Source organism: Coturnix japonica, chromosome 2, assembly GCF_001577835.2.
Source record: "Coturnix japonica isolate 7356 chromosome 2, Coturnix japonica 2.1, whole genome shotgun sequence".
NCBI classification, from domain to species: domain Eukaryota; kingdom Metazoa; phylum Chordata; class Aves; order Galliformes; family Phasianidae; genus Coturnix; species Coturnix japonica.
Window position 1 is genome coordinate 113412994 of NC_029517.1, and position 72089 is coordinate 113485082.

Genomic DNA, 72089 nt, shown 5'->3' on the forward strand with positions numbered 1-72089 from the left:
TAAGATAAATGCTGGGTGTCTGGCAGCATGTGCCCTAGGAAATGCCTTTGCTTTTTTATATTAAAAAAAAAATAAAAAAACTGCAAAAGTGGGGCTAGGAAAACTTGACATGTTGAAATGCACATTTACTATTAATAATAGGGGTGATATATGCATAGATGCATTATTAAATAGGAAACTGGAACAACAACAAAAAAATCATCAAGTGAGCCAGCTAAAGGGGCCTTAACTTCCAACAATGTGACTTCAGAGTTGAACCTTCAGTAAATCAGAGCGTACTTCATCCCACCCCTTAAAGAGTTCTTCGCAACTAATAGACTTTAACAGTCCTTTTTTCTAAGTATGGGATAATCTGTGAGAGGCGGTTTCCCAAAGGAAAAAGAAAAGAAAGAAATCTCAGGACAGGAAATGTAGCTTTGCAACTCCTGTAGATCCTTTCCCTTGCCTGCTCCCTGACATGCCTCAGCTCTTGCTCCCTTCCCAGACATCAGCGTGGCATTGCCCAGAGGGATGAATGAGCTCCTGCTCCTCTGCAAACACACCTTATTTACCATTTGCGGAGATGCAGCTTTTCAAGTTTTCCTATGCGTGTTTCTATTCTTATTGTATCCTGACTAAATAAGTGCTTTTGTGAAGGATGAGTGATGGCTGCGGCCCCACTGAGATGCGCCTGGGTATGGCTACTAGATGCTGGGAGATCCAGTTCCCATGGGAGGTTGGGATTTCCCTGAAAGTCAGCTATCACCCTGCAAACGGGTGGGGGTGAACCTGAAGGCTTTCTGGAGTGGTGCTGTATGGTGAAAACAGGGGATGTGTTTTAGTCTCATATTCCATGCACTGAATGTTTTTGTCTCATACTAATGCAGTGATGGAACATGTCTCATGGACAATCATAATTCTTCCATGTTGTATTTAATGCTAAATGCACTTACCTAAGCTTTATAGAATGGCTTTAACATTCTATATATGATTTTGACTATATTGTTTTATTTCACCACATACTGAAACGACATAATAAAATCAGACTTATTTCTAATTCATATAATTAACTTTTATGTAATGATATTTGAATGCTATTAAGCACATACCCCGGTCTGCGCTTGACCTATCACAGGTGTCCAATTACAAAGCTGAATTTATGAGTCACAAGAAGATATCTGTATTTATCAGAAGTTAAAAAAAATCCCATTTCACATATTCTTCCAGCCTTTCTAACCGATGTTGCAAAATGTGAGCAGGAGGCTCTTCAGATGTACACTCGATTTTATTTTGTGCCAATTATTTTGCACCTAATTCAGCACTCCAAACACAGAACCCAGATCTGAGAAACAACACAGACTCCTCGCGGTATTTAGCACAGAAGTCTAACACTCAAACAGCATGAGGGCTTGTTACGTTTTGGAGAGAGTTCTGACTTCTTTAAAACAGTGATAGCGTTTCAGCCATCCAGATTGTTTCATCCGTGACAGATATAGTATAGATCAAACAGTTTGCATCATAAATAATTCAACTCAAATTTAATAAAAGTTATTAATCTACGATAGAAGCGGCTTTATTTTCACTTTTAACTGTTTCACAACAGTGTGAATGGCAAAGAGGCCTGGAAGTGGGCTCAGACGGGCTGGCTCCCATCAATTTTTAACATGCCACTGTTTGCAGAGAATGCATTTCAGGTTGTTTACAAAGTAGTATTTTAAAATGTTGTTCGGGGAGGGGAGAGAAAAGGACCACAACAAGAACAGAAGCATGCAGAGTCCTTCAGATGCATGTTTCCTTTCTTTTCTCCTCCTCCTCCTCCCAGTTTGTGACATTACTACACTAATTTTATTCCTACACACTTTTGTCTAATGTGAAATTAGAATTTTGAACACTTTTGCATTTTTAAAATATCTATTTTGAAGGTGAAAGTGTTTCTGAGATCTCTTTTGATTACTATCTCTCTTGCTTTTCAAAGTAAATTTTGATAAAAGAACCTCCAACATATTCATTGACTATTACATGGTCAAGGTGAGCAAGACTTGGCCTTCGAATATATTATTACACACAGTACAATATAGAACATAGAAATAAAAGTCTCTTTTCCTTTCCGTTTCAGGGATATGCATATTTTGATCTGAACAGAGATAGGATTGTGTCTGTACTCAGCACAGAACAGCTAATCTCTAGGCATTAAAATAGAAAAAGGGCAGTTGGTGATCTTCTTGCTACCTGGAAGTGATCTAAAATATATGGTGGTACAATTACATTGATACCTTGTAATATTCAACATGTTTCCCAAAGCAGATGATGACTGTCTTTCAGTCTTTTTTCTTTTAGGATTAAGTCACTTGAGGGATTAATCTGGACTACTCTGCTGTTGGGTGTTTCTGTCTATTCTGTATACCTACTTGGAGGACCTCCCAAAAAAATTAACTGTTGGTCTGTATTACCCCACCCCAGCAGGTGATCAGCTACTACTGCCTGATGCAGAAGATGTTTTCAGTGGTGAATGCCAGACCTGTAAAGATGAAAGCAGAAACTAAGGATCTTTTCAGTGGGGAAAAAAAAAAAAAAAAAAGAAAGAAAAAAGAAAAAAAGAAGCCCATAATAATTAGGCTCTACAAAATCATGTACAAAATCATCGAATGTTTATATGTAGCTCCAGGCCCAACTGGAAATTTGGCTCCAATTGGATTTTACCAATCAGGAAAATTGAGCCGAAACTTTATGAGGTGAAATGTTGTATTTCCTGCAATAACAGCGATGACTAATTTGCGATTGTATGGCATATCCTAACAGCTGTGATATATGTTGCTTTGAATTCATTTAGTTGTAACAATATTTGTTAATTTTTTCCCTCAGATGCCTGTTGTTGATATTTTCTAAATAAAGCCAAGGAAAAGAAAACGCCAGCATTTTGAAACATAAAGCAATCTGTAAAATTAAAAAAGCTTTCGTTGCCACCCCCCCACCACAAATGTATACCATATGCCAAAGCTACTCCTTAACTCTAACCGACTGTTGTTACTGTAGTAATCAGTCTATGTCAGAGCAATTACTTCAAATCAGCCGTCCCGCTTGTTTCACACCGGCTGTGTCATATTGAGCAGAACAATGCAGCCGACGAGCGGTGTGGTGTCACCATCCTGTCCACCTCGCTGCATTGATGGGAGCTGTAGGGTGCATGGGGATGGCCTTGACAACCCAGACCTTCCCTGGGGGAGGCTGGGAGGAGAGCAGGGTGAGATGGTGGTCCTCCTCTGTTGTCCTTAGGTGGGGGAGATGGAGAGGTGTGCTGCAGAATGGTGGCCTTGGAGATGACAACCAGAAGGACGTGCCCAGACCACCATAGGTTGCTTGTTCTATGCAATAGGGAAAATGTGGGGTTAGTAAACCCCAGTAACATTTATCAAGGGGCTGGATGTGGGCATGTCAGAAATCATCCCCAAATGCTACAGGACTTGTCAACATTCCATTTCAAACTGTGTTCTTTAGGGGTCAACTGAACTTGAAACTAAGCTCCTGTCCTTAAGAACGTGCTTATTGCATTAGGAAAAAATAAACAGGAAGCATATGTCCCCCCAAATCAGTATCATTTTCCCTAACAGTTCTGAGATCATTATTTGCATTTCATTTTATTAACAAATAAGTTGTTCTAGAAGGGAATCGTAGAATCATAGGGTTGGAAGGGGTATCAAGCATCATCAAGTTCACTTCTATGGCTACAGAAGAACTCTGGGGAAGGTCTTGTTGCAGGACATGGTCCAGCCCCAGGTCAGACAAGATCACTCCATATCCTCCCTGGCTCTACAGCAGGTTCTTTCTTTTCCTTAGATCTTTTGGCCATAAAATGATCTCTGTAATATTGGGGATATATTTTAGAGTACATTGCGAATGCATGTTACCTTGTACACATCCTAACCATATAGCACGCAGACCTGTAACTCACATAAATCTTGCTTTATTAGGCAAGTGTGAACATCCCTTGCTCATGTTTTTCTACAGGGCTGATAGAAGATTCTTACTATAGTTCTCTAAATATTACTCTTCAACATAGATTTTATTTGCTTTCTGAACATTTCACATATAGGAAGTGATCTGAGATGAACATCAAGATTGCTAGGGTTAAAGCTAGAATGGCAGCTAGTTGTATGAGACAAAACGTTATAAATAGTAATCTTACAGATCCTCTTGTATCTTCAACATGATTACATTCAAAGACTTCATCCAATTCTTGTTGGAGATTCTCTGCTTTCCAAGTTTTAACATGAGCTGGATAATGGCATAAAAGATATACCCACTGTTTCCAGACATTCCAAGGACAGTTTGCAGAAAGCTCACTTGAAACATTTATTAGTTTATGGAATCATAAAATGGAATTTATGCATCTTCAGTCATCTGTCAGCACATAGGCTACTTACTTAAGGCACCAACTCCAGAGTGAGGATCCTCTCTCCTTTTGGACAGAAAAGACAATTCAGCTATATCAAGTGGTTGATTTTCTGGTGATTAATCTGAGGTGAGCTGAAGCCAACCCAAGAAAAGAGAATTGAGGAGATCTTATCCTCGCATATCTGGTACCACCTGCTTCTATGTCTCTTAAGCATACCAAATAGTGCAGTCAGAGTGGAGTCAAACTGATTTAGTCTGGCTCTCTCAATAACATTGACACATTGATAATGTAGAACAAGTGGTTTCCCTCAGTAACGCTCATTCTTCGGTCTGCACTGTGGTACTGCAACCTGATGCATATTTTGAAACAAACCTTGCAAGGGCAGTATGTCTCTGTAAGATGCTCTTTTAAAAGCAGCTCAGTACCTGCGTGTTACCCAGCAGCTTTTGATTAGTTCTAGGCGTGTGCTTTAGACATACTGTTCATATATGCAAAGATACATTATTCTAAAAATACTTCTTTTGCAGCTGCGAGATTACAGGACTTTTCATCAACAAATTCTCCTGAAAAAAACAATCTCACAAAGCATTGTCTTTCAGAAGCAAACTAACTACTTCAGAAACTGCTAATTCTTCCATCCCTGAACTTGAACATACTAAGTGTGTATCTGTGAGTTTTTCCTGAAAACGTTCCCTGTTAAACATATTTAAATAAGAAAACAAAAGAGCTATAACGAAGAAAGATTTAATTCTACACACAATTTGGTGTGATAAGATGAGGGAAAAAGATACGTCTAGGCTGACAAAGATGGGTATGCTTGCTCTGCCAGATCTGGGACAATGCATCTTTAAGACTCTGTGCCATTTCTTTTAAGTGCTACTTCAAAAATGTGGGAGGAGGGAGCATCTAAAGCAAAATTGCAAATGCAACTTTTGATTGTTATGATTTATTTTTAATTATCCTTTTCTCCTTTTGTCTTAATTGGACAGAGCCAGTCTAAACTTGTTCTGTGCAATTAAGAGCAGTTACACGCATAGAAAATTGAGACCTATTTTAAATCTCATTTGGACTGACTCATAGTTCAGCTTGCTAGAGGAAAATTAGAGCAAGAAAATATATTTAAAAAGCTAATGAGCTTTAGTAAAAATATCTTCAACAAAATGATGTGCTGGGAAATTTTACACATTCACTTTAAACTGTATCAGACTGTGGATGGGAGGAAAAGCATTTTGCTCTTACTAGACTTTCATAGGGGACATCTAGGAACATGTTATTGAATTCTTTAAAAAAAAAATGTTCTGAAATTTGAGCTATTTATTTCCAAGGCAACTAAACAAACATTTTCCAAATAACTCATACATGTGCCTCAGACGGAGGCTAATTCCGTACTTGTTAATTTCCTACCTCTCACAAGCACAATTGGCACCCAGTGTACACAGCAATGCACTTTCCAATAGTTAAGGTAACAAAAACACCGTAAGGTGAAGGCTGTGCTAAAGCACCTGCATAATGCCCATTAGCGTTAATAGGGGTTTGGGAGAATGTATCCAATACCTCCATAAAAGGCTTCATGCAGCTTGGAATAAATGTGCAAAACAATAATAAATTAGTGAACCAGTGTGAGAATAATCGTTTGAAATGAACCCAAATCCAAATATTGGAAATTTCTGGGGTTTCATCTTACACATGGGACTCATTTCTTAGATGCTTTGGCTAAGGTGCTTGGACAGGGGGGAGGGGAATGTGCCTGAGAAATCCCATCTCTTCTCCTGGCTGCCTGGATGCAGCTGGTGGCTGGGATATGGGGGAAGCTGCATCTATGAGGAGCAGCCATGAACAGATTGTGCCTGCTTGGAATAAACACCATCTTCTAACTCTCCTGGCCACTAGCCCTTCCCCCCTTCCTCGCTTCAGATGCTGCATACACTGATGGAAACCTCAGCAACACCATTCAGAGATATATATGCATTTGAAGGCTGGATCACAGTTTTGCTGAGAAAGTCCCTCAGCATGGCCCTTTGCTCACATTTCATACAAATTCTTTCCAAGGACTTAAAAAAAAATAGAGCACACTTTAATTTCTAATATTACATTTTACTGCTGAGCATCCTTGTCTCCAGCAAGAAACAGAAGTAGAAACATACAACAAAGTAAGCTTTACAATTTGTCCATTAAAAAAAAAACAATCTCCAAACTCAGGACCCCTAAACAGGTTGAAGCTGCCTGGTAAAAGTGCTGGTTTGTTTTAAATACTTTCTCTTTCCTGAACCCTCCTTGCCTTACGGCCTTTTTTGCCTAAGTGCTGTGCTGAGGTCCAGTTGACAGTGCGACCTTGTTCATAAAGTGTGAATTTCCATCAAGTCAGCTGAAATGTGAACTTGAACAATGGAGAGTTGGCTCCTCTCCAGCCCTAAATATAGCTGTGTGAGAGCTCTCTGAAACCAACCAAGCCATCAGCCCCACTCATAAAGAAATAGAAGACCTGAAATACTTAGAGTTCTTCACTTTGTCTTATTAATTTCTTGCCCTCCCACAGCTTTGAGATACTCTGAAACAGTTTATATCCTGCGTATATATGGTTTATAACCAACTTTCCACATTGAGATTTTCTTTACATCTCTAGAACATCTTGTCTTCTTCAAAAGTTCCTCCCTGTGCCCACAGAGTCTCAGTGAAATGAAATTTCAGTGGTGTGGTAAAATAGTTAATAGGAGAGCTGTGAGGTCTTGGCTGAGTCAGTGTCCCTCGGGAAGTGCATTGGCTGGTCACCAGCTCAAACCAGCTTTTTATGTGCAGCCTCCAGTAACCAGTGAGAGGTGTCACAGTGGAGGCCCAAAACAGATGTGATATCAGCAGTCGCTGGGGAGTATCTTTCTGTAGTGATGGGAATGAGCTCAACCCAAGGGTTCTCTGGAGGGAAACCTGTGGGGATGTGTAAGGTTTGCCTCAATCTGTCTCATTTCCATGTTGGTTGATGCGTGTATTGTATGAACGTATTTCATTTTTAGCACAGTGGCTGTTTTTGTCTGTCTGTTGTCTTTGTTGTAATCATTGGAACTGTGAACCCAGGAAGTCTGAGTGGGATTCTGATCCAGATGCTATGAGGATGCTGCTCATTTCCTATCTCTTAGCACTGCAGGAGACTTAGGTAGACTGGGTTTCCACATTCAGAGTTAAGACCATCTGCCTGAGAGCAGACAATATGAATCACAGAATCACAGAATTAGAGTCATAGAATGGCCTGGGTTGGAAGGGACTTCAAAGATCCTGAATCTTCAACGCTACTGCCACAGGCAGGGCCACTAACATCCACATTTAATACTAGACGAGGCTGTCCAGGAATATTGTGAATATTGTGAATGCTGTGAATATTGGTTGATTCTTGGTAATAGACCAGATGGTCCCCAGAGACCCTGAAAGTCAAAGGGGTGTGACAATTTTTCATTTCTATGGAGGGTACTACCAACCTGTATCAGTACCAAGGAGAACCTTTGCTTTTTTAATAGCATGGAGAACCCTAACACAGAGCAAGGCTAACACTTGACCCAGTAAAGTGAGGACTATGAATTCATGGGCAAGAGCTGGTGAGCAAACCCCATGGAGATCTGCCTGGAGATATGGCACTCACCTATGGTACCTTTCTGAATCTCATCCAGATATCTTCCTTCATCTTGCAACTCCTCCACTGTTCCCAAGACAGGTAGAGATTTTAATAAGAATGCTGTACCACTACTGCTGTTACTTATTTTTCTCAGCTCAGTGTTTTCTCACGCCATTTTTGTTTGGTCTGATCCCTACCCTCCCACTGGAAGATCTATCCCACCAAAGATGGTGCAGTGCAGGCATGGACTTTCTGCTGGCAGGGACGTGAAGGAGTTCCCTACAAGTTCGGAATTTAAGTTTCAGGCATGGATTTCAATACAGTTCATTCCCAGTTCATGAATAGAATCACATTCAGAAATGCATAGAAATGGGCTCCCATGGAAAGATTAACAATAAAGACATAATGACTACTGTACCTATACAATAAGAAATATTCTATAAGAAAAAAGAATAGCTCATGAATAGCTTTTAAAGCAACAAAGTTTGTTGTTGTTGTTTTTTCAGACCAAAGGGCACATATTACTTGGGACTCATGATGGATGATAGTAGGACAGGGGAGTGAGTAGGTGAGATGCAGTCCCAGGAGCCCTCCCCTGGGCTGAAGAGCCAGAGTGAGGGGGATGCATGGTGACACCCACTCCTGCTATCACCCCACAAGGTTTCCAGGCAACCTGATGCGTATTCATGTCTTGCATAGAAGGGAGCTAAGAAAGATAAGGAAGGAAAGGAAAATGGACAGAATGAAGAGAAAATGAGATAGAGCTCCAATTCTTCTCAGGCTCTGGAACTTATCAGTATCTCTGTGGAAGGATTCATTCTTATGTGCTAATGAAAGAGAGAAAGCACATTTAAAGGGATATGCTGTAGAGTGAACATTTCTGATATGGAACTTAGATTCTCAGAGTGAAAAATGGTATTCTGCTTTTAAACTAAATAACTCTCTTAGTTCTTCTAGGTTCTTCACTTAGATTCTAACTTTAATTCTTAAGGTTAGGCAGGCTGCTCTGGGCCTGGGAGGCATGTACAGAAAAAGGATCCAGTGACAAGTCAACAAATAGACCACAATAAAATGATGACATTGCCAAACAGATATTTTGCCTGTAGCTGAGCTATGATGTGATCTTGGGATATTAATATGTAGCGTGTTAATTATGCTATGAACTTAGAAAGTCCATAAAATGTTAGGAACAAAGAAAATTAGGGTGAGATAATCGAGTAAATACTCATGTAAAACCAGACTTCACATGAACTGAGTAACTGCATCTTAAGATTTGTTTGGAATTTTTCTTGTCCTGTTTCTCATGTAAAGCTGTTCCAGAACCTCATTGCTTTTATGGTTAGATATTTTCCTATTTTCAGACTAAATTTATCCTCAACTAGATTATATCTGTTTTTGGCCTAACACTGTTCTTTCTTTAAATAGCTCTTATCTCTGCCTGATGCTTATTCCATAGTAAATAGCAATCCCATCTCCTTTCATGACTGTGTTTTGATAGGCTGACAAACTAAATATTTTAGTTCCTCTTCTTTCTCACCACTATCCCCAGAGCTGTGTTCTGAAACATTTCCAGTCAGGACACATCCATATCACACATGGAGGTCTAGCACAAACATGCTTTATTTCATAAGAAGTTTTGCTGGTGCCTCGTACAAGCACACACAGACTTTCCTGTCTCCAGTGGAAATACTTCATCTGACACATGTAGGATCTCACTTGCCTTTCTCTCCAAGTGCAGCAGTTCCTGTTCCTTCCTCTTTATGTCAACTGACAAACTCCAGATTGTAGCAGGGAAGTTAATTAATCTGGGATTGCAATTTCATTTACACTGAAATTAAAACTAAAACCTTTCATTTGATTATTTTTAACATCTTGCTTCTTTGAAAATTACAGTTTTTTTTCTTTACATGGATACTTTTGACACTGTGCTGTCTACTCTGACAGTCTATCTACGAAATCTTCCTAAGATGATGGTGACTCAAATACTGTTACCTTTGGAGAGGACAGTTCTAGGCATGGTCCAATCCAGTTGAGCTCATTCTGTCAAAACTTTATATTGCCTCAGCTACCAGTATGCTCTGATCATTGATTAACAGCTTGGATCAGAACTCATCATATTTCCTCATTTCTTTCTTTAACCGGATAACCTTTTTCAAGTACAGGGTAATATAGTGAGGGCAGAAATCAAACTTCTGGATGGATGGCTAGATGGAGGGCCCACAGAGTTGTGGTCAGTGGAGTTAAATCCAGTTGGTGACCTATCACAAGTGGTGTCCCCCAGGGCTCGGTACTGTGGCTGCTTCTATTTAACATCTTCATTAATGATCTTGATGAGGGGATTGAGTGCACCCTGAGTAAGTTTGCAGACCACACCAAGTTGGGAGGGAGTACTGATCTGCCTGAGGGGAGAAAGGCACTTTAGAGGGACCTGGACAGACTGGATGGGTGGGTTAAGGTTAACTGTATGAGGTTCAGTAGGGCCAAGTGCTGGATATTGCATTTTGGTCACAAGAACCCCAGGCAACCCTACAGGTTTGGGGAGGAGTGGCTGGAAAGCTGCCTGATGGAAGGGACCTTGGTGCACTGATGGACAGTCAGCTGAATGTGAGCCAGCAGTGTGCTCAGGTGGCCAAGAAGGCCAGTGGCATCCTGGCTTGTATCAGGAATGGTGCGGTGAGCAGGACTAGAGAAGTAATCCTGCCCCTATACTTGGCATTGGTGAGGCCTCACTCAAGTACTGTGTTTGGCACTTCAGTATAGAAAGGACACTGAGGTGCTGCAGCAAGTCCGAAGAAGGGCAGCAAGGCTTGTGAAGGGCATGGAGAATATGAGCTATGAGGAGAGACTGAAGGAACTGGGGCTGTTTATTCTGGGGAAAAGGAGGCTAAGGGGAGACCTTACTGCTCTCTTCCAGTACCTGAAAGGTGCATACAGTGGGAATGGGGTTGATCTCTTACTGGTCACAGGTGACAGGATGAGGGGAAATGGCCTGAAGTTGTGCCAGGGTAGGTTTAGGTTGGATATCAGGAAAAACTTTTTTACAGAAAGGGTGGTTAAGCCCTGGAATAGGCTCCCCAGGGTGGTGATTGAGTCACCATTCCTGTACGTGTTTAAAAACTGTTTGGATGTGGTGCTCAGGGGCATGATTTAGCGAAGGGTTGTTAAGAGTTAGGGTAGTTTGGTTAGGTTGTGACTGGACTCGATGAGGTCTTTTCCAACCTGAGCAAATGTATGATTCTAAATAGAGATTTTACTGTGCTTTACAATCTATGCTCTGATCCATTCTGAGAAAAACAAATTACATGGTAGAGGAAACCAGATGAGAACACTAAACAAAAAAATTATTTTAGCTCATTTATATTTAAAACCTTACTAAATTTAAGCAGTATTTATAAATCAGGCATTTCATTTAGGATATTATGCAACAATCTGTACCTCCTGCATTTAAGAATCTTGGCTTCCCATAAGATGCTTTCTGCAAAGGAGGTGCTTTCCTTGAACTGGGATGGGAACTGCATCTAAACTGGGTGAAAATGGGAGTGATGGTTTCATCAAACATCCAAAATATCATTGGATTTGTTTTGAACAGAGTACACTTTTAAAATAACACAAATTACATATTGAAAACAAACAAACAAACAAACAAAAACATCAGAAAATGTTAATCTTATAGGCTTAGAGTAACAAAGGTCTATTTAATTCTTCCGGCTTTTTAAACAAGTTCTTTAATTTTCAATATTTGTAGTGGATTTTCTGTGGCTGAAGGTGATCAAAAGAAAAACAACCACAAACAAACAAACAAATAAACAAAAAACACCCTAGCAATGACAGTAAAAAAGCTGAATAGTAGTAGAGAACTCAACTTTTTGTTTGAAAGGGACATCCTATAATTCTGAGACAGCAATTTCTTTCCCCCTTCAAGTTAAGCATATTACCAGCAAAAAGTTTAAAGAAAGATGGAAGACATTTGTTTCAAGATCAAGGGTTATTATTTTTCATCCAGAAAATACTCCCCTTTGAACCCAAACACAATTATGTTGTACCTGCGGCTTCTGCCTCTGCCAAGCCACATAGACATTAGCAAAAGGTATTTCAACCTTACTTACACAGCTATAGAGGAGAATGTTTAACACAGAGACACAAAAGCTTTTTTATTACATTTCTTAGGGGTAGAAAGACAAAGAATTTACTGAACCCTCACCCAGCTGTAGGTACAAAGGCTGACACAGTATACCTTGCTCCAAAAACACGACTACAGCACTTTCAGATGACAGTTAATGGTTTTGGAGGATTTCACAAGTGCAAGAAGTGAAACATAGTGTACAAATGAGCCTGTACCCAGTTACTCAGCTGCTTTAGGCGCATGCTGGTCAAAATGCTAGCAGAGAAATCTGTTCTGTGTATTTGGGGACAACTGCTGCTTAAAAGAAAAAGAAACAGTGGCCCCAGATAGATCTCTGCAAATTGGTCACAGCCCACGGATAAAGCTGGGAAAGGTTATAGGACAGGAAGATTTACCTCAGCATTTTACACAAGTGCTTTTGCTCTTCGCTAGCTCCAATCCACCAAAGAACTACACTGTTCACTGTTTTTGTTTCCAGCCCGGATGACAGGAACATATTTGCAGTTTACAGCAGGTGCCCAGCCAAGTCAACAAAGTGCAAACTAGGCAGTAAAAAATAATATATAAAAAAGGTCACTTTGCCGGGGTATGCCGCTCCAGCAAGTTTCTGTGTCTTACAGGGGAATGTCGGAATCCGGTGACCGGAGAGATACTTTGCTCGCCACATTGTTAGTAACAGCGTTGTGTTATCTCCTGCTAATGCAAGCAAAGGTTTTTCACATGATATTCAGCTCTTGTCCGGGCAGTCATTACTACACCTGTTCCTTTGAAAAAGAAGAAAATTTTGCCTATTCATTCATAACCTCCAGGTGGACACTTTTGTGTTTGTGACAAAAAGTCATTCTTCCTGCCAGGCTTTTCCAAACCAGAGCCTCATTGTCCTGTGCCCTTGTTAAAGGATCTTATGGCACATGCCCCCCTGGCCTTTTGGCAGCAATAGAGCCTTGACTCCACACCTTCTCAGATGACCAAGACTTTCATATCTTCCTACCGAGATCAAGGAGGCAGAATTAAATATCCTGTAGTTAATTGCACACAAATTTATGGGAGAAGGAGAAAGACTTTCCTTTATAGAGAATATGTTCATCCCCGTTCTAGAAGTAAGACAAAAAGTGTTTGGTACCATGACAGGCACTGCAGTTACCTGCCATTTGGAGATGGATTTCGTAAGAAATGACACTTACGGAGTTACACTGTGTGCAGGCCTACCTTTCCAACTGCTGACCGCACTGCATAATTTTCAGACAATTCTGATAAACACCTGAGGTGTCCAACAAAGCAAGATTGGACAGGTTTCATAAACACACACACACGCACACACACATACATACAAACACATAGATACGTAAAACAAATACAAAGTTACATGAGAAAAAGGATCTATTAGGGCCTTTGCTAAAGGAAAAGTTCCAGGGTGAACTCACCTGCACTTGATATCAAAGAATATGCATAGCAAATATCATAAAAACTCTCAAATGAAGGAGAGGCTTAAAATGGACTTTGTGCCCTTCTTAAATATCAGATCCCACCCTGCGCATAAGCATCAAAAAGAAGCTTCATTAATTTCTCAAGGGATTACTTGTTTCTACCATAATAGTTTCCTTTAAGGTATTGTCCATCTACTGACAAAGTATATGGGGAAGCATTTCACTGGTGAGTAATTCCTAAATTACTCTGCTCTGGATTCTCATAGGTGAAGTAAGTAAGGTGTTGCTCAAAAATTGTGATTCAGTGATATACAGCGGAGATCCCTCTGTGCACTTAACTCTGCTTCAGAAAGCCTGTAAAAATTAATACATGAGAATGGAATGGCCTTAGTAGTCATACGTAAAAGACACAGCAGAGTAAACCTATGAAAAGAGAAGATGCAGACTGACTGGAAGGCAGATAAGGAACACTGGGCCTTTCCTCTTTAAAGTAGAAATGTCTGTATGGTATGGCAAGTGAAGGTGAGGTACAGGTAGTGAAAGTGGAGTATTTGTCTAAGAAATAAGGAAGTATGCAAGACACAAAATCCTAGTGCTTGTACAGAGCTTCAGTCAAATTCATATTTATTGGCTTTTCTGTGGACAGCATAGGACTTATGCAAATACATATACATAAGTACAACCATGAATGAATGGGATATGGGTTCAGACAGTATTGCTTTCCCAGCCATGTGCCCTCCCCACTACTTGTAGACACATTTCAGTTTGCTCTTGTTTCCTACAAGTGCCTCGGGTCATCTCATACCACTGAAAAATGCCTCCTCTACAGCCTATCTATTTGAGCCTATCTGAAGTTCATCTATTTTACTAAGCTTTACAGAATGCCCTGAAGGTCAACTGACTCAGACTTACTTGGAATGGAAATGAGGAAGAGATTTCAAGCCCTGGACCTTTGCTGAGGATGTGCTGGGTGCAGCACCTAGGTATTTAAATTGTGGCTCAAGTACCTAAGGTGGTCTCAGGGACTGATGGAAAACAGGAGAACAGGGACAGTTCATTTGCAATAAGCAGTTAATATCTGAGCCACTTTGAGGCATATTTTAATTTTTAATTATTATTTTTTTTTAATCCAGAATTTAAACTGCACTTATGCCTCCTGGAAACATTATAGAAGGAAGGAGAGAAAAAAATAATAGAGACATTCATATTTTTTTCATTAATTAACCATCTGGGACTGAACTCTGTAAAATTCTGATATAAAAATACACTTTTTAGCACTTAAAACTAGCACAGTTTCCTTTGAAGACAGAGGAACAGAGTTTGTTAAAAGCTATGGTATTTTTTTCCAATTATTTCATAGGTTCTAAATATGGGTCTTGACATCACATTTACAAAGGTACCCAGTTACAAAGCAAGTGGCCTGTGGGCAAAATCTCACCTTCCTCCATGCTAAGAGTTCTGATCACTTTTGATAATGTGGTTCTTAATGACTTCTGCTGTCAAAAGGTTAGCTTTCATTTCCAGGTTAAATCTGCATTCCCTGTACAAGTCCCTGTGTGACCCCACAGACCTCCCGAAGCTTGTATTTCAGTTCCAGTCACCCAAAGCCAACATCAGTACAGTCAATTGCTAAAAAGAGATATCCCCATTTCTACCAACTCCTAGGCATCCATTTAAATAGGGTAAATTGGATCATAGAATCATAGAAACACCAAGGTTGGAAAAGATCTCCAAGATCATATAGTCCAACTGTCCACCTACCGGCAGTATTTGCCCACTTGATCATGTCTCTCAGTGCAACATCTAAATATTTTTTTAACACCTTCAGGGACAGTGACTCAACCACCTCCCTGGGCAGCCTGTTCCAGTGTCTGACCACTCTTTCAGAGAATTAATTTTTCCTAATATCCAACCTGAACCTCTCCTGGCAGAACACGAGGCCATTCTCTCTAGTCCCATCAGTAGTTACATGGGAGAAGAGGCTGACCCCCCGCAAATGCTCCTGGAACAACCCCCATCTCTCTCTCTATTTGCTACTGAGATAATATAGCTAAATGTCTTATAGGCTTGATTTTAAGCATCTGAAGTTAACTCATGTGGATCCATCTTCAGTAAATCAGGTGAATTTTGAGTAAATTAGACTTTAAAAACCACAAAGCAATCCTGGGAAGTTTAGGCTCACACCAAAACACGCTTGTATTGGTGCATGTGTTGCTCTAAATGCTCCTGTCTTGCTATAAACTGAGGCTTTCTGAACAGTGACTGACCAGTGTTAGCCCAGAATAACAATTTTCCTATCATTGTCCTGGAATAGTTTTCCTCTTCAAATTGGAAGTCAAGTAGAAGCAATATTTGATGAAAATGTTGCACTTGTCCTTGTTGGATAACAATTTCAGCCTTTTCTTTGAGTCACTTGAGGATGCTCATACTAGAAACTTGGAAACTGGATGAAAGTTGACCTCATAAGGAGACACATTTTGTTTAGAGTCTGCATAGAACCCAGGGATACACAAGTGATGAAAATGGAAGTGAAGAAAGAACCAAAAGGAGAAAAAAAAGGAATACAGAGCCAAGGACTAACAAGAAGTGGTCGAGTAAGCATAGAGGATCATTTGGCATTGTGGTGACTGTAGGATCTCTGCCTTCTGGAGAAATCTCTTTTCAAAAGACTCAGACCTGAGGCCTGGAGGAGACCTGCATTTCAGTATTCTTCTGCCTTCAGTATTAGTAAATCTTGCCAGCCAAGGACTGCTTCCTCTACAGCACTGATTCCCAGAGATCAGAAACATACTCTCTCCAAGAGTTAATCCTTTGGTCCAGAGGTCAGGGAGATTCCCAGCCCTCTCGACGTACAGCAAATAGAGATGCACTCCCTGTCAGAAACAGGATTTCTAATTTTTTTATATGCTATGTTATAAACATAAGTTATGTAGCATGTACAAACTGATCTACAGATGAAAATTAATCTACAGAGCAAAAAAAACACACCCCAAAATGTTAGGAAATACTGGACCTTGAGTCATCATCTTGAAATCATCTGTTTTATTCACTAAACATCTTGGGTTTTTGCACCATATGATTCAGTGAATATATTAAAAATAATGACCTTTGCAGCTGAAGTCTCCAAAACACATCTGTCTTGAGTGCTGAATGAGGCAAGGGTCCAGCAGAAAAAAAGCAACATTTGAACATGTTCTGTAGGCTGCATCATTTTAAACTGCAGGCATATTTTAAAGCAAGAATAAAAAAATGCATTCTAAAGTGAAGGAAGGCTCTTAGCATTTTTCCCAAGGAAAACAGTGACTCAAATCTGGACACTGCTTTTTTTTTTTTTTTTTTTTTTTTTCTTCCTGAATATTTATAAAGGGTCTGAGAATGGATTCCCTTTTGGTCTTTTCCAATTTATAGGTCTATTCTGAATTAAAAAAGAAAAACTACAGAGAAATAACAGCAAAGAGTAACAGGAAGATTTTTCTGCTTTATTCTCATATCTCTGTGTATATAAAAATGAGAATGTTCTCTCTAATTAAGCATTCACATGCCTTACTTCTTCAGCAGAAACAATGCACACTTCATGGGATTCTGCATTTGTTTCTGACACTGGCTAGTAATTTACTCATGAGAATCATCCCACTCTAGACACTGTGATTGTTCACATAAGCGTTGCTTAGCAAAAGGAGGGCAGAGTTGGACCCTCCTGGGGTCTGTCTCTGTGTAGTTATAGAATCAGTGGAACATGTGATGAATATATGGGAGTGGGAATGGAGAAAGCAAAATGAGTTTGTGACTTGAAAAAAAAAAAGAGCATGTTTGATTATCTTAGGTCTCCTGTGTACCTTCTCTCCATATCTGCAGAAGAGAGAATATTCTCTGGCAGCTATCATTTATTATTTATTTTTTATGTTTTAATTATTTGTGGAAATCCTTGGCTTCTACTTGTTCAACCAGCACCTCTGACAGTAAAGTTTACACATTAAGATGTGGGGGGTGAAGCTCTGGTTCAGTGGAAGGAAGGAAGGAAGAAATATTGCTTTGTCTGCTGGTGATGTAATATTGACCATCTGCAATTTTTATACTTTAATCTACTCCTATATGATTTTCAAATGAAAATCTACACAGTTGATGACTGATTTCTTATCTGGCTATTTCCATTTCATTCTGAGCTGTTTTATTTGGGCTTTCATGCTACTGATATAACCTTTTTATGTTTAAATTTAAGGTTTGGGTTAGAACCAAAGTATTTGACTCTTTATCCAAACTGTGTTCATTCTTTTATAAAACTTCGTATCACCCATTCCTCCCATTCCCTTCTCATTCCTACATTACTCTGTTCCTTTGTCCCTGCTTGGTTGCCAGATAGCTCTTCCTAGCCCATTATCTGAATTGTCTTGGATACATCTACTTTTTCCACCTGGCAATTTTGCCTGGGTGGAGTTTAAAGATTTTGGACAATTGTCAGGGATTTCTGGACATCTGGTAATCCATTTGGAGCAGGATGTGAAACTTTATACATGACCCTGCCCACATGCAGATGATGCCTGCAGCATACGAAGAGGCGACTTCAAATATCCCAGCAGTGCTGGCCTGAAGAGTCATGTGCTACACAGGTGGTCTCAAGATGGATGGTAATTTCACTGTTTCAGAAAATCAGAGCCATAGCATGTGCATGAGTCTGCTGAATGTGCACTACTGCTGCTGATTTCATGTACAGATGCAGTGGTGCCTGCTGAACAGGAAGGGATGTTGTAGACAACCCAGTTTCTTCATTCAATTCAACTACTTTCTGGCTTCTCTATCCTCTATGTTGTTTTCACCCTCCCCTTTCATTTAGCAACAAAAATAAATTTTGGGTTAGCTGAACCCTCAGGATCTTCTGACACAGCTCTTTAGATCTGGAGGAATGTGTGGTGTTGAGTGATATTTGGGATAATTATCTCCCTTAGCTCCTTTCACAACTGGTTGATCTCATATGATAATCATTTTTTGTAACAATACCTAGTCCTTTGTTCCAAAATGGATTCAAGTGGTATTGAAAACAATTGAACATCAAACACCTGTAAGAAACTTAGTCTGTTGGCTTTGGTGCTATAGTCCCTCAGTCTCCATGAACTCCACAAGAGAGGTAAACTTTGAAGCTGGGGAAATAGAGGACACTAAATGAAACTCTTTCACAGGTGTCACCTAGAAAGATGAAGTCTCCATAATCCCACACAAATGCTATATATTGAACCACACTGTTACTGTTTCTTGTGCCTCCTCCATTCCAAAAACTTCCTCTGTGGGAATGCTCTTCAAGCTTGCATATCAAATCTCTGCTGATTGACACTTGCTGGTTTGTCTTTCTCAACTAACCCTAAAATCAGAGCTGCTTAAAAAAGCACAAGGAAAACTGTGTTTCCTTAGGACAGAACATGAGACAGGATTCTGGGAAAAAGACCTATGTATTTTTGTGTCACACATTTGATATCAGAAAACTCAAACCAAATGACTTTAATACATTTCATAGACTGCCAGGAAATGTTTTTAGATGCAGTACTGGTACATGGAAAATCAATAGTTATTATCATTTTAACTGAAAAATTAAAAAAGATTTGCCATAAAATACAAGTGCTTTGCAACATTTTGCATGTTCAGAGCATGCCCTCTGGGGAGCTATTAATATAGTTTGTCAAGTACATGAAACATTGTTTATGCAATCATAGAGATGTAGCCAAATATTTCTCTCTTTCCCTTTCCCTTAAGTGATGGCTGCAGGTAGCTGGAGATGATGGATCATTTTTAGGCCTCTGCAGAGAAGAATACATATTTGGAGAAGTAATCTAATTGGTTATGCAGAACATCTCCCAGCTGTGTCCCAATGCCTAGTGCAGGTTCTCAGGTTTCGAAAAGGTAATGCAATAAAAACTTGTTATCATGTAGTAATTGAGGTCCAAAGTTTACAGCAGTGTCATACACATGACACATTCAAATGCAAGAGGCCAGAGTGACCCCAGGAGCGTTAGAAGTTTATTAGTACTCTATGACCTGGTGGACTTGCTTGTTCAATGCATATTTAATTTGGAAAGGCTTAAGCAGAGATTTTAAATAACTTTTCATAGTTTATTTTTCCTTTAGTGCACGCATTAACTACTGCAACTTGCTGGATTTCACCTGACTCTTGTTTTCTGTGGAGCATGACAATTTTGTCCATGAACATTCATCTTTCTTTTTCATTTGAAATCCACGTGCTAAAACCAGGGCAGGTGCAACACCATAAGACCATTTTCATGCACGTCACTTCAACCAGGTTTCCCTATTTCCCATTAAAATTATAAAGCTCCAGATTCAGACATCTGACTGATGATCTATGGACTGATAACAATGCTCCTAAAGTGTGTTGCAGTAACAGTAATGGGAAGATAACATTGCTTCTCCATTATTAGTGCTGGGGACTGGGTCGGTTATCACTTACAGAAATGTGTGAAAAGGCAACAAAAGCATTTGAAAGAAACACAACCGAGACTTTATGTTAATGACACCAGCAAACTCTTGAAGAATTTTGGATTTACTCTGATACTATTGTGGTTTAACTGGGCAAAATGCCATGACCCCTGGGTACTTCAAAAAGCATACTGAAAAAACTCACGATGTGGTGACTTTTCAGTGATAAAACCAGGGATAGTAGCTTGATGCCTTCTGGTGCCCTGAGGTAAAACTGAACAGTAATATAGGAGAGATTTTTTAAACCTTTCTGAACCAAACTTCAAACGTGGCTCACTATTTTTTTCACGTACTACAGTTAGTTCTGCAGATCTGTAGTGAGTAATAGATTTATGACAAACAAGTAAAATCCGGCTCTAATTAGTTCTGCTAGAGATGTTGCAGAGTGGAGATTTCTCTTTCTGACTCTTCCACAGAAATAGTTTATGGTTTATTTTTTGAATAATTTAATTGAGACAGAATCTGATTACAGTTATAAAGATTTGAATCAGTAATTATCCATGGATTTTCAAGAGTTACTTTTGAGTTATTATATCATGGAGTTAAAAAATCAGATGCATGCATTAACTTAACCCAGTATTGTGTTCTACTATGAAGGAAAGAAGGAAGTTGCTAAATTTCTTTAAGTCTTTGTTTAGTGAATTGAATGCAATAAGAATACATGCCACTCCTCCCATGAAGATGGTATTTTGGTTGGTATAAAAATTGGTGCTTTTATCAAAAATTATATAGGATCATGTATCTAACTAGCAAAATGGGAATCGCCAAAGCAGATACCCATTTCCAAATGTTAGTAATGTCTGTGCTATAAAATTGTGCTCAATAGTGCCTATAAGTAGAGTATCTCTGCTGTTCACTTCATATGCTTTACTTTTTTTTTGCATTTATGCCCACATGTGGTCTTTTAAGCCTCATATTTTTCAACAAGTTCTATCCAGATTGGTAGTATGAACTGCAGAAAGCACAAGGCTCAAGATGCTTAAAACAAGAGAACTAGTAGAAAAATGCCTATAAATGGTAAAAGTGCAGGGAACTTGCAAGGAACTCAGCCTGCATTTGAAACTTGGACAAGAAGCCAAGGCTAGGAGCTCTAAGAATCTAGCTATGTGGTACATTTGAATAAAATAAATCTTACAGAACTTTAAGAATAGGCTGCTTTTCAGACTTTAAAAACCTTGTCACTTTTCTGTTTTTCTTTATCCATTGGGATCCAACTATGTCGGTACATTCTAAATCTTCTGAAATATCTTTTTACTCTTCTTATACTTCCTTTAGAAGGAAGATACCACTGGGATATTTGTATCCCTTCTGCTGAAAGTATCAGAGCAGATGGTTAATATCTGCTACTTTGATAACAGATATGTGATGCCTGAATCTTCAAAATCAAGGAATTCAAGTATTTTGTTGCTAGCAGTCTGCTGTGCTCTGAAACCAGTGCCCAAAACCATCTGAAAGACTCCCCATCATCAGGATGTGCTGGAGATTGTCTAGAGATTCAGTTCTGAGTAAGGAAGGGGGAAACAAAGCAAAGCAAGCACAAAGGGGAGAGAGCTTTCAAGGTATCAGGACTACAACACTACAAATGCAAGGTGAGGGGAAGAAGATATCCAGCCCTGAATCCCACTTTCATCTCTATTCTCCCTCTCTCCCTTCCTCCCTCTGTTTTGCATCTCATGGACAACAACAGAGAGTGGAAAGGCCATCTCCCTTTCAAAGAATGGGGACAAGATGAAACAGAATCTGCGTTGGATAGATTTTGTTTCTGTCCCAATTAACTTAAGCAGCATGTTCAGCTGGAATTAGCTTAGCCTTCTGCTTAGCACAAGGTCTGTCTGCTGCTGCAAAAAAAGGACTGTGGTTAGAGACAGAAGGTAGAGAAAAAGAATCAGTGAAGACAAGAAAGGGAGATAGAACAGAATCTAAAGCACAAGGAGAGAATTTCTTCTCTGAGAGGCCAGTATGAGGAATTACTATCATGATGTGGTCTGCCTTCATTCATAATTGGCAGCTTGTTTGACAGTAAGCATTGTTTATTTTCCAGATAGTCAGAAACACAATCATCTACATTAGGTAAAGGATGATATACAGACAAATACAAGGCAAGTGCTAAGACTGTTGGTTCAACACTGTGTCAGTTTCTTAACACTTAGGCCCTACAATCATTCTATCAATTAATAAGACAAGGTAGGTTGCAAGAGAGCAGGTAATGATGTGACAGTTGAGATCAGCACAAGCCAAAATGTCTGTTAACCAATTTGAACTGGACGCTATATATATATACACATATATACATACATAAATATATACACACATACACACACACACACACACACACACACATATATATATATTTGTGATATTTTAGTAAAGTTTAGCATATGCTGTGTATGTACAGAAACTGTTGCTACCTAAGTCTTTGTACATGCTGTTGTTGCCAGAAAACAAGCAGGTCTGTGGGAGGCTGGTTTCTCAAAGGCATGTTTTATATTCTTACTTTGAACCAACATTTCTAGAACTATAGCTTCTAGAGCCTTCCCTTATACATGGAGGAGTTAAGTGACATTATTAGTTGTGTGATATGTGTTGATGTACTGAGACTTTTTTTGTAGAAAACATTTGTATCATAACAGATTGTCTATTCAGGAATTACTATCCAAAGTAGTGAGATAGTGTAGGAAAACCTGTTTTATTTAGTTCTCTCCTGTTCCTCCTGTTCCAATAAGCTACCCAGAATCTTCACCCTAGCACTGTCTTCAGTCCGAGCTGAGCATGCCAAAGTTCACAGTGAAAGGATCTTAAAAAGGAAAACAAACAAATAAACAAAAAAACTTCACAAAAATAGCTTTGAATAGTTATTGATGCCTTATTTGATTTCTTTTCCTTAGCAAGGCATGAAGAGCACAGTTAGCAGTTTTTCTACAACAGACAGGCCTTTGAGATCAGCCTGCTGTTTTGTAATACGGGACTCTATCCAGCACAAAGAAAATGAGGAGTATGTTTCTGTTTGCTTGTTTGTTTGCATGCAATTGCTAGTGTCTTTTAATAGACTTAATTCTATTATATGTTCACAGCTCTGGCTCTAGACCTAATTACTACTTCTGGAAAACTACTACCATGCACACTGCTCATCATGCTGTTCAGCCCCCATTTATTCCTTCTTTGTTTAAAATTTCTGAATATTTTAGTTTCTGTCCAATTCAGACCACAATTAAATAGAAGTAATCCCTTCTTCTGCCCTTAATTTCATACACAAATAAGACCAGCTCCCTAAACTGAAATTTCCTGTGAACAAGGTACTCTATTTGTTGGCCAGATCTTCAATTGTTCTCTGAAGTGCTACTTTGTTTTGTGCATCAAATGTTTCACTACACAAGCTATTGGATTTAGCTGAGATAAAGAGAATAAAATGATTGCCTGTGCCATGTTATAACAAAAATTTGCAGACAGCAAAATTTGTCTGGGGAAGAACTGCTTTAGAATATTTTGTTGTTGTTGTTTTTATTGTTGTTGTTGTTGTTGCTTACAAATGCCTCCCAAAGGCTAGCACTGATTTGGAAAGTAACTTATTTCAACCTCTGAAATTAAATGGTAAACTTTTACATGAGTTAGGTAATTATTTTAGCCTCTGTAAAAAGGCAGACTTGAAAGGTGGAGTAGGAAAAGAAGGATCAGTAAAAATCCCTGAGTTTGGAGAAGGAGAAAGGAATAGTTTGTTCACTGGAAATGCTGTTTCAGTGATGCCAGAATTATTCACTACCTTGGCAAACAATTGCTGTTGAAAAAGTTCAGATCTGCTGATGATTTTTTCACATTTTTTTTTTTTTCTCAGCATTTTCAAATTGTTATGAGGGAAGACAAGTCCATAAAAGCCTAAAAATATTTTGACGCATTTTGCAGAATAGCTGCCTTCTTGGTATCCTTGGTGGAGGCTTACTTCTGATGTCCATACACTCTAATGGGGCCTTAGATCCTCAAGGATTGATAGATGAAAGAAAATCTAACCTTATTCTCCAGTGAAATCCACATTTATTCTACATCTTCACAGCCTCAAGTCAGTAATGAACATGCTAATTTCTTTCTCCAGGCCATTACTTAAAATACTGGCAGTGCAGATTAGAATATAGTCCAACACTTATTTAAAAAGAAAGGAAATATGCTACGTGTATCTCTTCCCTTCCCCTCCCTTCCCCTCCCCTCTCCCTCCCTTCTCTTTGCTCCGTGCCTCTTCGCATTCCTCCGTCCTACCCTCTCCCTACCTTTCACCCTCTCTCCTCTCCTGTTCCTCTTCCCTCTTCCCATTCTCCTCTCGTCTCCTCTCCTCTCCTCCTCCTCTCCTCGTACCTCTCCTCTCCTCTCCTCTCCTCTCCTACGCCTCTTCTCCGCTCTCGCCTCTCCTCTCCTCTCCTCTCTTCTCATCTCCTCTCCTCTCCTTCCTTCTCTCCTCTCCTCTCCTCTCCTCTCCCTCTCCTCTCCTCTTCTCCTCTCCTCTCCTCTCCTCTTCCTCTCCTCTCCTTCTCTCTTCTCTTTTGATGTCAAGTTAAATATTTCTGTCAGAATATACTTTTTGTTTTTTTTTTCCTGGTTACTTTTTTTATACTGATGCATATATAGACATGGGAGGCCAATGTGAAACATGAGTGTTTATGCCAGAGTGCCTAAATCCATATAATTATTAGAGAAAACCAACCAATCAAAACAAAGAAACCAAACAACAACAACAACAAAAACCTCACTAGATTTACTTGCATAACCTGTCTATATATTTGTCAATAAAATTTTTCAGAGTAGTGTGGACAAGACCTTAATTTGTATGCTAGCAAAGTCTGTCTAAGAAGTGATATTCTATTGCCCTGCACTCACCTCGGAGTTCATTTTCAGGAACTCTATTTACCATTCCTGTGCCAGACACACATGAAAGAACAGACACAGTCAATGATGCTTTCAGTCTATTCCACCCTAACATCAAACATCTCTGTCACAGTGACACTAGAAACATAGTCGAGTACTCATTAAAAAATAGAAAATCAACTCAACATTGTGTTAGTCCAATACAGATTACAGAGCCTTTGGTTGTTAAGTTTCTTGTAAATGCTAATCAACCCGAGCCTTTTTAATTCTTCATCCTGGATGTTCTGTAACCATGTGTATATAGCCGCTGTGCTTTGGGCTGAAGTACGAGCAGCAACCTTTTTATGGGTCTGTTTTAACAACATTATGAGATTCATCAAACTAAGTAACTCTGCTAATCCTGTAAGAGTCTCTTCTTGCCCAATGAATGATTTATAACAAAAGAGTAGTCTTCTTTATTAAAAGGTTCTCATGCTCTAGAGGCTCTCGTGCTCAAACAGATAAGAGCCGCCACTGCTGTGGCAGAAGAAATATGCTTTTCATGGGGACAAAAGGAACTAAGGAAAGTGCATCAGTCACTGCCTTTCCATGATTTTATTTTCTCTTCTCTAGGGATTAGTTTGCACAAAACTATGTTCACAGTTCTACCAGTGAAACTGCTGAATTGGAGAAACACATAATTGCTTTGCTGTGTAACTCAGCCCATTGTTAATTTATATCTTTGGTTTAATATTTGCCATTCATTTCTTGCATTTCCTGATTATTGAAACATTTCAATTCCAGCCTGAGTTTTATCCATCTCAGTATTTTCAAGTATTTTAAGGAATGAAAACTCAGATACTTCTGATTGCACACTGAATGGGACACATGTTGCAGAATTCTAATTGAGGGTGCAAAGAAGCATTTTTTCCTCTGGGGAAACACAACGATGTTAAATAATTGTATGCAGAAATGATCAGTGTGTGAAACTCACGGGCAAAAATTCTGGAGAAGCATTCAGTTTATGAAGCTAGTATAGAGGCAATTTAGGGCTTCACATCTATTCATTTTTACATCATTCAAGACATATATTTTCTCACAAAAATCTGAATGGAAATTTTCCTCAGTTTGTTCTTATGAAAGAAGACCCCTAAACTGTTTGTGAAAAAGTCTATCAGATGCTATCAGTTGCTATCAGTTGTTAACAGTCTATCAGTTGCTGAGCTCACTCACTTTCTATGCCGCAACACAGCTAACTGCAACCAGCTGCTAAATATGTTCTGAATCCAGCAAAGTACTTTGGAACAGACTAAGCTTTGTCAGGGTGAGTATTCATATTGGAGTTACTTGGACTTTCCATATACCTGTTGTGAAGTTGAAATGGCTTGGTTTATTTAGAGATACGCCTTCCTTCTTACCCATACATAGATCTTTCAGATACATCCCTAAACAAACCAGTGGCACTTTTTAAGTCGTTAGCTCCCACACATATAAAAACAAGTTAATGGAAAAGTAAAAAATACCTTTAAATCTAACAGCAAAATTAACAAATGATGTGCTTGTCTGTGCAGTTGTCTAGGAAAAAATATATATTTGTGAAGCCATTTATTTATGATCTTTTAAGTATGTAATCATAATACAGTCTCTTGGAATAGATTCTTTATGATGATGGATGGGTTCATCAGCAGTCTTCCATGGTACATGGATTTGTGTTGGTCATTATTGTATAACAAAATCTATATAGTAAGTAATAATTTCAATACAGCACAGTAGGTACAGTTCCAAAGTGCTTCCCACATGTGATTGCAAAAGTTGTCATGTTGCAGGAAGACCATTCTGACAGTTATCAGGTGCTTTCTTTGGGAAACATGTAGGTCTGTGCATCCCTAAATGGAGGCTGTATTAGAGTGCTTAGGAAATATTCACCCTGCTGTTCCCTCTGCACTTCTTGTTAGGCATAGAACTGTCACAGCATAATTGGGGAAAATTCCAGTTTTAACAATGCCTGTTCTCTTTTAGCTAATAACCATGACGATTGACAAGAGAGCTCTCTGCTTCCTTGCAGAGCAAGGTCCGCCTTCCCCACTCCGTGCTCAGAACTGATTATGGGACCAGGATGGGAGCTGGGAAAGAAGAGGGCCTGCTCATCTTCATTCTAACTCAGTTATTTTCCCCTCTGTTGAGACTGCTATAAGAGTGTTTTATTCATTTCTCATTACAGTCTATCATACCTGTCAAGTGGCTGTCACAGAAATCCAAGAGACATTTTCTACTGGCATCTTCTCTCTCCAGAGACTCGGGCTTGAGGGCAGGAAGAAACAGGCCTGGAAAGCAGAGTGCCTAGAAGGATTTAAAGACGAATTAAGGAGTGAGGAGTGAGGATGGGAGAAGACTTTCCTAGGAAGAAAATGGCAACTTGAAAAATGGAGGGGCAATGCACAAGTCAGCTTATGAAACAAAAGAACAATGAACATCCAGTAGTGGGCCTTCATGTGTTATTTATCTTTGGTTTCTCTCCTATTCCTTCAATACTGCAGAATCTTTGAAATAAATGAATCCAACCTCTGTCTCATAAATATCATGATATAGAGAGTTAAGAAAGACATAAGTACGTGAATAAGACAAGAAGTACAGGTCAACAAATAAATATAAATATAAATAAAGGTGAAATCTTTCAGACCACAACTGTTTTGGAAAAACCTGCCCAGTACTCATCATTAAACCTTTGGGTGCACTGTACTGGATGCACACAGAAGGTTTTATGTATTTTACTTACCCTCTAGACACTTTGATAAAAGTGGGAGTTCATACGGCACACAAATGTAATTCCAAAATGGGCATCTCTTGAACAGCACATTTTCTCTGTGACTGACAGTACAATTGGGAGCCATTTGCTGCACAAAAGGAAAGTGTGAGGAGTTCTTTTTCTGGCTAAGCTCACAGCATCATTATTATGTGCAGCAGTGTTTATACGCAAGACCCAAAGTGCCAAAGTGCACAGAAACACACTTGAAGTGCTGCTCCTCAGAATCTGCAGTAATCATATTCTGTGAAAGTCAGAGATTAAGGGAGTCATCTGAACAATCAGCAGTGCATCTGTCTCACATATTATATACAGTCTGAAGTATCCCTCTTTTTTTTTCTTCTTTTTTCTTTCTGTAAAACTAACATCAGTGTTTACCTATAAACAGACACAGAAGTCATTGCTGGCTATACTCTGCTTTGTATACAATGCTATTATGTAAAGAGCTCAAGCAGCACGTCTGCCTGCCTAGATGTGTGTGTTCTTCTACTCCAGCTGCCAACAACCTAAATTATTCAGCAGCTCCTGATCATGCCAAGTTTTTAGTCAACAATGGAGACACTGCCAAAGAGCTAATAATGTTTAAAAAAAAAAAAAAAGCAATGTTTGTGACAATTAACAGAGCCTGCAGTCTGCAAAGAGAGTTGGACTCATTTGTAAAGGAAAATTTAAATGATATGCTTCATTATAAATGGTCCCATGCAACACATTGCTAATCAACCAGAGCAGCTTCTTTTTTTCTCCTCCCTTCCTATCAGATAAACCAAACAGCAACATGAGCCAAAGATCTTGGCCAGTGCTTGCTACAGCTATAAATGTGGTATGGTTATCTGTCAGTATCATAATCGGCTCAGATCAAACTGAATAATTAGCACTAAAGTGGATGAATAGAGCCCCAGCCTCTTATCTTGTCTATTAATAACAAGTATAACTTCACAGCCAAATCAAGAGGTATGTTATTGTACCCCTGAGAGCCTGTTTGGGTAAAACCCCATGTGACCTCCCCATCATCAGCAGTGCAGATGGGACAGTGTGTGCCTGCAATGACGAGCTGACAGCTGACAGCCCCCCCAGTTCTACAGTCCAAAGTGGGAGTGGGAGAGGAGATAAACAAACCAAGCACAAACATGAGAGCCTTTATACAGATTCCTTCCTCCTTCTGTTGTCCTCACTCACACTACCTCAATTAATAATTATACTTGCTTTTTTTTAATTTTTTATTTTATTTTATTTTTTTTGTATGACATAGCTCTGCAAACGAGCAGCTAAGAATAAACAGAGATTTCCACCCAAATTCACTATGAAATTTAGGTCTTGTTTTATAGCAGTACCGTGATGACTGCAAATTGCTGAAACCTTGGGTATAACATTCAGATGTGCTCCTCTCATTTAAACTCTGGTGCACACCTAATCATTATTGTGCACTGTCCAATGCAACAATCATCATTATATTTTGAACTGCATTACAATATTACCCTTGCTTTCTGATCTCTAAGGGATTTAAGTGACATTTACCAAATTGCTGTCAGTTTAATTTTTCTTATTTTAATAATTAGAGAAGTTAACACAAAGCAAAGTTTTCAAGCTCTTCAAAACATTTAAGTGCTTTTTCTCACTGTTTAGGAAAGGCATAGTGCAGCCCAACTTTACAAGTCCCACGCTCATCAGTTTTATTGATAAATACACACTAAAATTCACTGTACGCTCAGTCTGATTATTTAGCTCACAGCAAGGACAGATGCTGAGTTTTCAGAATCAGGCCCTAGGAGCTATGTAGTTCATTAGAGGCAGCTGCATGCTTGTTTTTAGCTTATATATGTTCATAGAATCATAGAATCATAAAATCACCAAGTTTGGAAAAGACATCTAAGTTCATCCCTGTTTTTTGTATCTGAGCCTAAACCACGTAATTTCTGACTGGATTGGATTTTGTGCTTTACGTAGTTTCAGGCTACCTCTACAAGTTGTTATGACAAGAAACTTGGGGTGCATCATTACCAGAAGTAGCCGAGATAGGATGGTGGAGAAGGAAAGGGGACACCTCCTCCCTGTGGAAGATCTGGTGATGGATCTGCTCTCTGGTGAGGAAGGGAAGATTTTTTCCCTTTTATCAGAAACAGACAAGGGCTGCCTATTGGAATGTGGAACAGAGCAGAAGCAGGAGTGAGGGAAGCATGTATTCACAAGAAATTATTAGCATTAGGTCTGCTGCAGTGTATAATGTGATTAAATGTAGTTTAGGGCTTTATTTTTTTATTTTTTTCTTTTTAGTTAGATATTAAACACTCAGTAACTCAATTTTTACTTATAATTTTGTATCTCAAAAAATAGGGGATGCTGACATCTGCATTTAGTGATGGCAAACAGACAATGCAGTGCATACAAATTTGTGCATTTAACTATGGGGCACCAAAGAAGCCAGTCATAGTGGATTCAGAGGAGTAATTCCTGATGGAAACACTTCTAGGCTGCAGTAAGGCCATGTCTGGGGAAGTATTTGAATATATGCAGTGCAAATGGCCATAAGAATTACTAAATGGAAGTCCTTAATGCAAGTCCTTGACAAACAGCTGATGTCCAGTTTTGTCCTGATTCATCAGCAAAAAAGTCAATGGAAAACTTCCACCGACATCAGAGGAGGACAGATCAAGTCAGGTTTTTAACAGAGGAAAATACTGCTATGTATTTTTTTTTTTTTAATCAAAATGGCTTTACTGCAAAATTCCATTTCTTCTTGGCCGTGTGGGACAGGGAGTAATACAAGTGTTCCTTAACCCCCTGGAAGTGCTCAAGGCCAAGGTGGATGGGGCCCTGAGCAGCCTAATCTAGTGAGTGGCAATCCTGTTCAAGGCCAGCGGTTGGGGATGTGATTCTATGTGTTCTGTGATTCTATGATTTTATGATTCTATGACTATCACTTTTAGTTAGAATTTCATAAGAATGGATTGCTAGAAAGGGATCAAGGATACCCTTAATTTCAAAATGAAAATTTGACATAATTTTCATATGTGCTGTCTGTCACTAACAGAGATGGCTTGCAGTACATACTGGGAAAAGCTGAGAGGATGGACCAAGGTGTGAAAGCAGGACTTGAGCTCTAAATCACAGCACTTCACCTCTCATACTGACAGCAGGATTAATCTGAAATGATCCTTCTCTTAGTATTTTTGTTCTGTGCACCACCTTCTTTTGTGCCTTTATAATCCCAGATGAAATGCTTTGTAAAGGAAATCAAATCAGCATTTACATGTGCACCTTCCAGCTTTGTTCAAATCACATTCATTGTATTCAGAATGAGAAAAAGTGTGCAATTTCACTGAATTCAGTCAATCAGCTCTCTGCAGACCAGAGCCTTGAATGGGCCTGGCTGATGACCTGAGCCTTGTGCCAATAAAACTCTTCACCTCCTGTCAGACCCAAGATGACAAGCTGAGATTCACCACTTCGTGTCTTTTTTCTCCTTATTGTTCAATTGCTTCTTCGGAAACATCCATCTGGCATTATTGTGCTGGCTTAGCAAAATTTGGGACAAATAAAAAAAGGAAGATAATTTCTTCAAATTCTAAAGTAGCTGTTAAGCTACATCTGCCCATTCAGTTCAACCACTGGCAAAGATCGACTCTGCCAGACATGCAGCTGTACTTGCAGCCGTGATTCAAGTCTGGAAACTCATTCCCAGACTCACTAAAAAACCTGCTGGAGAGACATGCAACGAGTAATATTTTCTGTTTTGTGTATGGATGGATTTAATAAAGGCAGAAATTTGGCAAAAGAACCTGCTATGCATTTCCAGCATCCTATCCCTGTAGACTAAGTACTGAAATATGTGTATGTATTCAGAGACCCACACATTTATCAATACTGAGATACATACACGGCCATATATGCACATTCAGCCCCTACTAACCAACCGGACACTTCCTATCACCAATTCTTTGTTAAAACACAAAAGAAGGGAAAATGATCAATTTTTTATTGTATATTACCTACATGTGCAGACATGAGTTTGGTAATCGTGCTTTTGTTGCACACAGACTGTAAAATATTTATAGAGACAATGTGATTTGGGTCAAGGCATTAAATAAAGTGAAAGTTGCTTTATTCAATATGTGATGAACAGTATCCATATTAAAAGCCAGTGGGAAAAGTGTTCAAATGAAAAAATATGCTTAAAACAAATTCATCTGTTCAATGTTCATAAATGTTTTAAGAAATGCAGACAAACAAGTCTTGAAATCCATATTTACTGTACACAACTCAAAAACTAATAGCATTTATTTAATCCACTGGGAGAAGTGACTAAAAATTTAGTGTTTAATGATCAACAAAAAATACTTGTCCTCGGAAATTACCACAGTATTTATTGTCAGGAAAGTTACAATAGAGTTACAGCTCTTCTCTTGATAAATTAATAAAGCTGTTAGGTCAACATTGATCTCGAAAGAAAATACTTCCTCCAAGACTGAAAACATTTTTCAAGCTTCAGTTCTAAGGCATTTTTGCATTAAAATATGTAGAGAATGCAAAGTGAATTTGCTTGGCTGTTAGACTTCTGTTTCATAAATAATAAATATCATAATAAAATATGGGATCAGAAAGACCTGATCCCATAAAAAGTTAAGCACAGGCTTAGGCAAGTATGAGGTCACACTGGCTCCTCAATGTGAGTGCTTGTAAATGAAAATACATTAACTGATGTACATAAAGATATCAATAGCAAAGATATTAACCACTGCTAACTTGCAGACACCTAGCCCACAAGAAATAGATGTAAAATATATTATATGTGAACACAAATTCATAGGCACAGACTGCAACTATTGTTTAGGTTAGACAGAAAATAGAGCATCATCTGGCTTTCTTACCCTGTAGTTGTCGGAGAGGATCTGCCTTTAATACCTCAACTGCTCCAAGGCTTCCCACCTACTGTTTCTGTCTTTTATCACATAAACCTCATCATTCCTTTTTTTTTACTCTGCCTTCTGACTTTGTTAGCTTCTCTTTCCAAAGCTCAATGTCACTGTGTTTCATAGTACTGGTACATGCAACTCTAAGGCCCTGCTAACTCTTTTTTCATTTCCCTTTTCAAAATCAAACACCATAGTGCTTAAAATAGCAGATGGGTAATTACAGCTCAGAAATGAGTTAGAAAGGCTAGAAGGTGTTCTGAAGGTTCAGTCTGTCCATTGGGCCACTGTAGTGATGCCTACGCTCACTATGTGTGATGTCATAGATATGTAGATGTATTCCATGTTCTGTCACATTTCCCATGAGCTGGCAGCACAGACACAGCCAGGTACTGTGGCTTTGAGAAATCACTGTTTTGTTAAGATGCAGTAACATACTGGATATCTGAGATAGTGAGTTGTTACTTCATTCATTTACATCTCAAAACTAGAAACAAAGAATCCTGTCTTTTGTGAGTTTTAAGCACTGTCAAGAGAATCTCAACAATAATTGGTACTTCAACAGTAAACGATAACAAGTTATGCAATTCTAATTTAGTTGCTTTTCATTTAAAACACCTTTGTTTCTGATATTTTGAACTGCCCTCTCTTTCTGTTCTCAATACACCTCCCACACCACTACTTAAGTGAAAGCAAAAATGCAGCTGAGCTCCGACGGAAGTCTATGAAGTAGATGCATTCAGGAGAACGTAAAGTACAAGAAAGTTACTGGAACTGGTTTATATAAAGTCAGAACCCATATGACTTTGCAATATTCCTCCAGAATGTCACTCTTACAGACATGATTTTCTTTGGGGAGTTCTGGTTTTCCTGTGTTACAATTACCTCTTTGGTCACATTCAATCCAAACTAAAGGAAAGAAAATCTCCAAAGTAGTGGTGAAATTTTTCAGGTAACTGTATGTAGGTAGTTTGAAATAGGAAGAGACTTACTGCCGTAAAGAATCATTGGCATTATGTGATAAAATAGAAGATGTTATGTTTGGTTGAAACATCATTTAAATTATGTATGATTTTTAAATTTTATTTTATTCCTAGGCCAACACTGTGAAAACAGAGTCTTGGTAACATGTGACTCAGTCTGTTCCTTCTTTTTGATTCCCAATTAAAATACAATTGTATTTTCACATTTGTTTCTACAAAAATTTGTGATGTAATGAAAAAGAAAATATTTGTAATAGTCTGTAATTACATTTTATAAGCTTATAAAATACACATATTACTGCAAACAGCAATAGATGAAATCCTCACAGAAGAGGATTTCATCTATACAAGAATGCCGTATAATAATCTAACATATATAGGAAGAAATATATAGAAAACAAAAACACCTGTCTAGATGCCTTGAGGCATCTTCAAAACTGTTTCTCCCTCAAACTGTAAACAAAGCAAAAAGTCCAAACCTCCCCTGTCCCCAGTATTACAGAATTACAGAATCACAGAATGGCCTGGATTGGAAGGGACCTCCAACCACCCTGCCACAGGCAGGGCTACCAACCTCCACATTTAATCTTTCTGCTCATGGACTGGCTGTTTTCTTCTTCCTTGCATGAAACAGCTCCAGTGTGAAGCACACAAAGTGTTTAAACATGGTGGTGGTAGGTCTGGGTTGGCTTCTACACATCCAGTATGGCTCAGATAGATGGGACTATTCAGAAGTACTGAAGTAACTTTGACCAACAATGTTGCCATTCCTTCCAAACTGTGATATAGGTTATTCAACATTATCCATTTTGCTGGAAACTATTCAGATTCGACATTTTATGCCAAGAGCTACTTTGGACTTCATATCATCCTACATGAGTTTTGAAATTAACTTGTCCCCAAGAAGGTAGACATGTAGTGGTAAATAGCCATCCATCAATGTCCTCTAAATCTGTGACTGGAGACAAGTGGGAGGTTTCACGAGAAGTCAATAATTCTTTTGATCTTGGTGCCACTGATAATTGATTTTATTTTTGGATTCATGCTGGGTCTCATATGGATGCCGATGATATGTATACTCTCACTATATTTATTCATTCAACCTTTGTTACCAGTTACTTAGTAAAGCCAGTACTGTCTGACTGTCAGATTTAAAGCCTGGGATGACTAATGACTTCCCACAGTTAAGTGCTGGAAGGACAGAGGCTATTTTAATTGGGGTATCCTGTCAGCTAGAACAAGTGTCTCTGCTATATATTGGAAGGGTGTCATCCTGAACTCACTCATCCTGTGAACAGTCCTGTCATCTTTATTGATTCAGAACTAAGCTGGATTCTCAGACTGGCTGAGTTTCTAAGGTATTCCATAATGTTTTACCTTCAAAATACCTACCAGTCATATCACAATTGCTAGAGAAATTTAGGTATATTTTACTTGATTTTTCCTAGAGCACAGAAAAAATATGTTACTGGCCTTCCCTGGCAACCTGGTTAAAGTATTGCTTTTTAAAATTGTCCTCTTAATTATTATCTTTTCCTTGACCAACAAGAGAGTCTTAAGCTTTCACATATACATCATATCTAAAACTTCTAGACCCTGCATGAGATATTAACAAGTGACTAAACACCTCACATGCAATATTCATGAACCCAACTGAGTACATATTTTATGCTCACTACACAGTGATTTTGATCGAGTCACCACTGCAATAAAGATACTAAAGACATGGAACATAGCCAACCAAAGCCAATGATTTTTGTTTCAGTCTAAGAAGAGATCAGTCACTCCACAGTTTTACCTGTGCAAAGTAAAGTCAAAAAGGCAAAAACATGCAGCTCAGCATGATGATGAATATGTAAGGTATGGGCAAAGAGAAAGCAAAACCTGGGACTTGATTGCTGTATCTGGAATATATATTTAAAAAAAAAAAAAAAAAAGCAATTATGATTTTAATTGTATTTCTTTACCTAACGTATATCATTTTTTTCTTCCATTATTATATAATTTCATTACACGGTTAAAAGACATAGCATGTAAAATAGTTACCTAAAAATAAAAGAATGTAAGATATTTAAAATTGTAACTACATCCATGCATAAAACCAAAGTCATATGAATTGGATGCACTCAGACTGTAATACTTTGTGGACTACCCCAGAGAGAACACATGGGCTTTCTATTACAAAGAGAGTTGAACTAAAGACTTAAACCACTTATTTCAAAAGACTGAAATAGTCTCTCCCCTGAGAACCTTAGATACTTCTTTCACCTCATGTACTAAATCTTGTTTTATATTCTGTAGATGCCAATCTTCTCTCTATGTCAGCTTACTGATGTTGAGCCCTGCGGGTAGGTTCCTTTGGGTTTTTCTTGGGGGGGTAGGGCAGAGGTTTGGGAATGATATTCTAAAGTTCAGAGGCACTGCTGTAACCTTGGCCACATACATGCTTGAGTTAACTGTTTCAGTGCTGTTTTCCTAAAGATGGACCTGACCTGTACAAAGTACATTTTACCCAGGTCACAGATTGCTGGTTACTTGAAGTGGCTAATGCCTTTACAAGACTTAGAAAGACGAAGTTCAGTAGCATAGGAAAGCCTAGTACCTTAATAATATTAAGGTAACAGGCAACAAAAAATACTGTAAAAAGATGCATTTGCCATAAAATCAGTGTACTGGGACATGGAAAGAATAGATTTGTTATAGTTAAATGATAAAAGTCCTTCAATCATCAATGCTAAATCCCTTCACCTCCTCCCCTAAATGCTGTGTTATACTTTCACGAAGTTGCTGCAGTGAAACCTAGTACTGGAATATTAGAAGATAAAACCTTCTTAATAGATATATCTTTCAGTTAACCTGAATCAAACTAACATGGGTTAGTTAAGACAAAGTGAGAGCAGACACACTGCAAATTTAGTACCTGATGTGTGGTGCTACCCTGAAACATCTGAAACCACGTGCCTCGATGTCTGGCAGCTGAAATGTGCTGAACAGCTCTCCGATTCATTCATAGTAAGACATGGGAGAGCTTGATCCTGTTGGCAGGAAGGGAGCCTGCGGGGCTGGTAACGAAGGAATAATGGCATTCAAGTGGCTTCTCCCTAAAGGTAACCATTCATTCAAGGCAATCTCACTTACCTGAGGCTGCAGATGGCCATGCTCCTGGAATGAAACCAGGGCTAAGTCTGCCTTCTAGCCTACTCTGCCTGACACAGTTCCCCAAAAGATAAAAAATTTTATTCACAGCCAGCCAGAAATTAAGTTTCTACGTGTCAGCACTTGTATCTTCCCAATTCTAGACTAGATAAGCTGACATCCAAATTGCATTGTATTAGTGACAGTCAGGAAAATAAACTCAAGGAAAAAATCGAATCTTTGCCTCAAATGCTGAAATCTGTTAGAGGGGAAGAGTATTGTCTTACATCTAATACTAAAGACATGAATATCTATTTTATCTTTTAAATACTGTACAGCAATTCCTCTCCCTTCCCTAAAATCTGTCTGCTGATTAATTTCATAGCTATCAACTGAAATGCAGAGTTGCCAGCTCTGTGTAACCCGCCCCAAATCTAACAGCTGTACTTGTGCACATGCAGCATCAAGCCATCTGTGCGATGTAGCACAAAGCACTCACTTGACTTGGTAAAGGACAAGAGACAAAGGCTTTAGCAATGCTAAGGCGCCTTTCTTCTTAGGAGTGTTTTGGCCAGATTACGCCTCGCTCCCTGGGAGGCGTGCAGAAATGGGTGGCTTGGAAGAGCCGCAAGGAAGTCTGGCTGAGCGAAATAGCATCCCTTCTGTGGTCCCGCGGTGTGTGCACACCACTGTTGGTGGAACAAATGGTAGCCATATGCTTCCTCCTGCGAGCTAGCTAGGCATATGTGACCACTGCCCTCCTTATCCCAACTCCTCTGTGTTACCACTCAGAAATCCAGCACCCCAGGAAGGACTGATCTTGTTGATGTGATCTTTGCCAGGACCCGTATCTAGGAGCAAAGAAGACGTGGCAAAAGCATATTCCCCCTCCTTCAGTGGCTGGCTTCAATCTGGTTAATTTGCCTTTGTAAGAAGAATGGGAGGAGCTTGTTCTTTTCCTTCCCTCCTGGATTAGAATGGCAGCAGAGAAGGATTCAGCAGTCACTGGCTGATGGTTGATTTGATAGTTATTTTAACATTTTTACATTTTGGTTTTTTTTATGAAAGAAATTATGTAGGTCAAACATCCGACTCTGTGAAAAGCACTGATTTTTTTTTTTTTTTTTTTTTTTTTTAAATATGCTCTTCACTGGAGTAATTCTTGGTTTCTCTGCAGTTAGTTTTTGGCAGTGGTTCTGGAGAATGAGAATTGGACCCAGACAATAGCATCACCTCTTCTCCCTGAGTTTGGCAGTTGGCACTTCAGATTTTACTTAAAAGAATAACAAACTGTCCTTTTAAGTATATTAAGTAAGTGAAGCCAATGAAATCATCTGAAAATGAATTGTCCTAAAAGCTCAGTTTAGGTCTTACTTCCACCAAAGTTTTGAAAATAATGTTATTCAGGACCTGGATCCAGGTATTTCTGAGATCTTCATAAAGACAGAAATCACTTATACAAGTGAAATCTGAGCTAGTTTTTAAATTATTTTCAGCACTTGAGACTATCACCCTTGTAGCCTAATTGAAATATGTACCTCATTCAAATCATTTCATATTTGTGGGACTTTCAAAAATAATTAATGTCTTTCAGAACAGGATTGTAGATCTCATTTATAAGATAGCCTGTGGCTCCGCGCTTGTAAACAAATATTGAAGAAATGCACCATTGTCAATCATGTGACAGTGGAAAGAAAGTTTGATTTGATCAAACTGTTTTTAGAGAAGCTGGCAATGTATTTACTGGCTACATGGAATAAGTAAATCAATAAGGCATATTCCAAACTGCACCTGAGACATAGACAGATGTTCACTTTCCCTCTCAGCTGGTATTCTTGTTGATACAGAGAAAGGTTGATGGCATTAATGGAAAAATAAGTCATCTTTGCTGGGTCATGTTAAATCAAGCTCAGATAGAATTTATAAGGAAGTAAAATACTTGGTTGATCTACCTCATCAAAGCCTATAGAGAAACAAACAAACAAAACCACTGCAACGCGTACCAAATCATAACAGGAAATATCTCCATACAATCTGCCAGACGGTTAGATATGCACTGATCAGGTTGCAAATCCCAAAGATAATTCATGATATGTGAACATTTATCCACAGATAATCCTATGTTTCTGCTGGAACAAAGAGATGAGTGATCTTAGAGATCTTTTCCAACCTTAATGACTCTTTGGTACAACATTTTTATTTTATTTTATTTTATTTTATTTTATTTTATTTTATTTTATTTTATTTTATTTTATTTTATTTTATTTTATTTTATTTTATTTTATTTTATTTTATTTTATTTATTATTATTATTATTTTTTTCCTCAAAGGTACAAAGGTACAGGTTTAGTTGTATGGAATTCTCAGCTTTAGATTTGCATTTCATGGGGCTTGATAGCAAAGTGATTACTGCTTAGGTTGGTCTGAAAGTTGTGGTTGGTAAACCATTAAGACAGGTGTAAATGCTCACATTACTGTATTGCTTAAACAGACTTAATTTTTCTCTGAGATCAGATGTAGTTTGGATACTGAGCAGTTGTTTCAATGAGTAGAAGGGTTTATTTTCTTTGGTAAATGAAATGATGAGATCTTGTATTTGATTAGTAATTGTGTAGGTAAATCTGATGAACCAAAAATTAAAAAAAAAAACACCTCTCTTGAACAAAAAGCAAAAAGAAGAAAATAGTACTTCAAAACATTTCGGTATTAGACACAGTGAGAGAATACTGTACTGGTAACAATAGCAGATAATTCATCTGTAAAAAGTAGTCTTCTTGTACTTTATACAAGGTACAAAGATCGGGGAAATCTTTACTAAACTTTGAAATATGTTAAAATGGGCAGATTTATCTTTCTTTTACACAGCTCTTGGGAGAGTATCTAAGAAACAAGGTTACACTGTTATCCACGGAGTGCAAATAAATAAAAAAGTACATACTCAAGAGTGAGCAAGGTCTATGTCTCTCAAAATGAGTATATACATACAGTGGATAAAAAGGGGGGAAAACATAGGGCTTTGAAGATGGTGAACATTTCTGCTAAGTGACTATGTAAATATTACCAGCTGCAAAGCTGCAAGTGTTTTTCCAGTATATTGTGCTGGGAATACAGCTGGAGACAAGGATGACTGTGATGACAGTCTACAAATTAACATGCCCTTACTCAAGTGAATCTCAAGCAGAGATTTCACTGGTATTAACTTGTAGCTTGGAATAAACTTTTATCACAGTTATCCTTTGCATCCTCCAAAACAAAGAAGGTAGTTAGTGGCCAAAGACTACAGACCACCCTTTTACTCAAGGGTGTATGGAAAACATCCTGCTGGATGTCTGACCTTGGCATCTTGTCCACCTTTGTCTGAACTTGGTATCACTAAATAATCTGCAGGTTCTCTTTAAGTTGGTTTATCCTAATTAAACTAAACTAAACAATGTCTCTTGCTGCTATGAAACTGAAATAATTCAGTCTCTGCCAACTCATCTAGCCTCATCCAGAGTACTGTGTCCAGTTCTGGGCTCCCCAGTACAAAAAAGACAGGGATCAAAAGACAGGTTGTGGAGACTCCTTCTCTGGAGATATTCAAGACCTGCCTGGACGCCTACCTGTGCGACCTGTTGTCGCTTTGGCAGGGGGGTTGGACTCGATGATCTCTGGAGGTCCCTTCCAACCCCTATGATTCTGTGATTCTGTGATTCTGTAAACTTCACCCTAGTGAGAAAGAAGTCTTTGAGACACTGAAAAGAGAAGGGTCAGACTCACTGCAGTCCTAAAGACATATCCTATACCAGAGGAGAGTGAGAAAGGGGCAGAAAGGCAGCAAAATGCATCTGGACACCTGGACATAATTTAACGCAAAGCAGGGTTGGGGCATGGGGACAGCTGCTTCCTGTCTGGTGGGAACAGAGTAGGGAACATCTGATGCTCTGCTGCTTCCTGTCCAGCACCTGCAGACCAGGCTGGTTGGTTCTGCATCTGGAGAGGTGGAAATAGAGCAATCTTGTGAGCTGCCTGTGAGGAAAGAACAGCAAGGATGACAGAAGCAGGGTGAATAACTCAACGTGGGAGAGAAGATGGAGCAGATTCCCCAAAGGTCTCACTTTTTTCTTTTTTTAAATCTGAGTTATGCATGCCTCCCGTGATAGAATATGATTTGTACTGCATGTCATCAAACCAACATTAGGACTAAGAGGACAAAAGCAACAATCTATGAGTCTACTTCTTTAAAACAAGTAGGAAAAAGGTGCTTAAACAGCAGTGCCATGGCAATTCCACAGGCTGAAACCTAATTTTGAACAAGTCTCACATTAAATTTGCTAATGTTTTTAGATGTACCTGTTTTAATTCAGAGCAATTCAGTATGCAGTTGAGTAATACAAAAGTTATTTAACATTGTTTTGAGTATTCTATTCTGTACCAGGAAAGCACTTTGACACAAAAATATATAAATAGTAATAACCCAGATAGCTGTGCCATGTATATACAATAAGATAGTGTATTTTGCTTTATTTTTTTCTATGACGTTAAGTAAATAGCCAAGTTTTTGTAGATCTTGTCTTACTATAACCTTTAATGAAACATTTTAACAGTGAAAGTTAGAAACTAAAGATCAATCCATTCAGTACACTGAATTTTGTATCTATTGTATGTGAAAACCAATATATTCCCAAAATTTCCTCTCTCTTCTTGTCTCATTCTTTGATAAGCCTCTGAAAAGACTTTTATCTGGGGCACTATCTTCATGCCATTCTTAAGAAGAATGTGTGCTATAGCAAATGGATTGATCTTGAGAGCAAAGTTAGAAGATTAGGAAAACAGATAATAGACTTAGCCGACCCCTCTCCTTGCCTCAAGGAGCCACTTTACAGACCATTGCAAACCCGCTCATAATCTATAAAACACAGATATCCATCACTTTTACTAGGTTGTGTCTGTAGCAGTAGGGGGGATAAGATGTGGAGGTTATGTGTTTGGTTGCTGATTTCTCAGTATAAGCCTACAGTCATAACAGCAGTTAGAGGAGCTCTGTGGGGTAAAACATTCACACACATGCAGACCCATGAGACCTTATTAAGCTTAATAGTTCAGGAACGCTATGAGCAGTTATATAGAAAATTAGAACCAGGCATTATGCACAGATGAACAAGCATTTCTCTATCCTCTCAACTTCTCTCAGTGATCTGCATGAGAGATGGGAGGTTTCTGAAATCTCTCTTAGGGGAAAAAAAAAAAAAAAAAAAAAAAAAAGAAGAAGAAAGAGGAACTAATTTTAAATTTACTCCAAGGGAAAGTTCTCAGCCCTGGTGGGCTTAAAGGAGATTTTTAAAAAACCTCCTTGCTTAGCCTTCTACATACATTTACTTGAGACATTCTGCTCCTTGAGGGATTCAGGTGGGTTCATTTCTGCCACTCTTAGTGCATACATTTAATTGTATACATTATACAAATTGTAGGTCCTGTTAACAGAGCTCACTCATCCGTGAAGGATGACAAACGCTTAAAAACTTAACTCAGTCAGTACCTCAGCTATGATCTGACAGCAAGTGATGACCTTGACCAAAAGCATTTATTTTCACTATTAGCTGTGCTATGCACTCTATTTCCAACTGGTAGGATGCCTGGTCACACTCATCACAGCCCTCAGTGTTTTGAATCCAATGCTTGCTTCAGAAACAACAGTTTGTAGGGGCCTGTGAATCAAACGTATGATTTTGTCTTAATAAAGAATTATGCCAGCTCAACTGCAGTGGTGAAAGAGGAATGATGGCACACAAAAGCACTCAGGTAGTTCTACTGACTGTGACAGAGCCAAAGAACCAGGGGAATAGTAGGATTTTCAGTCTGGGCAAGGCAGAATGCACTTGATATTTTATGATATTCAAATTCAAGGGCCTATTTTCCTAAGAATGGTTTTACACTGTAATGATTTTAATTTTATAGACTAGCTGGAAAAGTGATTTCCCATTTTATGGCTTCTATTTGTCTTCTCGATCATATGTTTTGCAGATTAAAGTAAGAACAGGTGACTGATATTTGTGCAGGCAGTGAATATTATAGATCCTTCTTTACACAAATAGATCAGTGACAAATCTTAAATACCCAGTCAACTTCACCAGCGTTTTTAATTCTCTTCCTAATTGTTTATGATAAATATGTCTGAAAAATGATGAACCCTAATGTGCTTCTTCAGATGATCATTTGAGTGTTTCAGATTTTTGAGATCTTAGTGTGAAATACTAAAGAGGGTCCATAAAACGACATTAATGAAGCACATAAAGCATGTGAGCTCTTTGCTGGATGAAGTTGTTGCAGCTTTGATATATGGAAAGTGAGATTTCTAGTAAGTGAGTCTTGGAGTGACGATTCCATTAACAAGTCCATTGATTTATAGCAAGTAAGTCACATTTCATAAAAAGTCACAAAATCTTGTTTGATTAAATTGCATCTCTGAGAAGCCTGCAATCTCTGCATTAAATGTATATGTTTGGGAATGTTAGAGCAGTGTTTGGACAGAAGGTTCTGAAGATTTTCCAAGCTTCATCTTTTCTCTTAGCTCACAAGGGAGGGCACAAGATGGGTGGCCTACTTCTTTTCTATCTATCTTTTCAGCAAGGAGCAACACACTGTCACAGAGTTCGGCAGCACTGGAGTTGTACCTTGCTTGCAGGTTGACAGTCAAAGAAGTACTCTTGATCTCAGTCAGAAAGGTTGAGGGTACTCATCTTAGAGCTAGAACAGGTGCCCCTACATGGAAATCCTGAGAGATGTCTGATGCATGCATCCAGACAGATCTGCTAAGAAAGGAGATTTTGGTTCATGTTCTTGGTTGCACCAAGTGCCTGAAACATCTTCTGGTGATGAGGTAAATACTTGCTCAAGGTGTGCATAGCTAGATGATCTTTTATGACAAGTGACTGAGCTGCAAGCAGAAGTTAGAAGGCAGTGTAATATTAGAGGCACAGAGTGAGGGAGAGATAGGTTGCTTAATAATCATATTCTTGAAGTTGACAGCAGTGAGAAGGAGCCATTTTGGTCCCTGAAGATCCACAAAACTGGGACTCCAGTCTCCACCCTTCAACTTCACTACCGAAAACAGGTATGAGACTCCTGAAACTATTGGCACCCATGACACCCTGGACCAAGATCTACAAGAAGAAACATATTGCCAGCCTGCAGTGGATGTTGTGTACCTTGACTTCAGCAAGGCTTTTGATTCTGTCTGACATAATATGCTTGTGGACCTGGACAGGTTGGAAAGTTGGGCAGAGAGAAACCTTATGGTGCAGTTTCACAAGGCCAAGTGCAGAGGATTAATTCTTCGACAGGAAAAACTGCATGTGTCAGCAGTGTGCCCTTGTGGACAAGAAGGCCAATGGTATCCAGGAGTGTGTTAAAAAGTGTGTGGGCAAGAGGTCTAGGGAACTGATCCATTCCCTAAACTCTGCTCTGGTGAGGCCATATCTGGGGTACTACATCCAGTTCTGGACTCCACAGTTCAAAAAAGACAGGGGACTTCTAGAGAGAGTGAAGAAGAAACTCACTATAAGGGTGACAGAACACTGGAACAGACTGCCTAGAGAGGTTGTGTAACCTCCTTCTCTGGAGATATTCAGAACCCTCCTAGATGCTTTCCTGTTTCACCTGTTGTGGGGAACCTGCTTTAGCAGGAGTGCTGGTCTAGATGATCCCCTGAGGTCTCTTTCAACCCCTGTGATTCTGTGATACAATATTTTTATTCTCTTTTTGCTCTAGAATCTCAATAGGGAGGTTATTAATAGAATGGCAACATCGCAAGGGAAGGAAATAGGAAGGTGGGAATCATATGAGTCCACATAACCCAATCAGGACTATAGACAGAGTCAGAAATGAGATTTTAGGCATGCAGTTACTCCATGTGGTCACAATAGTATGATTTTTTTTCATTTTTCATAGTAGCACTTTCTGTATCCAACATTTCCATTCATTTCTGGTAGCCGGTATATTAAGCTTACATTGCTTTCTTATTAGACCAATGCTTTCCTGTTATTTCCTTGTATTCAATCCACATCTGGATTGATATCCTGTTGTTGAGCCCAAGTTATCTTACTCCTTTATGGCACCAGATGCATATTGGGCATAAATATAAGCACAACCACGCCAAGACTTATTGGTGCAGTCCCTGCCATATCAGCCTTGTTTCAGTATCTGTGTGTAAAACCTCCTGACTGCAATGCCACCATGGCCTCTCTGGTCTGTATTTCTGGAGCAGCATGAACATGGATAGCAAGGCATGGGTGTATTTTTTTCTGTTTAGGGTCATCTCCCTGATGTGGCTCTGATCATGCCCACGCATGAATGCACAAATTAAATTTGAATTCTTTGATTTCCTTGACAAGATGTTTAGAAACAGTGGAACATGATTTCAATTATCCAGCACTCGATTGGTCTCAGAGCTGCAGTCAAACTTTATGCTAACTTGCTCCAAGCCTGTGGTGGTTTATGGAGAAAGTGGGCACTCCTGACTTGTTGTCACGGGTTACTTAGATTTACCTATGCCCGTGACAGGGGAAGCCACCCCGTGCCCCCCTCCCCCCCCCCCCCCCCCCCCGGGGCCCGGAAAGGAGGGGGAAAAGGGGAGTGGGATAAAACAGCGACAATCTAAGGAGGAAAAACTTATTTTACTAAATATGATATCGAAATACAAGATAACACAATATAATATAATTGAGGCTAACAAATCGAACGAAACAGAGAGAGAGAGTCCCCGAAAACCGAGAGGCCTACTGTGAACTCTAGGCGACACGGCTGGAACGCTTCCCACTCTCCGAGAAGTTCGAGAGAAGAAGGAGGGCACTCCAGCCTGGGAACGAGATTATACAGCGTCCTGGTCCCGTGACTTATCATTACCCCTGTTGTTCTCTGGGATATGTAGTCTTCTTCTGTGGACTGCACATTCAATAGAAGTATCCATACTTTACATGATGTTATGATGTGGAATACTGATAGCAAAATTACAAAACCATGACACTTGTTTCTCAGATGTTCACAAATGTCAGCAAACCTAGTTCAGGAAGATGCATCTATGTTTCTTGCAGATAGACAGAAAATGTTTTCTCTTTCCGTCTGTTTGCAATAAAGTCCAAATAAATACAGTGTAAATCAGATTCTAATTACAGCAAAATTTAATACTCATTTCTGTGTCGCATGTCAGCCTAACACTTACATGAGTTAATTTAACTATATTTACCTCGTGATTAATTTTAAGTCAAAATATAATTTAGAAAAGGAAAGTATTGTATGGATTTGCATTTGCATTATATTTCCTGTATTTGGTGATATCAGATAAAAAACTCTGTATATATGATGATAAATGCTGTCATTACTTTGAAAAGGGGGAATTCTTGACAGGAACATACTTACACACAGAGTTATTGTATCACATATTCTATCAAAGCTATCAACACTAGTAATTTTTGAGGATGATTTCTTTGTGCTGGATATAATTTTTGTGTTGTGATCTGTCACTGGTATGATGCTAATGACTCTACACTTTCCATTCAGCAAGCAATACTGTCAGATCCAGGCTGATTTATAAAACAACAACACAACAACACTAGTTAGGGCATTGTATTCTACTTGCCAGATGGTTAACTCCCACGGGTTAATGAGTATACCCAAATTCTAGATGATTTAAGATGTCCTGCAGATATTTCCTTAGGTACAAGGATTGCTGGTTGTTAATTTACATGTGTACTATATATTTCCCCTCCCTATATTGGTCTCAAGAGAATTCTGAATTTCTTTTTGTCCATAAAATGCTAATAAGCCATATTTAACACCTTCCCCTTTTGCTGTTTTGACCATCAAAAAATTGCTTTCAGATTTCAAATACTTCATCTATTACACTGAATTAGTTCCTCACAGATGGCTAAGAACTGAATTTTTGTATCTGAATATCCACACCCACAACATATATGCACACATATGTCTATATACATACAGACACTCAAACTCTTCATGGATTGCACATGTTATTTATATAAGCCTATTTTGCAGAATTTTCTCAAGGCCTGAACACTAGAAAATGATTTAGCATATTAACAAATTTTTAACATGCACTAAATAATCTATGTATTAATGTGGAATAAATCTAGGCTTTGTTAGATGCCAAAGAAAATACTAATTTCTGGCACAGATGATGTTATCATTCTTGACAGCTGAAGGCTACGGAATGAATCCCTTGTTCGTCATGATAATTTCTCAAATTCTCCCTACAGTGGTGTGGAAATTCACCTGTGACTGTGGCTAACTGGCACACATTCAACCTCAAAGAGTGGATGTTTAGAAACAATATGGAAGGCATTCATCTAAAGGGAAGAAAGGAGAAGGGAAGGGGAGTTGAAATTACAGGGAAGTATGTCAGATGCTCAGTAGTAAATGTAATGGAGATAGGTAAGTTGATACAGCTGGCTATCAGCCTTATCCCCTTTTCTAGACCTGCTCTATTATCTGTTTGCCTACTACACTTCCAAGTATAAACAAAAAAATATAACTATAACACTAGATATAATGATGTGCTCTGGAAGTTGAAGGGGGGCTGCTGGCAAAGGAAAAGAGAAAGCAGGGAATGAGGAACATTGCTTTTGTAATAGAAACATAGGTGTTGACATGGTAAAATAGCTCACAGACACGTTCCTTTTGGCAGCAGTTGCTAGCATGAAGTTTTGTGAAAGATACTAAAATGTGAAGTTCTCATTCTCTTTTACCCATTTAAGGGACACACGTGTTTACCGAGACAGAGGCTTTATCTTCTTTTCAAAATTCCTTTAAAACCCTCCTCATAAACAATATCTTAAGGCAATCTGTTCCACAAGGTCAGCACATGCTGTATAAATCATTCCTTCTTGTTTTGGATTAAATAATTCATCCCTACATTTGTTAGCTCTTTCCTCATTTTTGATAAGATATTTTAATTTACTTTTCAATTCACTCTTCAAAGCACTTTACGCGTCCTTTGTAATCCACTCATTTTCAGTGGCTAGCTCATATCCCCTTATGTGCATATCTGTTCAGAACTGAGCACTTCTGCAGCACTAGGTGTGCTCATGACCCTGGTGTATGATGTCAGTTTTTAAGCACAGTCTGTGCACATTACCATTGTTTCCATCACTGGCAGCAGGAACAACAGTCCCAGCGCATACAAAAGTCTCCCTGAGACACCTCTGGATCCCTTCTATCACTTCTTCTCATCAAAGTGGCAAGAATTCAGAATGATATTTAATCTGAAGTCATTGAAATGCAAAGAAAAAAGGTCTATTTTAGTACATATAACTTTATTTATTTATTTATTGGTCCCATAACTGTACCCAAGCTAAGGGCTTTTCTTGAGCTATCCTTTTAAAAGCTGACAATTTTTTCCCTGAGTCACCACAGTTAACTTCCAAACCAGCGATGTGTGTGAGTAATGAAGATGATTTCACCCCATCTGCAATGGTGAGGCTTGTTTCCCCAAGATAAAACAAAGGTGCCTGGAAATACCATCCAAGTATTTCAACAGCATGTAAACCAAATGTTGAAAAAGAGAAAAAAGAACTGAAGCTAATCTTCACCCGTGAATGTATGTACCAGTTAGCTAAGCACCATTCACACCCCAGGTTTTCCCAGTGTTACACTTCAGTTTTACCAGTTTCTTTGATTTGCTTTTTCCTCAATCAGACCAGATGACAAGGCCTGTGGCTGCAGTCCTTATGAATAGCCACACAGCTACGAGACAGTACCAAAACAGAAACATAGTTCTTCATGATGCTGAAACTTCTGCTGAAACCCAGTAGTGACAACCTGCATCAGGGTTATGTGTATGCTGTTTAGAACCCTGTACTTGCTATCTCAGCTTCCTTAATACTCACAAATGCTAGTCTAATGCCAGGAAAGACAGTCTTTCATACTTGTGGTGGGAGAAAATCATGTGGGTCACACCACAGGGACTGAAAAAGAGAGATGGTGAAGTCTGCAGTCGCTAAAGAGGCTGACAGTGACAGGTCCAGCTCCTTGATTCACTGACCTATAGTGATCAGACAGGATGTGAAAGTGTAAATTGGATACGTGCCCTATTTTCTGTCCCCTGTGTACACTTCAGAGCTTAATTTCATAACAGCAGAATTATAAAAAGAATTCTAACAGGCATTTCAGCAGAAAAGTATGCAATTCTATTCTCATGTAAAATATTCAAAGATTATATGGTTAAGAAACCTACAGTGTGATGGGCAAAGAAGCAAGCAGAAAACAAGAAAAATATAGACTGAGTCAATGTATGGGAAGAGCGACCAGCTGAATGCCCAACTATGGAAATCTAATCAGCCAGGCTGAATGCAGCTCTGCCACCCAAACACTGCATTGTAGGATGCCAGCTGCATCTGATCCCCCCCCTTACTCCTATTTTTGAGCACAAACCATGTTCTTAGGGAGTAACTTCTAATAGCATACCCAAATAAGCAGTGCTGTGAGAGGTGTTATAAACCTTTAAATTGCCATTAACTAATCAGAATCATTGTTCAGTGACCATTATCTTTTATTAAATGACCACTGAATCAGAATGTTCATACTGATTTTCAATTAAAATGTAGAATAATCACCATGACTCAATAGCACCCATTAGCAGCACCAGGACCATTGAAACAGCCATTACCAGAAGGAAATTCAGCACTTATGAAGGTAAGTTAATTTCTGCATGTAGATGCTTATTTCTAGCCAGGCATATTTCAGAACAAGTTTCCCACAAGGAACCAGGATTTGCTCACAAAAAAAAAAAAAAAAAAAGTGTGACTCTCCTGTCTTTTGCAAAGTCCCCTCCCTTTTTATGGGAGATTGTTGGAAAGCAGCATAAAGCATGTACACAGAAGGGCATGGATGCTACTGGTGGTATGAAGATCTATGATGGCTTCCACTGAGGTGTGGGGATAGCCTCTGGCAGAAAATAAAACAGTTACAGAAAAGTTGTGCCATTATATGTTTGATCCGTTATGGATGCAAAAATGCCTTTCAACTTCTATTATTAAAAATGCAATGATACCAAATGTTCTGGAGTTGTTACAGAGATGCCATATTTTATGATTTACAATCAACTCTGTAGGGTGAGAATTTAAATCAGGGTAAATCACGTTCTATGTGTATATGTGCTTTTGCTCTTCTCACTTAGTATACTGTTAAACTGAACTATTTCAGTTCGAATAGCCTGGTAGCAACGAGTTAATTCTCCCAAAGGAAACAGAAGCACGTAGTTAAATACTACATCACAAATTACCATTTTTATGTCACCACCTCACCACGACTTTAGCACTAACCCATCTCCATCTTCACACTCTCATTAGGATATAATGCATATTCATGGTCCTGATTATATAGCCACTTTCTTGACTTGTTTTAATTGTGCATAAAGACATTGTGACAGGAGACCTGACCTTTTCAAGATCATTTTCTCTCCATTACTTTTCACAAAGCTATTAACTTGTCGCCTTCCATAAGATTGCAATAATTTATTTCCCATTAATAAAAAATTCCTGGTGCCATGCAAATTAAAATTTATTCAGCAAATAGAATTCTTTGGATTATTTTCTAATGGCTTTATATACTTCCAGCTTAGGAAGAAAAATAATATTAATGGATACAGGCTGAGTGGATAATTGCATACATAGGAGAAAAATGAATATACAACTGGTGCTGTGGCTTCCTGCACTCCAATTACCCAGAAGAGTTCCTTTAGTTCCTCTTTCAAGAAATATATTAAATAATTTATTTCAGGGGATATCATTATAATCTTGAAATTATTCACATTGTATAAAGATCTTGGCAAACTGATGCACAAACAACAAATGTTGGTATTAGAAAACCCACACTAAGTAAAAATACTTGTAAGTGTAAATGAAACTAAGAGAAGGTGGAACTTGGACAAAGTTTCTACAGCACTGCAGTGGAATTAGAGAAGGATTACATGGTGAAGCAATAAATATTGTTTCTATACAACAGTTCTGTTCCAACATGAACAAATTATGTTGAAATTGCATAACATATTAATGATGGAAAGGCTTAGGCTTTTGGAAATATTTTTAATTTTGAGGATTAATAAAAAATATTGATATAATCGAAAAAACAGAACTCCATAATTTAGAAGTATCTATCTGTTTTTTACCTTTTGAAGTGTGACACGTCCCTAGACTTTTTACATTAGTTCCCATTGGGAAAAACAGCTCACACACATTTTAAGCTATGTATTAGTCATATATGGTAAGTACTGGACAAACAGGTATTTCAGCATTTAGAAGATGGTATAAAACAGCAAACCAAGTAATGGCAGCTGTTTCAAATCCCTGACCAACTAAATTGAACCACTGATGATAAACTCCAGTGATACACTGTTGGAACATTTTAAGGCTGTAGAAAAAAAGAAGTAATTAAACTTCCTAATTCTAAGTCATGGAAATGTGGGCTGAAAGAGGTACTCTTGGCTACTTGGTCTCTCCAATTCAAGGATTCTACCACTGCACCTCAGTGTATCTAAGTCATGGAAATGTGGGCTGAAAGAGGTACTCTTGGCTACTTGGTCTCTCCAATTCAAGGATTCTACCACTGCACCTCAGTGTATCTGTAAACCTTTGCTAGGAAGCCTTTTAAAAATTGATAAATAGTACTACACTTTGAGCAGTTTGATCATATGTAAGGGGGAAAAAAAAAGCCATTATTTAATTCACTAGCAAGATAGACTGTAATACAGAAGAACATCACCATGGGAGGATCTTATTGCTCTCTACAACTGCTAATAAGGAGGTGGAAGTAAGGAGAAAGCTGGTCTCTTTACTATGGTGAAAAGTAAAAAGATGTGAGGAATCATCTCAAGTCTCGTGATGGGGATTTATATTGGATGTAAGGAAGAATTTCTTCACTGAGAGGGTGGTCAAGCATTGGAACAAGATGCCCAACAAAGTGGTAGAGTCCCTATCCCTCCCTGAAGGCATGGAGCAGTAAGAGTCACAGCTTAGTGATGAGACTCTGTTGGTCATGTTAATGGTTGGACTTAATGATCTTGAAGTTCTTTTTCAAAATAAATTATTCTATGATTTTATACTCAAGGGACTAAGAATGGTTACAGAGGGTAGATAGGTAGACTACAGTACAGACCACTGCAGATCAGAGCCCTGGAAGGAATAGATTTTAGATGATAGCAAGGAGATTTTTTCCACAAAGTATACATTGATATTAACAAATTAAGTATGCTGGAGACTACTCTTTGGCAATGACACTAACCTCCACACAGACACAGGCCCAATGAGGTCCTGTCAGGGACCAGTTCAGCAACTCAAATATAAAAGACATGCTGTAGTCTTGTGCCCGCAAACATCTCCTAGCAAAACAAAACAACGCTGTGGGTGTTGTTCAGTGAAGAGCAGACTGGAAGAGGACAGATCTTGCCTCCCAGCCTACTTAATGCTGGAGTGGAGGAGTTTGTCGCATGAAACCAGAAACTTGTCATTGAAAGAAGAAAATAAAGTCTGAAAAAGAAATGGCAACGTATGAAGAAAGTTTACAATGAATCCAGCTCATTCAGCCTTCCAGCTAGTCTCTAATAAGTTCTTTAAGCATCTGTGGTTCTGGCTTGTTCAGCTAGTGGTATAGTGCAAGGATGTCCCATGCAACTGGACCAGCGTGTCAGAGACCTGCAGAATCGACTGCAGATACAGGCAAGATAAACAAACAAATAAATAAATAAATTTAACAGGACAGATCCCATGCCAAGTTGGTCTTGGACTGGAATTCTGATTTTGATAGATTAATACCCTAGTCTCTGTCAGGAAAATCTGACTTTGTAACGTACAAAATCACACACCAACAAAGGACAACTTTAGTAGCTTCTGTATACAGCAGAAATTTGTGAGTGAGAATGTTTAAAAAAAAAAAAAAAAAGAAAGAAACTAAAAAACTTTGAATGATTTCATGGCCTCAAATATACAGACTTTTTATTTTTATTTTTTAATTAAACCTGTGGAGGTCTTCTGGGAAGTTTTTTTGTCAATATTAGTTAACCAAAACCAATATGGTCTTCTTTTTAACTGATTCCCAATCAAAGGATGAATTAAATTCAAGGAATAAAACTAGGGATGCAGAACAAAAATGAGAAAATGGAAGGCTTTCCAATGGAAAATTCCATCCTTATACCCTATGGAAAATAGGGTATAAGATATTGACATTGCTCACAACACTAAAAACATGATCAGCAGCTTGACTTTTGATGTCTGAAATAAAAAAAAAGCTTCACAGGAAGGCAATCTCCGACCAATAATTTCAACTTTCTGTTACTGTGTTAGGCCCAGGAAGACCTAATCTAAATGTTTTATCTCAGTGTTTTAACTTTGGAGTGGGTATTCTGTAGCAGCTGATTGGCCTTAAGGAGCCTTTTTATTTTATACTTACATCTGTAATTTCGCGCCAAAGGATGTCACTAAATTAGGCAATATTCTCAGTCCTTTGAACAGCTTCCTTTTAAATGGTGCCTTAAAAAAATCTGCTTGAAATTCATTACAACCTCCCCTCCCCCCAAGTTTATAATTTATCTCAATGTAAAGAAAATCAGAAAACTTTCTTGTATTGATTCAAACCTCACTTTCCTTTTGTCTGTAATATTTTTCTCCTGCCATAACAGAACTAAATGAGTTTGTTACCCCAAAGCCACAGTTTATTCCAGGGGGTAGATGCCCTGATACACTTTAAATTGACAGTTAAACCTAACTTAGTCATTTCAAACACTGGCAAATCTCTTATGGAAACTTCTGTAGTGTAATATGAATGACAAACATTCAGTAATAGAAAAGCTTTCAAAGCTATTGCAGTTATTCCTTCACTCACACCAATTACTTTCACAAGTTCAGAGTGGTCATTACTGATCTCTGAATACTTACCAACAGTCATCATGCTGTTGTACATAAGTGCTACAAAAAATTAATTACAGTTTGTCTTTTATAGGATTGATGTCTCGTTGCTATTAATAGAGTATCAGTACTTTTTTCTTTAGAAAGCCTTGATTACCACTGGCGAGAAAGAATAGTGCAAATTGGTACGAGTTGAGTAATAGGGCAAGGTCATTTCTAGTCAAAAAGTTATCATAACCTTCTGTGTTAATAGGCCTTCGCTAACAAGGACCAGATTTGTATGGATGCTCAAAACGTCTGTAAAGATTTTGCGTTTTCTTGTGCAATTGCCTGCATGTAGCCACAAGGTTTACGATGGAATAGTTACATAAGGGATTTGAGTGGAAGTTGGAATAATTCATCTGCCAATTTAGGCTGCATTTGTATTTGAAAAACTACCAATTTCAGCCACAAAATAATGTCTTCCCTCATGAAAAAATAAAATAAATATCGAAACACGTTTTTGTTTTCTTGTACAAAAATTTCAAGGAATTCCCCCCAAAAAAAACCCAGAAAGTCAAATATTAAAGCACTTGTTTTGGTGAAAAAATAAATAAATAAATATTTATACACATTTTTTTTTCATAGGGAAATTTTTATTTGTTTATTTATTTTTTCAAAAGCTCTTGGTAGAAGGCTTTATATCACCTTATCACAGCCCACTGACCCACGCTATGTTATCTCTGAGCACCACCATTTAATGAAGCTAAAGACATTGGACCAAGCTTGCATTTGGGATAGATTTTCTATAACACTGGGTAAATATAGAGACCCTGGGGATTAACTAGATCTCCTCGGCATACCACTAGCCCCATACTTTGATTTTCCAGTGGTCATCAGCATGCTACACTTATTAAAGTAATGCAAATCTAACTAAATCATTTCATCAGATGCTTTTCCCCACACCAATGTTCAGTCATAATGAAGGGGAGCACTGTAACACTACAAAGAAAGCATTCATATATTGCCTACTTAAGAATTCTAACATGACATACCTATTTCACAAGGCAATGCAATTTAAGGATGGGTCTCTTGCTTCCCTTTAGTTATGCAGATGGTGTATTTTGCATGCCTTCCACATATCTCCATTCAAATGCACAATGTAGAAGTTTTATCTTTCACACCAGGAACTTCTTGTTCACAGACATGTCAACATTCCTGAGAATGTTTCTGAGTTTTGCAGAATGGAGCTCTACCTGAGTACCAGACAGTTCTTCCTACAACAGTGATACCATTCAGAGAAGAAATTAAGCTATCAAACACACAAATCCCTACCAATATTCTATTACATATCTAAGGACCTAGGAAAGCATTTCTGTCCTTATTAACACAAGTATGAGTTTTAGCACTTACTTGGAGCCGAGATTTACTCAAAACTTAATTGTACAGCAACTCAGTATGTGCACCTTTTACAACTACCATATAGCACACTGAATGTAAAGCCAGTCCTATTTTCTCATTTTATAAGGAGCTGTAGCTTATACCCACAAATAATCATACGCCACACTTGTTACAGTACTTCTGCTCATTTTCAAAGAAAAAAAAACCTGCATTTTTTTAACACCTCACTGCAAAAATATACATAGCTGCAGATCTGACGTAGACAATGATAGCATTCCGATGATACCATATCAAAGGTTTATCATTAAGAGCAAGCATATCAAGTGGGAAAGCAGCCTTATATTGCAATTATTTTCCTATTAGCTGCTGCCCATTGCTCCTGACAGGTATAAATTAGATCTCGCCAGGTTGCCTACAGATTAATGAGTTCCAAAATTGGCATTTAATTGTTAGGGAGTAAGAGGCAGAAAAGGAAGGTATCTGCAAAAAAATCTTTATTCACCTGTGATTAGAAGATATTCTCCTTTCTTTCTGCTTTTCCCTTCTCCCCTGGCATTGCTTGGGTGATAACTGACACTTCTATCAGAGGATTCCTTTCGACGCAGCAGAAACTTGCAGCTGAGGCAAGGCCAGAATTAATAATCTGCGTGAGCAAACACACAGCTGCTGTTTGTGGAGAGAGATTCTATTAACGAACAGTGAATTCTCATAATTAGCTGAGCGGTTTCTGCAGCTGCCTGCCTGACCCCAGACTACACAAATTGTGGGTGGTGTTCGGCCTCTAAATCAATCTTACCTAATTACTATAAGCATGTTCCTCCAGCCCTAATGACTGGGGGTGGGGGGGGAATAGATATTTCCTTACCCATTCAAATGTTCCTCTTATTAGATTCTCCTTTGTGCCTAAATTCATATTTTTTTCTATTAGCATTTCTAAGGGTATACAGGTGTGGTTACAAATCAGAAGCACAGAAGTATAATTCATGTCCTACAACCATGTGCCAGTGTGTGTCTGCTTTGCAAACAGTAGCAAAATGTGTGCTTGTTGGAAGCATCTGCCTTGCTTCAATTCACAAAACATAATTTAAAGCACACATGTCTGTCTGGATTCAAAGCCTCTTCTCTGTCCTACTTCCCTTCCCCCCAAAAAAATTAATGTCACAAAACCCAGAAAATCATGAATGGTTGTATGGTTGTGCCTTCATAAAGCATGCTTACTACTGTCTCACCATGTGATGCTGGAGAAAACAAGCATATTTGTCACTGGGGGTAAAATGAAAGGAACTATTTCCGCTGACAGCCGTTGCTCAGCAAGATGTTTCATGTTCAGGAGCTAGGGCAAGGATCCAAAGGGCTCACCCATGCGGTGGTGGGAGACCTCAGGCACCTCCACTCACAGGCCCATGTCAGGAGCAGGGTGGCTGGACTGCCTGCAGGATGCAGAGGCTGGCAGTGTTTGGGTGGTAACAGTGCTCTCATCATTTGTATCCAGTGAGAGGAGCGCCAGCTGAAACTATTCCCCAATAAATTAGGGATGTGGGTTATGACTAATTTGCCCTGAAAAAGCAGACTGCAGATCCAGCTCCCATCCACATCCTTTGTCTGCCTATGTATCTTCATAAGCAAAGACTGCCTTTGTCAGTTGTTTGTAGCCACTGGGCTCAGAGCAGCCCCTCCCTGGTTGAAAAAAAATTCTGCTGATGTCTGCAGCCCTTCCCTCTGTGGGAATCCCAGGCCTTTAGCTCCTCCTTTGGTGGCCTCTTAGCGATGTGACTTGTCAGCTTCTTCCATCAGAACTGGCAGCACCCAGAGGACCCATGTCCTGGGCTCCTCTTTTTTCTCACCTTAGCTGAAAATTGAACTGGAGAGCAGGTTAACTAAATATCATTGTACATTAACCTGACAGTAAATCTGTGAATCTGACCTGTGTAATTTTAGCTGCCTTCTGTAAGTTTGACTTAGTTAATTTGGGAACAATGTGTACATACGTGAAGTTGGAGTGAAGTTTTATGAATAAAGAGAAATATTAGCTCTCAGGAGCTTTATGTAGAAGTCTGAGTTATATACGTACAGAATTACTGTCTTTCTTTATTCTTTTCTAACAGGGAAATATCTCCCAAATTCTTTTGTACATATTTAAGATGGCAATTTTGCTATGATTATGTATCTTAAATGTTGGATTACTCACAGTAGGATTTTACTTGCTAGTTAGGTTTCTGTCAACGGCACAAATCCAACAATGGCTTTAGACCAATGCAGAAAGCAGCACTACAGAAACCAGCAGTGAGGGGGGAGGGCAAGAAATGATTTGTAGGGCGTCCAAATTATATATAGTTATGAGCACAATACATTTTTCACATCACTACCACTTGTGATCATTAAATGTTTGTATGTCAACCAAGAAAATCTCAAATGCATTCATTATTTACATTATTTATGATTGCTGTATGAATTATTCTTCCTTATAAACCGTTAAAAACTCTGAGAATATCCAATACTTGAAATCTGAGCTCTAGATTTAATTTGTCAAAAGTTATCTAGTTTTTATTTCTTTGTTGATTGGTTTATCTTGGAACTGACAGATTGAATTTCAAATGTTGAATGTTAAGGCCAAGACCATAACTTGAAATTAATTAATGATTAGAAGCTGTAGTTTATAATTTCATTTGCACATGTTCATGTCATGGCTAGTAAAGCTTCTGAATGTTTTTATGAAGCGGAAGCTCCAGTGGTACAAGTACCTCAGATCTATTTTATAGAAAAATGTGTATTCCTAAAAATATTTTCCAAAGAAGTATAAGTTAAAATATTTTTCTAATGTAATTTCCTTACAGGATGTAAAGAATTAAGATATATTACATGGTCAATGTTTCCACTGCAGAGAACAAGATGAATTTCATATGTAGAATCTTTTTTAGAATTCATCTGAAAAAAAAGGAACAACCAACAACAAACAAAATAAAATCAGCCACCCTTTATTTGTAGTCAATTACACCAGTTCAGCTTCTTCATATTCCTGATATAAAATTTTGTTTCACATAGATTAACAACGATTTGTTTAACACTACGTATACCAGTAAACACTACATCAGAAAACAAACAACCCTGGGTCCTGAGATAACAGGTTAGCAACATAAAGGCCAGTCTGTACACTGCAAACTATAAGGCCATCTGGATTTGGCCCTCTAGATCGTCCTGCTCACATTCAACAGACACCACTGATAATAATGCTCCTACTCCTGGAAGCACTACTCCATGTACAAAATTTGGTTGTAACAGTTTATTGGGATGTTATGAGGTAGCTTCAATAGGTAAGCAATAAATGGAGACGTAATGCCTGTCACTGCTTGTTATCTGCAGTGTGTTAGTAATACACAATAAATGTCATTTCTGTCTCTTTCCTCATTTTAATATATAGGCTTCTTTTAATATTAATAATAAAAAATTGGCTGAAATATACTCTGTAGATGCACATCTGTTGCAGTCTACTGCATATACAGACTGCAGCCTCTACAATAAATCTTTTTAAAATAGAATACATTGGTACAAATAGCAAGCAAGAAAAAGTCCAGCTTCTTACTCTCTGTAACAGGATGATCCTTTTCTATTAAATCTGCGTATTAAATGCATTGCATTTCTTGTGTCAGTCAGGAGCAAGAAACATAGCGTTTAGATTCCTGTCTTAAAGCAACAGAAAAGAGAATAAAACAGTCTTTCAGAACCCTCCAGACAATTTGTTTTCATAGACAAGATACTGTAGGGCACTTACATCATGAAGCCCAGAATGTAAATAAGGATTTGTGGCAGCAATAAGGAATTTGTTTTGTATCTTAGTCAGTAGAGAAGTTGAATGTAGAAAGTAGACAAGGTATAAATAAAAGAACAAAAACAAAGCAAACAAACAAATAAACAAACAAAAAAACCAACAAGCAAACAAACATAACAAAGCAAAACAAAAAGAAAAAAGAAGACAACAAAATTGCAAGGTTGGAATAAGAATATAGCACCTAAAAATTCCTCATTTTCTGATGATTTTTGTGTTTCAGTTGGAAAAAAACAATGAGAGAATAAAAAGTGTTTTTTTCAGCACTTTATCCACATCAACCAGTCTAATAGATAACCCAGCATAGCAAAACAGCCACAGGTTCTACCTATGCCAAGAGAGAAGCTCTTATGCCAATTATATTACATTTGGTCCAGAATCCTGTCATATCATTGGAAATCTTTCCATTTGTCTTGAGTACTGCCCAGGCGCTCATAGATATCCAAAGTATTTCTATTATACTTTTAAATCTTTCCTTGTCCTTTTATTAACAAAGTTGTCTGATAAAGGCAGAAGACTTTGTAAGCAGAATTCCTCTCTTCTAGGAAGAAAAAATAAAACAATGAAAACCAAATATCATCTCCCTTCCCAAGAGTTTTCTTTAGTCAAGATCCAAAGGGAAGTGGATCTGCAACTGAAGAATGTGCACAAAGAAGAGCGATGTATGTTTTGTGTCCTCATCCCTAGAAATGGCAGTCTCAACTCACCAAACAACACAGCCCAATTTTTATAGCATTATGGATGCTGCAGTATTTATCATCTTTTCTTTAAAGAACATGAAAGACTTGGCTTGGCCAAAGCTAGCCTGGGGCCCAGCTGTGTAAGGAGGGAGGTTAAGCCAAGCTGTTGCAGCTTAGCTGATGGCAGGAACCCAGCACAGCTTCATTCCAAAGGGTTTTTTTGTTTCTCAAGCCCTGATGACAATGAAATGATAGGGGGATCTCCAGTAATCCTGAGAAAAGTGGCCCAGGGAGTAGATAGGCAGACTTTATGACAGGGTCATATGGGGAAATTGGGCTTTGCAAACAGTTAGTGTCAAGTTGGAAGGGATAAGAAAGATCAAGGAAGCAACAAGTTGCCCGCATGTTATGGATTTGTTTGTTCATTTTCACCATAAATGAGCAAAATGGCTAAAGAAAACCATATTTTCTTGTCCTAGGGCAAACCAGTTTGATCCATGCAGACATTAGTTACTGTGGGAATACTGCGGAAAACTGTGAAGAAACAGAGGTTCAGATCCATAACTCTCTACAGCTTAGTTCACATTATCAGTCTCTTATTGCATCAGATCTTGTGCTTCAGTTTTCATCTTTTCCACAGAAGAAAGTGTCTCCTCATTGGAAATCACATGATCAGCAGACCTCAGTAAAATCACCTGGCAGGACAGATTTGATTTTCTCTCTGAAGGATTTACAGTAAAATGAAAAGAAAACCAAACCAAACAAAAAAAAAAACCCTAAATTTTTGAACATTGCAATAGTGTACTGTCTGCACATTAGGCATTATTGTGTTAGTCTTATCCTCAAAGGAGGTTGTGTGGATCTCACAGCCCTAGGGGTTTTCTAGCTGGCACATGAGGACTCAGGAAGCAGCACATGCATGTTTTCTGACCTGGACCTCACTCCTCAACCAGAAAAGAACTACTATGTGGAGTGGACTTTGTTTTACCCAAGATGAATGCCTTTCACACAATATGCTTGAAAAACAAAGCTGAATTTCTGTATCTTAGCATGTTATTTCGGACAGAATAGTATGAATAGTGCAAAAGTGACATCTTTTTTTCTTATGTCTCATTCCAACTGCTTTCTATGTGAAGTATGTAATTACAGAATTTTTAACCAAAATAATTTTAAAATAAATACTCAAGCATACATCTCCTATACTTTCTCCATTCAGTTATGACTGAATAACAACGTTTATTATTGTCATCTGAACAAATAGCAGTGGGGAAATCTTAAATCTCTAATTCCTCATAGAAGGTTGGTTCTCTCCTGAAAAAATGATTTTTTGGAACACACAATAGAAAAGGAATTCTCTGATGTTTTGATTACACTTTCCTACTTCTTGTGTGTGGAAAATAAGCAGAAGGAAGACCTGACCCCAAGCCATGATGTCTTGCATCTCCCTTGGAATTTTCTGTTGTTTTCTGCTCCAAGCTTCTGTCCTCTTCTCCATTGTGCGGCATCTCCATGCTGCTCAAATGCACGTACACAAGCCTCCAACAACTACATTAAAGATATATTTCAAAATAGATATAAGTGAACACGTCAATATCCATGCCATTGCTTTCAACAAATTATTGGAATAGAGGCAATCTATTCTATGCATCTAGATATACTTTCCTTAGGTACGTTCATGCTTCTAGTAACCTGCCCCTAAAGCTCCACTGTAACAAAGTCCCTTGATATGTTTGTACCTCAGATAGGTAAAAGGATGTCTTCTAGAAGGTTATTCATACTTAAGAAACAGACACAGCAGCTGAGCAGCCATCACAGGAGCAGCTTAACCTAGGGCACCACAGCATGTGTTTAATTAACCCGTACCAGGTAATTCTGCTTATGGAGTCTCCTCAGACATCCTGCTCCGGTGCTTCACTTGTTTTAGCATTTGAAAATCCTTCCTAATGTCTGGTCCGAACTTTTCACGTTGCAGTTAGAACGATTTTTCTTAGCTAACGCTGTTCTGTACTCAGTGTTTATCAGAATTCCCCTCATTCTCCTCTACAGCAAACCTAACTCAACCTCTGAAGTCTTTTCTCAAACAAGTGGTGTTTTTGAAGCTTTTATCATTTCTATCGTTTTCATTTGGGTTAAACTCCTTCACCATGATGCTCAAAAGCAGCCACATTTCCCCAGCAGAGACTTTTTCAATGGCAAGGACAGAAAGATCATTCCAGCTGTCTCTCCATATATAAGCTCCTGTTTATAACACTCAGTAAGACATGTTTACCTTTTTTTTCCTTTTTTTTTTTTTTTTTATTCAGTAGTTTAACACTGTTGACTCACATGTGTTTATGAGCTGGCGCCATCCCTAGGGTATTTCCTGCAGAACTACTCTGAATCAGCTGTACCTGACAAATCTGCAATGATTCTGTCTTGTACTTCTGTTTTCTCTCCGGTCTATAGCAATAGTTCATTTGATTTTTTTTTCCCTCCAGTGTTGTGTAAGAAATGAAGCTGAGATCATGGTTTACACTTAACAACAGGCACTATCAATACCCTTTCATTGCTATTTATATACTCCCTTACTAGCCTGAGAAGCAGAGCTCACGGTTTTTTTCCTCCTGTTTTTAAGTATCCTAGGGTGAAACCCATCAGACTCAACTGATCTGAAAGCATCTAATGAGTAGTCTCATCAACTCCAATGAGATGCATGTGCTCAAAGTTAAGCCTGTACTCGAGTGCTTTGTTGGACCAGGGCCAGAAAGCTCTGTATTTTGTAGGATGAAGCTGCTCTATGTTTTCATGGTTGGCCATGGTACTACAGGAAATACAGAACTACCCAAAGAGGAAATGTCCACAGTATGAATACAAACAAGCTACACAACAGCGCATTGTGCTCTGCTAAGGGAGGATGTGAAGCTGTTTTCAGGTCATGAAGAATGACCAGACCCACTAATTTTAGGGAAAAAATGCACAAACTCTTTTGTGATGTATCATCTCAGTATTACTAGTTATGCGGCAACCCTACTAAAAATGCTAGAAAATAACCTGGTATAGCAGCACTTTTGTGAAGCAAAAACTCTGGTAATAAGTGAAAGGATTGTGGTTTTGAAAGGGCTGCTGAACTATTTGTGGGAACTCCTTGGATTTCTGGGCCACTTAATTCAAGACCCATATCTGTCGCAAAGGTAACAGAATCCAAGTGTAAATTTTAATAATTGCAGCAGTGATTACTTTTAGTTCTTGGCAGTTCATTACTGGCTGCACAATTCCAGAGGCTCTCGTTAAATGGTCCATGGAATGAATCAGGCATGGAATTAACCTATTTTGAGTTCCCTGAAGCTTATGTCCCATGAAGGAGTATTCATATCCCTCTCTAGGGGCCAATCCTGAAAGCCCTTCCTCATACGAGTAATCCTTATCCACACCAAACTGCTGTTACTTCATTGCCAGTGCTTGCGCTAGCAAAGACTGCACTCATGAGTAATCATTTGCAGGACTGGGTGCATGCTTTTCATGTTCCATTTGACAAAAGCAAATTACTTACAGGCACAGTCCCAAGTCTACATGAAAAATTACTCTTACTTGTTTAAAAAGAAGTGGTATTTCTGTTACATTCTTGCTTCCTTTCTAATTGCAAGCATATTCGGGCTCTGTCCTGGCTGAGGCAAATGCCAGCAAGATTGGGTGCAGTGGTTGTGAATCATTATTAACTGCACAGTGCTGTTCAGATGCCAGCTGTGATGATCCGTGGTCTGTCTGCTTGAACTCCTGAGGGAACCAACATCTGGGAAAGGGTAAAGCTAAACAGAGGGCTAATAACCATCAAGAATTCTTTCTCTATTTTAAAGCTTCCTATTTCAAATGTTTTACTTAAAATATATATATATATATATTTTTTTTTTTTTCCCCATATTGTTTCTTTTAGTCTAAAGCCTGCAAGGATGAAGAGAGAATCCTGCTGGGATCCAGCTCCCTTCTTTTTTGGCTGAAGTCAGTGCAAGTGTCAGAAGGTGTTAGTACACTGTCTGCTGGGGTGGTCTTAGGGTCGTTCATGAGATGGCATGGCATGTTGTCCATAAGGCTGCTCATGACATCACTCACAGGCTGTGGGTGGCTGCTGGAAGCTGCACAGTGGGTGCATAATATGCTCTGTTCAGTGCAAAGAGCCTTAGGTCTGTGTGGTGCAGCTGAAAGCAAAACAGATCCTCAAATTCCCCATCTGAATAGGCTCCTTTACATCGCTGTGAATAATCTGAGCGTGTATTCTCAGCGCCTTTAAAGCACAACCCTTTGAAAGTGACTTTAAAACTGCAACTGCAAGATTGTACAATAACATTATCTCTATGGAGAACAAAGCCTTGAGCTTTGAAGATAAGCTGCTCAGTTCATTTTTCCTTCTGTGTCTGTTTTGGTCAGCACCTGATTAGGACCTGACAAAATTCTCTGATTTTTCTTATATGAATAATATAACCAAATCTCCCTCTATTTCTGTCAGATGACTGGGTTAGCTGAAGACAATGCAAGTTTTGATTCATTTAAGGAGAGCAGGAGTGGGTCTAAGTTAATCCTTTTCTGCATTTATTACAGTAAAATCTATTCAGACAGTGGAGTCTTTTTCCTTTTCCTTTTTTTTATTCCTCCTGTGATGTACAGACAGGTGTAGAGTTAAAACAGACACCAGGAGTCATGTGAGCTGCTGCTGTCTCAAACCAGTTCTCATAGTTCTTCAGAGGTAACTGGTGTGGGCGAGTGCTGTCACTACTTTATCTCAGTGGAAACACCAGGCTGAGAGAGATACTAAAATAATTTTTTCTGCTCTGGAAAATTATGACTCAAACGAAAGTGACAAATTCATTTCCACCACTTGAATGTAGATATCCAAAAGAGAAAGGTTGAGGACTAGTATGTCAAAGACTCATTCTCATGCTCAGTCCTCATTCCTGATTTTAGAAAGCCTTTACTAAAAAGCTGCAAGCTCACTTATTTCCCTGGGATGTCAAAAGTGAAATGAGATGTTGAAAGATATAGCAACAAGGATGATAGGCTTATGAAACCCTTGTGTTGCCAATATCAAGGTGAAGCCTTTGCCCAGCCTTTGCAGCTGACCTGCTAACACTGAAGATGTGGCATCAGCTATCTCATGGTAAAAGCAGTAGAAAAGCTGTTAGATGTCTTTGTGCTAAGCCTTGTGATATTCTGAGCATTTGATTTTTGAAAAGCTTCTAAAACACTTTGGTCATGTGAGAGCTTTCACAACGCATTCAAAGTGAAAGCAGAAGAGCTGGGATAGTGCAAGAATCTAACTGCATAGATTCATAGATTTGCCTGTGTCTCCCTAAACACTAGGGATAGGGATCTCCTGGTCTTAGGTTCATTTTATTGACGTTCAGCAAAAGTGTAAATTTTCCAGATTCACTATGGCAGTGGTTAATTTTTATCTCCCTCAGAACCAAACTGAAAGACTGTCCCAGACCTCACAATAATAACTAGCTGGAATTTATGTGTATGCTTCTTCTTCCATGGCCATGTATATCGTGTTCATGTCATAAATAACCTGAAAGCAGATGCAAAATAAATATGTGGAAAGCTAAGGCTTAAAACGTGGGATAATGTTTTAATGATCCCATGTAGAGCAATAAAGGGCTCTGGCACTGAAGAGGACACAAGGTAACCAGAAACATAGCTCTTCCAAGAAAGCAAGGCTCTCAAACAACTGATGTTGAAGTGGAAGACAATCAAAAACAGATTGGGATTCGTGTAGAGGCAACGATAGACCCTTCAAGGCCAGTCATGCGAGCAGCCAGCCCAGAGAACAACCTCTAGGTATCGTTTTTCCTGGAGTGCAGCCACCAGCTGCTCTGAGCCGACAGCGACCCCACCACAAGGCTCTGCTGCTGACCTCCGATGCTTTAATTCCTACACATGCATATTTTAACATTATTACAAAAGGTTTCATTTACAATTCACAGGCTGAGCAACAATGAGTACATTTCGTGGAGGTCAGCCTCCACCGTTCCTCCTAGTGATGGAATTATAGTTTAAACAGCTGGAGCACGGTCCCAGGAGGGACACTGGGATATGCTTCCTTTACAGCAGAATAAATCCATCAGGCATATTTCACGTGTCTGATAACATTAATAGATATCAGAACTTCTTAATATTTAATGAACTCACTTGGAGGTTGTTTACTAGGGAAGGAGCAATTGGAAAGGGTGATTGCAGCCTTTTGATCTGTAATGATAAAAACAAAACCCAAATCCCAGCCAACCGGGCTGTCCCTCTCCCCTCTCCCCATAACCTCCTGGTGCCTCTTTAAACCCTTTCAGAAGAACCTGCCTAGTGTATGGCATACTTTGGATTCAGAAGGTGCGAGGCTGTTTTTAGTTTTGTGGTTCAAAAGTTATAATTTCCATGTTCCCACAATTTAATAGAGATGTCAGGAGCTGTCAAACAGCTTTCAGTTTAGTGATGGAGAAAACAGGAGAAGAAAGACAACTTTCAGAGGCATAAAGCAAACAGTGTACCACTAACAGGAGCCAGAACAAGACTGGGTGTGCTAATGAATGTTATGTCCATTAGCTCAGAGATATCATTGAATGTGGGCTTTGGCACAGCCTCCGTTTACTAATGGCCTTTGGTCTTAATATTACCATCATGTGTTTCCTCTTTAATTTTGCTATAACGCCCAGTTTATTAGAGATTAGAGGATTTCAACTGAATAGTAACTTGCTTTTCTTTCTTCTGTTTCAACTTCATATTTTTGCATATATTTATCAAATTTGGTTTGTCTGGGAACTAGGGAGTATTATTTATAAAGATGTGTATTGACATCTGCCTCTTATTCAGAGGTTTCAAACACCTCTTTAGTTGCAGAGGATTTTTGCAAGAATTTAGGATGAATTGAAGTGGCAGGCATTTGCAGGTGAATGATTTACAATGTACTCAGTGGGATGATCCCAACCAATGTGAACATGAGCACAGGAGAGATATACTCTGTTCCCACAGAGTGTAGAAGAGAGCCTGGCACAGCTTTTCTGGAATCACTGGGGTCTAGGGGGGGAGCAGAAGAGTACATGAGATGACTCACTAGGTTATTAAAAGGTCTGCTGTGGCACCCAGGAATCAAAGCCATTGTCCAATCTTCCATAAATGTGTAATTCTATTCTTAAGAGTTTTCCCACTGACATTATTGGCTATGGCCAAAGCACTGGAACAGGTTGCCCAAGGAAGTTGTGGATTCCCCATCCCTGGAGGCATTCAAGGCCAGGCTGGATGTGGCTCTGGGCAGCCTGGTCTGGTGGTTGGTGACCCTGCACATAGCAGGGAGGTTGAAACAGATGATCATTGTGGTCCTTTTCAACCCAGGCCATTCTATAACTCTATGACTCTATGATTCCTTGATTCTATGATTCAGATATAAAGAACTCTGCTTTGTGTTCAGAAGAGAAGTACTAACAGAACTTCTTTATGAGGCATCTGCATGATCCCATTTGTCATATGTCTACCTTACCCCCCAGAATTCAGACTAAATGTATGTGGAGAAAGGGCAGAATCTGAGACAGAGAAACATGAATAATATTGCCTAAGAGGAAACAAATCTTTTCTACTTCCCTCTTATCCAACAAGGAGAAATCTCTGGGGAGAAGGACTGCTTTCTGTACTCCTGGAGGTAGGAGAATAAGCACAGGACATGGAAAAGGCTGTTGCATTTGGAGAATGGTTTTGAAAGCTGAGCAAAATGCCCAGGAATAATTGAAATTAGAAGTAGGTTAGAAGTTAGAAGTAGATAAGTGAGTGAGGATCTGCAATAAGGTGTAATAACAGTGAAGTCTTGCTTTCAGATGGACATTGATAAATTTACACTGCTAATGTAAGTGGTTACCTTGTGATTGACTATAAACATAACTGGATTTTATAGACTTAGAGATGCCTTATACTTTTGAATGAACACAGATTTCAGGGTTGTATCCATTTTTTCTTTCATCTTGCACTCAAAATCTCTATTAATAACTATTCCTGAGATACGAGCAAGTTAACCCAGTATGGCAGGCTTCATTCATAATTTTAGTACTTCATTTGTCAGCATTCATCAGAAACAGACTGCATCTCTGGATGGAAAACTTTTAGCAGATTACCCAGGGTTACCAGTTTAGAAGAAGGAGTTGCTGTGAAAATTGGTGAACTATGCAGGGAAACACATTGCATGTGAAAGTCATTAGGATTGTTCACTTGCGGGTTGTTTTTTTCTTCTTCTTGTTACTGTTTGGTTTTCAGATTTTCTGTTCCTTAAAAAGTGGAGAAGTAAGCAGATGGTGGATTTCCTGAGAGCCAGGGCTGCTCCACTGATGAAGTGCTGTCATTCTTAGTGAGAAAATCACCACCAGCCTTCACCTTTTAAAAGAAATCATTTTCAGGTAGAAACACATTAAAATAATTTCAATCAAAGCACTAAACCAGAAGCAGATGTTCAGATATGATTTAAGAATACTTAACTGCTTTGGCAGAGAACATGCATAGATGGTGTTTAACACTGGGTACCTCTCCACTGCCATCCCCTTTTCTTCATTGTTATCAGTAATAAGGGGTTAAAAAAGAGGCTCAGCTGCAGCTCTGCTAAAGGATTGATATAATGAACAGGTAAAAATACCTGCTTGGTAGGAGTGATTTACCTTTTCATCAAGTTTTTAATGTCAAATGTGGATAGCTGAGATGTACATGCAAAGGAGCTTCCCTAGCTGAAACTAATTTCCAGATGGAATAAATTGGTTCCAGGGTTTTTTGAGATTTTGGCCAACATATTGTGCAGCTGAAGCAAAGCCTCAAGTTGCTAATTTTACCAAGGGAAAATGTCTCAACAGGGACATGCTCCCCTTGAGAGACTGAGTCCTGCTCAGGCAGTTCCACTCCACCAAGGCGATGTTTCTCCCATCTCTGAAGGCAGCACGTCTCACCAAGACTATTAGCAACACCCCCCAGGGTGACAACCTGGCAAGCCTCAGCTCTTTGCATCACTTCTGAGTCACCTAACATTCCCAAGCCACGTCATCCTCCCAACCTGTGCGGCTGGGTGAGTTTTATCTGATTGGAGCAGGGTGAGTCTGGTTTATTTATTGTTTAATTAAGTGTAATATCCTTGACAAGGTGCCTTATTGACATTGCAGCAAATTAAAGGCCTTATTATGCGACAAACACTGTCATCACTCAAGCAAAACTTAGTTCAGAGGGGAATTTAACTGAATAAAGGACCACAGCATAACCGCTCTGGTTATTAGAGTAACCTCCACTGCAGCCCATAGAAAACTGTTCCAGGGTGGAATTCCTCTCCACATTTAGCCTTTTCCCCCATCTGCTCAGATTGCCAATGGTGACTGTCCTTTAGATGTAGACACTTATTCAGAAGAACAGCACTTCTTTCTTCCAAGGCTGTGTGGCCAGCCACGGTGGCACACGTTTGCATCTGAATTTGTAACTACAATACATAAGGTGAAGTGAAAGATTCTGGTCATGTCATTGGGGGAGAATATTTATTTTTAAGAGAAAAACCCTCATGAAAGTACAGCAATATTTCCATGCCATAAAATTACAAATCTTACTCCTTTCCAAGAAAAGAAGGGGAAAAAAGCCCTTCCTGAAGCTTTTAAAAACAATAAAAATTGTTTGTTTAATAAGTGCTCTTTTGCATGCTTGCCAACAGCACAAACCGTATTATCCAGAACAGTCATCTGTTTGGGGTTTCCAGTGTTAAATAAAACCTCAACCAAGCACAAATTTGAGAATAGGCTGAAAACACTCCACTCACTGGCAGCTTCTTCCTCAACAAGCAGGGCTGCTTTTTGGGGACAGTTTTCTACACAGCCAGAAAGGCTTTTATCAAACCCTACTGATAAGTATGACTGATTATTTGTCTTGGCATAATGGAAATCAAAGGGCAATGTCCACCCATGATATTTACAATTAACATTTTCCATATTCTGGGTATTTGGCAGGTAACACAGAATATCTCTTAGAGAAGAGGTATTCTGAACAGAGAGATAGTGCAAGTTTTCTAATTCTTGATTTGCCCGTAGGGATGCAAAGGGTGTTGCAAAGTGTTGGCCTATGTTTGAGAAAGCCTAAAGTGGGATAAAGTATGTCTAGCTAGTTCCCAGAGTCCTGTGGCTCTCTGGAAATCCTTTTTGCTTGGCTCAGAACACACGCTTCTCAGAATGTGGCCAGCTAGAGCTGGGACTGACTACTCAGGAGCACCTCTAGCTACCCAATTAAAAACCTCCTGGTATGCACATTTGTGAAATTCAGGTTACAAATGCCTTTTTATACCTTTATCACTGAGCAGTGAAGGTTGTTTTAATTCACTACCTGTACAGCAATGAAAACCAGAGGTGATATTCTCTTTATCCCAATGGGCCAACCCCTCCTGCTGCAGCTTTCCCAAGGCACAGACTGGCTCTCACACGCAGCACTGATGTGTCTGCTCATGCATTATTCCTTGTTGGGGCTGGAGGAGGATTTCTGTCTCCTGAGACCCTGGTGCCTCTGTTAGCCCTACCTGGCAAGCTCCATCACAGAGAAGATATCGGGGAGAGGCATACCAGTCAGTGGGGAGAAACACTATATGCTCTCCTTCTCATGTCTCAGGAGAGACACTGGAGGAGGGATTCTGCCTCTGACAGCAGCTGACAGCCCTGATCAATAGCTGTTGTTTAAAAAATATACTAATTAAATTATTAGAGCTTTCTTGCGACAGACTGCCTCCTCCAACCAGACCCTACAGAATAAGATGCTCTCTGCAGGCTCCTTCCCCATTTAATATGCAGCAAGAAGAGAGGTCCAGGTGCTCTATATTCTCGGAGGACCAAATATCACGCCACTATGGGATTAGTGATAAAAGCTGTGAGGTTTATTCCCTTACAAAAACATTATTTCCTAAGCAAAATGGCACGTTAGGGCAGCATGCATCAATGGGAAGAAAAAAAAGTTTGTTTGCTATGCTGAAAACAGAATTATTTCCAGTTTAAAACATTGCCAACTACGTATTTTTTGATTCTCTCCCATCAACCAAATTACAGACTGACTTATTAATTTATTTATTTTAGTGGGGAGGGCAAAGGTGATGTAATGATCCACAATTTTCCCCAAACATGCTATCCATATTTTATTAACTAAATAAATTATTTAAACATGTTCACTTACACACATGCCTCCTCTCATACACATGCCTCACATTCCTTCCAGCACAGCCTATCTATGTGTAATGAGATGCTCTTCTCTGGATCTTTTTGCCCAATCAGGCTGTAATTAAGTCTATGAAGATTCAGGTAAATGTGCAAGATGCCTGTTTAATTAAAAATGAAAATGAGGATTTAAGTATCAATTTATGTTCTATTCAATTATCTGCAAGATTCGTAGAGTGACTTTACCTTTCAGAACCTTTTAATTCAAAAAGAAGAAAAAGAAAGAAAAAAAGAAAAAAGCACAAAACTGAGAACTGAGCCTAGCCTACCTAAATTCATATTTCCATATGGCAAGATTATTTCCATATGCAGGAGAAATGCAGATGTATTACAGAAAGTCCTATGAAAAATAAAAGGTTTACATCAATTCATGGAGAGCCAAAAAAAAACAAAACACCACAAAACAACACTGCTGTCAGAACACAGCAGACTGAGTCAATGTATAGCTTGCATATGGAAACAATGACATGATTGTTTACTCACTGGTTTAATGATATTCACTTTCTCCTAATGGCAGTGTTGAAAATGTGAATGCCAGATGTTGAGCCTACAGCGCAGAAGCGACAAACACTGGAAGGTCTATAGAAAGGAATTTATCCTGACATCAAAATATAGTGTAACTCTTCAGTTTATTAATGCTGTGCATGTTGTTATTTTTATATTTAAATTTATATTTAAAAAAATGTCATGTCTGCAGTTTAAATTTCCATATTTTATAACAATTCAGCATCAAATTTACATATTTCCTGGAATCTGCAGATATAAAAGCGGTAAAACACTCCAGGCATTATTAGATAGTAGATTATAACCCATTACTATTGTTTCAATTAGCAATGTAAAAGTGACCTGCAGTGTTCAGATGACCCACTAATGGATTTAAATGCTTTCAAATATTAATGCAGGTTTTCTAAAGACGAATCCCGAACCCATTATTCCTGGAATAACCGTGAGCTGAAAAGCTGGCAATGATTGTGCATTATGTGGAAAGGCTCATGGTTAATTAAATGAATACCTAGCATTACACTGTTCACTTTAGTGCTACAAAATTATTTCTCATTGATTTTTACATTCTGAGCCTGTGATTCAATTTACTTCTGCAATTTGTGTTGTTGTGTCAATAAAACAGAACTGCTTGAAGATGGGAGCATTAACGAGGGATACATACATTAGGACCCAATGGAAACTGTAGTTTTCCTATTTTTTTTCCTATTACAGCATCATTTGTAGGCATCACTTTGTTATGTATTATTAATACATTTTTTGTTTGTTTCCATCTGCTCTTTCTTCGTTTTTATATTCAGGAACTGGAATGTTAGTGATTGCTTAAGGGTGAGTAGCTAATTTTTCAGTAACAAGTTCTCCCACTATCAAGAACAAAAGCACCATCAACACTAGTCTGTTATTTCATGTTAAATGGACTAGAAGGGCTCAATTCATCAA

At 38.7% G+C, this 72089-nt stretch overlaps 1 long non-coding RNA gene across 1 annotated transcript; it reads right to left on the minus strand.

Annotated features, from left to right (window-relative positions):
- Positions 1–22670: 22670 nt before the first annotated feature.
- Positions 22671–32837, minus strand: LOC107310347. The gene is made up of 3 exons (XR_001553565.2): positions 32499–32837; positions 27062–27170; positions 22671–22797 (listed from the first exon to the last, which is right to left on the minus strand). It is a non-coding gene; the product is annotated as an uncharacterized LOC107310347 (long non-coding RNA).
- Positions 32838–72089: the final 39252 nt, after the last annotated feature.